The 72,089-nt window shown below is 39.5% G+C and overlaps 2 protein-coding genes across 2 annotated transcripts; both read right to left on the bottom strand.

Moving 5' to 3' along the window:
- Nucleotides 1-13,425: 13,425 nt before the first annotated feature.
- LOC139726140 (7-dehydrocholesterol reductase-like) lies at nt 13,426-47,597 on the bottom strand. Its single transcript, XM_071637217.1, has 7 exons — nt 47,369-47,597; nt 24,520-24,661; nt 22,782-23,004; nt 16,111-16,380; nt 15,544-15,657; nt 14,574-14,828; nt 13,426-14,014 (listed from the first exon to the last, which is right to left on the bottom strand). The coding sequence occupies exons 2-7, from the start codon at nt 24,651-24,653 to the stop codon at nt 13,550-13,552; spliced, it is 1,461 nt and encodes a 486-aa protein (XP_071493318.1). The 5' UTR covers nt 24,654-24,661; nt 47,369-47,597; the 3' UTR covers nt 13,426-13,549.
- A 7,343-nt stretch (nt 47,598-54,940) lies between these two features.
- On the bottom strand, nt 54,941-65,788 carry LOC139726139 (uncharacterized). The gene is made up of 4 exons (XM_071637216.1): nt 65,311-65,788; nt 60,891-61,014; nt 55,768-55,835; nt 54,941-55,219 (listed from the first exon to the last, which is right to left on the bottom strand). Exons 1-4 carry the CDS (start codon nt 65,654-65,656, stop codon nt 54,960-54,962), a joined length of 798 nt encoding a protein of 265 aa, XP_071493317.1. The 5' UTR covers nt 65,657-65,788; the 3' UTR covers nt 54,941-54,959.
- Between the last annotated feature and the right edge of the window lie 6,301 nt (nt 65,789-72,089).

Raw genomic sequence — 72,089 nt, 5'->3', positions numbered from 1 at the left:
ACGGTCATCGAGCTCGTGGCCCATTACGGTGATCCTATGTTTCACTCTATATGTCGGGGAACTATCGCGGTACCTACAGAAAAGGACAGTCGAGCCTGAGTAAAGGAATGAAATTGAACTTGATCGCGTTTTACTTGAATTCGACCGTCCGCGAGTTGTCCAACTCAGGCAATCCACTCCTTTCACTTTTGTGTTTGTCTTTCTAATTTGCTCTCCATTTGCTTTGCTGGAGTCCGTTTTATATGACATGTTTTGGGATGTTTTCTTTTTTGTTCTTTAGTTGTTATTGTTGTTATCGTTGTTGTTGTTGTTGTGGCAGAAGCGCGTCGTACTCATGCCTTAGTATTATGCTTTATTATACATCGCTCTGATCCGGCACTCTTTTTTTGCGATTATTGTCGATATGTCCGTCAGTTTGTGTTTCTTTCACTCTTTCCTTCTCTTCTTCTTCTTCTTCTTCTTCTTCTTCTTCTTCTTCTTTATCTCCCACCCTCTCTCCCTCTCGTTCTCTCTCTCCTCTCTTTCTTTTTGTTTCCGACCATCCCCTCCAATCTGTCCACAGGAGTAGCCGTCTAATGCGAGCCCTCTAAAATTGCACCAAACCTGATCTGGAGTTGGTATTTCCTTTCAGGATGGCGTAGGTTGAAGTTTATCCCAAAATATGCCTCCGTGCTTTAGCGAAGAAAAGAAATGGAAACAGAAGAATTCCCCAAATTTTTGCATTCTCTTCTGTTTCTTTTACCACCTGACGCATTCTAAGGCCGCTTTATCTCGAAACTGATGGCGGATTCCAAATATAGACATCTGTTGCATGATGATATGACTTTATTCAACAGGTCACATCAACTCAAAAGTTCAGATGGTTAAGGAAGAAATCCATCATCATACATGCTCGTGGTTGTGATACGCTTATTCGATAAATCGTGCAGTTCGTGTAGATACAGGATTCGGTCGTCACGACTCGGTCGTGCAACGGGGCTATGCGCATAACTCTTCAGCACACAATAACGCCGAATCAACCTGCGAGGGTTGGTTGAATTTTAACAGATCTCGGCATAAAACTGCGACTCCGTAAAAGGTTTTACAATTCCCAACTAGGGTAATGGCTCCACGCTGTCCTGTCCGGGACGTGATAAGAAGCACTTATTGCTAGTTTGGTGATGCCGCCTCCCCTAACTCATAAATCTATCATTTTGTGATATACTATTATACTATCAATAATTGCTCATGCATGAACAAATTTGATCGCGTAATTACACTGCTTGTGAAATTAGGTAGAGAGGGACGTGAGCTGTGATTTTTTTCTCTGCATGCTTCTTATCAAATCCCATCTTTCAATTCCGCAGTTATGACACGTCACCGCTATACCTCCACCCAAGCAGCCAATCAAGATTGAGTCAGGAGATTAAAGACGGGAGCTATTATAGAACTTACAGACCCAAGTGAATGATGCGCCCCTAATAATGCCATCAATTCTGCCGTGTGCCTTCGAGGAATTCTAGATTATCGGGCATGGTAACGTCACAAAGCAAATACCCCTCATTACTCTTTGACGTTCTCGTACAGAAAAAACAAAACAAAGCACAACACAACAAAATAAATACGTACATAATTTCACATACATACATCATATGAAAACCAAACAAAGATAACGAAAGTTCAATGACCTTAATTACAGACCATTCCAGACGTATTGGTCTCTCTATATACAGTGTATACATGAACAAACATATGACATGGCTGGCACCCAGTGAAGTCAATCCTATATTGAAACAACATCTCACACTGTATATATATATATATATATATATATATATATATATATATATATAATGTGCCCCATCATCGGGATATTAATAGAGTTGACTTTGCATTTAGATGGAACTTATCAGAATATAGATACGGTGTAAAATCCCTGCAAATAATAAACAGTGAATGCATGAAGCCGTAATGACAGCACAATATCTTGTATACTACCTGGGTGCTGTATTAAGGGCTCAATATGATTTTGTTGTTGTTGTTTTTGTTTCGGAGTTTGTTCGTTCTTAAATCAATAATCAGCGAGGCTTTCGGGATGCATCCTGCCATGCCTATATTTTGTCATAACATGATGATGAAAGATGATGAAAGATAAAAATATGCGCACAATGAAAATCTGTGTGACTTGATTTCCGGTCACTAGTCTTGATCATTGTTATTGTCTGCAGCATCAAGTACGTCGCAGCACATGACAGTAACATTTTGATTAGTTATTCGACATTGTTCTCTTTGTTTCGTTTCGTTTCTACAAACAGGAGTACTTCATGCACTCAAGGTATCATTTATATATCTCTCACGAACTTCCCGTATCGTGGCACTATCGCCCATCCACTCTGAAGTAAACGTTGTGGACATTCGTTCTTCTTGGACAAGCGCTGATCGATGAAGACTGCCTTGACCGAGAGCACTTTGCACTTTACACAGAACGCAACAGGCACGAACATAACATATCCAAGGAAGAACCCTAAGCTTACTTTGCATAAACGACACCTTGTAGTAAGTATATTCTCTCCCTCTCTCTCTCCCTCTCTCTCTCCCTCTCTCTCCCTCTCTCTCCCTCTCTCTCTCTCTCTCTCTCTCTCTCTCTTGAGGGGCGGGGGTGGCAATTGTGTGTACTCTAGGTTGTTTCGAATTGATTTGATTTGATTTGATTTGATTTGATTTGATCTGATTTGATTTAACTCGATGTAATCTGATGATTATAATGTGACTAGATCGACCGCATTATAGATAACAGTGAATTCGATGTGTGTTTGCTACATCGTTGTGCAAATGCAATACGATAAGGCAAAGAATGCCATCACGGCATCAGTATATTATAGCTGGCGTCTGAGCGTGAAATCACACGGCAGTGAACACGACATTTCATGATGAGCTATATTCTGATGGGCTAGGGTCTCAGTTAGAGTTACGGATCTGACAATTATCTTAAGCTTAACCTCGACGATTGATAGTTTCATGTTCAACGTCCGGCTTCTTTTAATAGATCTATGTAATCATTATAGCAATTCATATCGACAAATTAAAATCAGAGGCTATAGCAAATAGCAAGTGCCTGGATTTTGTCAACGGCACCGCCGATTAGTATTGCTCGATCGTGTTAGTGCCAGGACATTTTTCTTTTTTGAAGTTTCGATATGCAACGGTGATGCTGCTAAGGTGGAATAAAAAAAGAAACTTTCGACTTACGTATAACGTTGGCTCGTCCCATATCCCGTCTACCGAATTGGAAAAGATGTCCTATTGAGAATCCTAGGTGGACGAGAGCTGCTCTCCGAAGCAGACTGCAGGTGAGAGAGCAAGCGAAAACGACGAGTTTGTTTGGAAGGACATCGCAGTGTTCCAAGAGCAGCTGAAATGTCTATCTTCGTCGTGTATTTCCGCTACGCCAACTAACAAGATGACAGGGAATGTAGATGAAGGAAGGATCATACACTCGCTCACTCAGACGACGTTCTTGACTCACACGTCCGCGCGTTGAATGAAATCGAACCGCGCGCTTTATAAGCCGTAATTATGTGATACTCGTTTCGTTAGGTAACGCGCAGCTCTTCAGTTTGTGCAGAGTTCGGTGGTTTTAAAGACGTTGTCAATATCGACCACTAGATGTGTGTTTACATTGGCCTTGTGTTTCTTCAACACGGACACTAGATGACCAGAGCGCTGTAATGAATTGGCTCTCTAAGCCGATTAATGGAAGCATTATAGTTTATCACTCTTCGAGAGTTTGCTGGTCACTCCGTCTATTTACCCCGGTAATTTACTTTGTAAGTAAGAAGCGTCTTCGACACAAGGAGATGCGAGAATTCTCCCGAGAGTTAGCCTAGCCAGGCATTACCAGTCGCAGAACAGACATGTCTATGCCTTGTAAAACGGAAGGGAAAATCGACCGAAGGGGAATCAAGATCGCATAATGAATCTCTCTGTACTTTAAGTATTTTGTTCACCCATGGGAAATTGAACCAACGAATAAGTGTCACCGAGGTGATAAGACGTGGACACTGCCATCACGAGTAGACCCTAGGGATATAAGTCTTAGCAGTGAAGATCATGACAAAACATATAGAGATATATCAAAAGATATCATGCTCAAGTAAACAAGGAAAAAAGAGTAACCACACGTTTAAAAACAACCTTGCAACACTTCCGAGAAAGTATCATCGTTAAAAATGATAATTTTGCAGTTCATATCACCGGTCATCAGGGCTTTTCTTTTATATCTGAAACAAAAAGGAAAATTACTGTTTGTTCTTGGCTCTCTTAGAACATTATACTATAGGTTTTCCCATTCATTTTCAAACTTTTTTCATTCAATTTCACAAATTTTTACTTCAATTTCGTCGCGGGATGTCCGGAATAGTCCAATCTTACTTTCAAATTCGTCTTTCGTCGTTCATTTTCAAATAAAGTCTATTCAATTTAGTCATTTGGCATACATTTTCGTCATTTACAGTTCAAATTCGTCAGTCTCACTCGCAGCACTCAAAACAGCAGGATCGATTTCGTCTTTCGTCAATAATTTTCGTTAGATTTTCATTCATATTCGTCTCATATCTCTATCCGGTGTGATTTCCCAGTCATTCATGTATTTTTTCTGTAACCGTTTACATTTTACATTCAGGAGTTAACATACACACAAGTGTCCCCCCCCCCCCCCCCACACACACACACACGCACAGAACCACACATACAGACACATACACAAGCAATCCGAGTATACACTGATACAAACAGACACACCGTCTCGCATACAAAAACACTGACAAACGATTTCTAGGCAAACACGATTAAAGACAAAATTTTAAGTGTAGAATTGTAGCCAGTTTAATGTCAAAGAATGGATAACATAATTATGTTTGCTGCTTCTCTGGCGATTTTGGTTGGCAGCCATGTTTTTCGTGTGTATTGTCTAAGCAAACGGTTAGGGAATAATGTGTAACAATACAATTTATACGAGAGAAAGTAAAAATGTATATGTCGGCTTGAAGTTGGTTCACCCTCAAAATAAAGAATCGACAGCATCTGACTAATTTGAATGAAAAAATTCGTGAAATTGTGTGAACAAAGACGAATTTGATCTTCACATTCTGCGATCCGTCAGCGGGAGGGATGAATTTGAATGACAACTGACGATTTTGAATGCTATGTCTTCGAAAATGTTTGACGAAAAACGAATTGCAATGACAATTGACGAAATTGAAGTTAGGATTTGCCTTCCACGTGCTTCTCGGGACGAAATTGAATAATAAATCTTTGAAAATGAATGACAAAAGTGCGAAAATGGATGGGAAAACCTATAGTAATCGATCTTTCACTCTTATACTATGTCCACAGAGCTACAACACATTGTGTTGTAACTACATACCTTATCCATCCTAAGCGATCTATCAGCTATAGATGCAAGGTATACATTGGTACATAATAAAATATGAATTGAAAGAGAATATCCTTCAGACTTTGTAATTGTGTTTTCATAATGAAATTTGCAAACTAATTTTATACAGGAAATGTGAATGACGTCACCTGATTCCTGAAATCAAAGGTATCGTGTACCACGAAGAGCAGCGATTTAAAAAATGTTTGAGTTATCAAATTTGATGGATATGTCAATGTATGTGTAGGTCAGCTGTATACCATATAAAAACTTTAACAATAGAGCCTAAAATATAAGGAGATAACACTATTTTTCCTACTAAACCATAACTGTAGACGGTTTAGTCTAGAAACAATTTTATATCAACTATTGTTCACATATTGCATATCTACCAATACTTAGCGTGGATTATGATTTAAAAAAAAAAAATACGCTAGTTGTTTCTATCCCTAACTCACATTCTGAACTATTTTGAAGCTCTAAAGCTGGGCTTTGTTTCATCTGAAAATGATAAATAATGCCTATATATTAAAGCTGAGTGAAACAACAAAAGACAAACAAGTTACGCTTAAGAGTTTTGGTTACAGTTTGTTATTCCATGGACCTAACTTAGGTCCATGGTTATTCCAAAGGTTCTTATACCGAAGGTTCGTGGATCCGAAAACAAAATGAGGCTCGTAATTCCCAAGGTTCTTTAGTACGCACCTTCTTTCAATTTTCGGATTTAACAAACCGTCGGAATTAATAAACCGTACTTTGTTTTCGGATGAAGGAACCTATACAGAAGAACAAACCTTCGGAATAACGCCATAAATGTTTGGATTATTGAACGACACAGAATTTGATTTTTGGATAACATTTATTGATTTGTATAGGCTACTAGGGAATTTGTGTGTTTTGGACTTACGAACCTTAGGAATAACGATCCATATTTCGTTGTCGGATTAACGGAGCTTCGGAAAAACGAGCATTATTCGCTCAAGATGACACTGAGGCATGTATCTCACAACACCCATTTGAAGAACACATGATATGATATTCAAACTTATGAGAGAAGTAAGTGTACTCACGTACTACGCCTGTCATTATCATTGGTGGAAAATGCACACACACACACAACACAACTGAGACTTCAGTGGTACCTAGTATCTCACGCAGCGCTTCAAAATCCACGCATTATTCATGGCTTCTCCCACTCCTCACGAATATGTGAGGCTGTTCAATTAACTCGTCAAACAGAGGGGAATTAGGCGAACTGTTTGCGTGAAAACTGAGGGCCCTTGGCTTGGATTTGTGAGAAAAAAAATGAAGAAAATCGAAGAGGATGATGATTTTTTTTTTCTTCAAAATTGAGAGTTAGAAGGAGTATAAAGATGTGCTTAAACAAGAAAACAATATACTGTCGAGGAGGGAGTGAGGGAGAGAGAAAGATAATGAGACAAATAGTGAGTGAGTGTAGGGGTGAGTATGAAGTTATTATGCGAAGGCTGTTGACGAAGGACACACATACGGGAGGAGGGGGGAGGACAGGCATGGATAGAGGTAGGGAAGGTGAGGTTGATGGTGTCAAAGATTTATGATTTATATATGCTATCATTGTACAAACTCGCGCGAGTCTCCTCGCTTTTACTCACTTCCTGTTTCATATCATTTATCCCTCTCCCTCTCTTTCTCGCCAATTCCATCACTACACCAGCCTCATCTCCTTGTAAAGTGCTGATATTGTACCGACGATATTTTCCTCTTTTTCACTTCTCCTCATGATTCAAGTTTGTAGAATTATATTGTGAAAGCACATTATCAATCTAATGCTATCTAACGGACGTAATGGTTTGATTAGAGATTCTTTTTGAAGACACAAATTGTTTTAAGTTGTGGAGTGTCGGCCACATTACAATGAGGCATTAAAAGCATAATAGAGGAATGTTAGTGTAATAGTTATCGATGTTTGTATGTTTTTGCGTTTTCAGCAGTAAACGGAGAATCAATGGACATGATGGAGGGGGAAAAATTCTTGTAGCATTCGAGGTTGTGGATTGAATTTGAAGAAATCTACACTTCACGTTGCTAGAGAAGCTGGAATTTCATCATTCCACATAATCAGCACATCTTGAAATGGTGATGTTGATGTTTCATTTTCAAAGATTTTCTCTCTTTTTCGGGGGTAATTGTTTTTCCGCGCAACTACCTCCACTCGAATAATTTCATCATATGCTCCGGTTACAGGGCATAGATTTCACACTATGCCCTCTCCCGTTTCCAAAAGGGGAAAAAGATGAACATACAGGACCCTATATATCGATAAATGGTTTTTGTTACACGTAGTCACAAGGTGCGGGATGATCTCCCTTTGCAATTTTTCCTTCCCAGGGAATATTGTAATTCAAATAGTATACAGAAAGCCCCCAATTCATGTCCGAGACACACGTACACAATGATCATTAGAATAATCTCAAGAAGTTTCGGGGGGGGGGGGGTGGGGGGGAGTAAGGACGGGGAAAAAATGATATTCAATGACGACGGAGATGCTATCGTGAAGGGAGATTTTAAAAGCCATTGGACAGAAGAAATTATTTAGATAGTGGTGAAAGAAATGCCCCAGAGCAAAAAGTATTTGAGCGAAATCTCCAGCTAGCTTTCAGGTAATGATTGTCTATGCTTCGCAAAGGCCGTCTGACTACACACGCACACACACACACACACACACACACACACACACACATTTTAAGATCATACGTATGTATGCATACTATTTTATCATATACAGCGCGAGAAGGTGAAGCATTTAATGAAGAAGCTACACTGGTTTTTTTTAGTGTGTGTATAACAGAATCTTCATGCACGAATCAATAATTATCGTTTTTAATCATTTTGCACGACCTAGACTATAATGAACATAATAAATGCCACGTCGTGCCAAACCAGCCAATTACAAAGTGTTATATCTGTCCAAAGAAAAATGGTCTGAAAACGATTATGTATTGTGGAGTTCTGTAAAAATTATTGTATTTGCTGTGGGTTTCTTCTCCCCGCCCTTGACCTACGGCAATCTATTTGGTTATGTGTTAAGTCTGTGGGGATATCTCAGTCGAGTTAAATTGCTGTACATGTATTTAGACTTAACGTCAAAGCATTTAATTGAGGCCCCTTGAGACAATTCAAACACCTGCAACTGTGTTTTTTTCTTGTCTTTTTCTCTCTCTTTCCTCTCGCACATCACTACACGTAACATCTGACGTCGAAGACACAAGAAAAGAAGAGAAATTGAGAACGCTGGATTAATTGACCGATTATACCACAATATATTCAGTTAACTTTATTGACAAAGACACCTGTCAATCACAATTCATGTAACCCATCAGTGCTCAATTGACACACGCAACTACGCATGCGTGGAGCCGAAGTACGGCCCCGTCGCCATGGAAACTGGCTCTCAAACCACTTCTTGTCCTCCTAATCCAGAGTCTGCAACCAGCAGAGAATGGGATCTCATTGAGCGTCAACCAGCCCCAGTTGTTACGAGAACCAGTTACCATGGGAACAGAAGATACCGTAAGGTGGCATCGATTTTAGTATTCCATCACCTGAGTTTGCTGCATATTCATAATGTGGCATTGCAGATACAAGTCTATCAACTCACAGAGTTAATCATATACACTGTATATCATTGTGCGTGAATGAACATGTCGTGAAAATTGCGTATTAGAGCGACATATAATACTGATCACAGGAAAAATATACGCACCCGCAGGGTTTGAAGAAATGCACTGTGTACTATTACGATATCCACGATTAAATCCATAGCTTTCTTTCTGAATGTGTCCGTCTCACTGCATAGAATAAACTACATTGTAGATTGCATGCAAACACGATCTGGATAATATCCAAGTCCATCCAACACAACAATACAACGACAACGAAACGCCAATCCACACGCCAGAAGAGCGGCAAGTTTTAATCACATCACATACGTGCACGCTGCATGTGATGATGTCCTTCCGTGAGGGAAAAAATTTATTATTCACAGCACATTTTAGTCATTGACTTATTCGTACACACAAGTAGAAAAATCAATGACAAAAAGAGGTGGATCGGTGTACGCCAAGTATGGGCGTACATCCTCTGCGTATATTGTGCGATAAACCAAGAAATAAACGCGAAAATATGAAACCCTAAAAATTCAGCCCTCTTCACACAATCACAACATTAATTTTTTTTTCTATAAAATTCGTACCGTAACACCTAATCAGCCCAATTCTTCATTTCTTAGACAGTACGTAACAAGATATAACAAAATAATATATCTACGATAAAAAGAAAGAACAAAAGGAAATATTGAGAGTTAGTATAAGACAATTATGACCGCAGTTCACAAAAGCGATTTTAATCCAGTCCATGGATAATGCAAATTCTAATTGCATGATAAAAAATAGGCGTGACACATCGCGTACGTTACCACACATCACATGGTGCACACGCGCTGAAACGATCTTTGCACGGCAAGCGTATTTCGCTTGTGTGTCTATGGGCTGAATTTAAACCGCGGCTTTTGCTTGTTTGCTTGTTTGTTTGTTTCCTTTATTTCTCTTATTTTCTTGATCTATTTTTGCGAGTCCGGTCCTCTGAGTTGGCGATTATTTTGTTCAGCTCGGCGTGTTAACAACTTCTTGGAAGCTGTAATGACGTCATAAAAAATTATACCGTGTAAACCGAAGAACGAAAATGGCTTTTCCTGCCCTTGCAATAGTATAATCAAGGTATTGTCACCTTTTCTGCTTTGGTTTAATAACAACACGTGGTGCATGTCTTTAAAAAAATTCAGCATTGCAGCTTTTCTCCATCCAATCGATCAATATAATAATACAGCAAGCTCTCCATGTTCAAAAGCCTCATTTTTGTTTTTGTTTATTTCTTACTGCACTATTTTATTTTCTTCGAGCCTTGACTTACTAGTATAGGCCGTCATAATTCCAGGTGGTCATAATAATTATTGTCAATATGAACTCCTTTCCGTTCACTAGTTGTTGAAATCATCATTCAACCACAGACAAGATTTTGTTGCTTTATCACTGTCACTTCATTGTGAAAAAAAAACCCAAATAAAACAAAACAAAATGCAGGAGACATGGAGGTGTGTCTTAATGCAGACCTATTATGACGTATACTTTCTGATCGACAACAGCCAATCAGTGAATGACTCCGGCCGATGATTGACGGCAGTGCGTAGCGACAGCATCAAATTAGCCTGATTGCCAGACGCTTTCGTTCCGGCTGTAGAAATGACGAAAGGAGTTACGTACGTACCTACACATTGCACCGTGCCAAACCATCAAAGCGCGCACACACACTTTCTGATCTAACCTACATACCCATCTACATTCATCATGATACTAATTACGTAGCAGACAGCAATTTTTGGAGCTATTGCAACCTCGCGAACAGAAACAAACAAAAGGCATTTTGTGCGCAAACAAGCATAACCACTGAGATATTTTTGTATTTTTTAAAATACATTTATCTTTGAACATCACCAATAACCCACACGACTATATATAAGTCTTCTCTTTCTTCTTTCGTATCAAATGAAGCGTAAATGAATCGCTTTTGGCAGATAATGAGTTTAACAATTGATACATGTATCTATTTCTTACCATAATTATCGCCAAAAGTGAAAAATGAAACAGTAGGCCATTATAACTTACTACAGCAAAGTTTGGCTGATTTGAAAATGACAGTATCCAATGCATTTCAGCTCGCAATTTGAAAGAGCACAATCATGCGCAGTATAATCGCTTGGTCATGTCATCGGAATTGACGTGCACTACTGTATGTGTCTTGGTTTTTGGCAGGTCAAGTGTTACTGTCTGTATGACTTTCTAGCTCCACCCACAGGGCAAAACTGGTGACTGCAACGCCCTCTACGACCAACATGAAATAATGCCAACATGAAAAAAAAAAAAAAAAAAATTATACATCATACCACTGGAAACCAGAACATTATACATGTGTATTATAAAAAAAGAAGAAAACATGAAGGCCTCTTTGTGTGTGCGTCACTCATTGGCAAGATGTCAAAAAGCACCATCAGCAAATAAATTGAGAGTTAATTTTCATGAAATAGTCGATTTAACACTTCTCAGATTGTTCAGTTGAATTCTGTTTTGATCAGTAACTGGAGATGGCAAAATTTTGAAATAAACATGGCATGACCCTCAAGCATGTAGCAAAATATAATAAAACTAGGTAATATTTTTGCCCAAGGTATATAGGCCTACTTCTCTACTAGAGTGTAGGTCAGATGTTGTATGAAATTCATCACCCCCCCCCCCCCCCGCTTTTTTTTTATGTGTATATACAATATACATCGCGTACCTGCAGAAAACTGAACAGATTAATACAGTAAAAAATATACCCTGAAACAAATCGTATTTACAAGAGCTAACCACTCGCTGTTTCGATGCCATTTCCCACAAGCAGCACGCACAAATCTGGTCGACTAGCATCTGAACGAGTTAGTGGTGTTCAGCAAAAAACGAGCTACAACAGTACGATGCAACAGCTATAACAATATGGACGAGGATCTTGTTGCAATTCGAATGGTGAAATGAGTGTCAAACAGAGCTTGGGCAACTGCTGGTATTCAGGAGCACAGCATTTTGTTACAAAGAACCATAGACGTGCTTTTAATAATGGTATCATACTACAAAGCACAGAACCAACTGTCATAGAGTTGCCGCCAGAGGACGCTATACAGGGCAATTGAACAAGATAAATGTCTGAAGCATAATGTATCTGCAGTTGGCGGTGCACAGCCCGAGAACGCCGCAGTACGGATGCGTTGGGTGAAAGTGACCGATAGATTACGCTGAGCTTTTAATGCCCAAATTTTGTAACATCCTAAAGCAATCTTCATTCATACAAATACAGTTCTGCTTCTAAAACGTTTTTATCAAACATTGGTGAGTCAGAGAGGAACGAATCTAGTATGCTAATCACAAGATGTGTGCAGACAGCATTCGTGTATAATGATAGCGCAGTGCGGTGTGGGTGGAAAGGAATATTAATCGTAATCTTATACTGCCAGGTCTGCAAAATGTACATGATTATGATAAAGAACAGTGCGTGTATTCAAAATGGTGAAAAGTCGTATGTAAGTTCAAAATCAAGGGCAGGCAAACTGAATGAGATGTATTCCAAAGGATTCTTCAACTACAGAACTTTTATGACACGATAACTGCATAGGCTGTGCAAAAATCCACTCAGTATCAACATTGTGTATGTAATACATCTACAAACAAGGCTATACAATTTTCAAGAGTATCTCTGTATCTTTAAATTCTTGAAACTATGTTGAGTGTAATTTTCCATAGGATGAGTCGTGTTATGAGTTGTGCAGGGATCAAAAAAAAAAAAGAGGAGGAAGTTACATAAGTAGGCATTATCATGGTTCTCGTCATATTATGTTTTTTGTATGTTAATTTCACGTTTTACCCATATGATAATATAATTTTTGATTAGATTAGAATGTCAATAAAGCGATAGTGCCTCACGATACTGCCTCACAGTGTAGGTACCCCTATAGAGTGCCTCAGTTAGATTCATTCATGCACTTCGGAGAGCCAAGTAGTGTAAAGTGAGTTTTAAGGTTTTGGCTCCAACCACGTATCACAAAAACAAACAATTACTTCTACTGTTCCAAGTTCATTCTAAAGACGAAGCTACGTCTTTAGTTGACGATATCAATTTGGGTCTTCCCCACCCCCTCCTAGCAGCCACGGACTGTCCTGTACCAACGTGATCAAATACAGCAAGCTGGTAGTTACACAGTTTGTGCCTAGGATAAGAATGGTTAAAAGCGAAGTTATTATGGCTTTCTTTCCATCCCTCCTTTCTTGGTTCCTTTGCTTTTGAAATACAATTTCTGTAATTAGAATTTTTTTGATTACATATTAGAGCACTACCAATATTCCTTTGAAAGGTAAAATTTAATTTTTGATCTTTAATTGTGAGCAAAATGTTGTCCAAGAAAATCTGAAAGGAGAATGAGATAGTAGATTACTTTGGGGTCATTTTTGGACATGTATGCACCAACAACGAATTGGGTTTGTAAAAAGTTTGCCTGTTGCTAATTGAGCCTCAGTACACGTAGGGTATGAGACGGCAGGGCACTTTAGCCATGTACTGCTCCCAGGCCTTGCCGTACTTGGCGTGGCAGCGGTCCTCATCACGCCGGCACCGGTGGATCAGGAGGATGGTCATAAAGACCAGGTAGTAGTACGGGAAGAGATGAGTGACGCCACACGAGAGGCACCAGGCCGCAGCCTGCATCAGGTCCCCGGTGTAGTTCATGTGCCGCGTGATGCCCCACCAGCCGGAGAGCAGCAGCTTGCTGCGCCGCTCCTTCCCGTCGCCGCTCGTGTATGTGGCGTCGATGTACTTGGGCAGGGCGCCCCAGATCGGCGCCTGCCCGTTGGTGCGCCGGAAGTAATCCTTCTGGCGGTTGACCGACCGGAAGATGTAATATCCGGAGGTTCCTAGCAGCAGGACCATGGTGAAGACAGGCCAGGACAGCTCCACTGGGTTTACTACGAGGTAGAAAGCCTGCCAAAACGGAAAAGAGGAAGGGGAATAGAGTTAACAAAGCACATGGTTATATCGAGTGGCAGATAGCTTTACATAAAAAATGCCATACCCTCTTCAGAAACAAACCGAACAGAACCATCACAACCGCCACAGAGTAGTCACCAATAAACTCATCAACAAATGATTGCATTCATAGACATGAGCCCGTATTAGCCAAACATGTCTTGCTTTTTTTCCTCTTTTTCTTTAAATTGGACGTTTTCATAGCAAGGTCACGAGCAAAATGACTGGAAATCTGCTTCTAAAATGACTAGTGCTGGTTCTGACAGGATATGCCGTCAACGGACAGACACTCTGCAGAGGTGAGCACCTTTATGAGGGGCTAGGGTGCAAAGCAAAATGAGAATGCTACGTTTTGCTTTATCTTGTCTTTTAGAGTTATTTTGCATTGTCACCTATTTGATAGTGATACCCCGTGATGCTAGCTGGGGTAATGTCGGTTTTGGTCGGGGTGGTGGCGGTGGTAGTAGTAATAGTAATGGAGGTTGTTTTCACTTTAGCTCGTGAAGCACGTTACCTGCAGAGTGTACATGAATGGGAGGTAGACCATGTCACCCCAGGCCAGGTACCAGCCGAAGTGGTCGTGGTGCATATCAATGGTGTGGAGGTACCACGCCTCGTTCCAGAAGAAGTCGACCACGTAGATGGCCTCGAGGGCGTTCACCAGGACCATGGAGTTGGTAACTTGGCCGTGCAGCTGGTACTGCTTGCATGCCATCGAGAAGTTGATGATGGTCCACGCCACGATGCCGGGCCGGCCGTTGAAGAAGAGCTGGCGTGATGATGCAAATACAAAATGATACAGTCAACAATAATGTATCACAGATATCCATGAGCCTTGCCCTACAAAGAGGATTGGTGTTCGACATAAATAAATAAGTTCTGAGTTATCAATATGTCTGTAATTGCCTAATTACATGGTAATTTGGTAAAATGCTATGATTTGAAAGATCACCAAACAATCAAATTGTCCGGATGTTAAGTGGAATTAGAAGTCCCGCTTCATACAGACATACACGTAATCAATTAGAAGTGATTGGTTGCTATTTAGCCGTTGCTGTAACGACAATTAGCTGTCGAGTGCCCTTGTTGTGAAGTGTGCATAAAGCCTACCACATACTACATGATCCCTGCTGGTTGCACGACTATGGAGGCAAGCCGGGTCGCATGTCGTGCGACACGACAAGGCACACTATGCGATCAGACCATAGCTAGTCTTACGACTGTACCGGCGTCTGTATATCGTAGCGTGATTGGCTGAAAGTTCCACGACCGGTCGTAAAATTCGACATGTCAAATCTTCAAGACTGGCATTGCCAGGTCGTACGACCGGCGAATCGTGGCAAAGTTGTGTAGTGTGTGGCAGGGTTGAATAGGAAGTTAACGAACGACGTAACACTCGTATGTTTTGGCAAGCAGTGCATCATCGATAAGGGTTTACAGAATGTATGGAAGAATCACAACTCGGTGCGGACGTTATTGGTTACCTTGAAGTCAAACATCTTTCCGATGCGCGGGTTGAACTCGATGCCCATCATGTAGTCATAGAAAATATTGCCGGTGAAGACCCGGTCAGGTGCGTGAGTGGGGAAGAAGTAGGCCTAAAAGGTAGAGAGATCATTGAGAATTTAGAACATAAAAAGTTTTAAGAGTATCATAATCACTAGTAGAAGTAGCCATGGTAGTGGTGGTGGTAGTAATAGTAGAAGTAGTAGTAGCAGCAGCAGCAGTAATAGCAGAGGCATCTTTATTATTATCTTTCCCGTGCTTGTCTGCTTCGTAATCAAAATAATACCAACGTTACATATTCAATGGAGGGTTGTAGAGGCTTTTCGATTTCCTGGGTTTGTGCGACAAAACTATACAGGTGATCTATATCACGAATGTAACGGGAAGCCGGTAAGGAGCTGAAGGGGTTACAACGTTAAAAAACAGAAACGATAGACCTTTTCTCTTCTAGTCAAAGACATTGTTACTGATGATTCTATAAAAGCTTATTCGGTCGCTATTTCTCTTTCAGTCCAATGGCTGGCCCCAAACCCGCAATCGCTAACCTTGACGATAGCGTAGACGGCCACCGACACGCCGATGAGGTTGGCGGTCCATAAGAGCCCGCCGCGGTAGTCGAACACGATACCAGGCGAGAACCAGTTGAAGTAAAGCGCGTTGGCCACGAAGAGCGCGTTGCTGATGAACCAAGCCTGCAGGCCGTTGATGTTGTACGGATTTTGGATGCCAGAGGGCGTCACAGCACCAAGCTGCATTCCTCCCACGTAGCCCGGAATGAAAAGGTGGAAGAGATCAGGCAGGTAGAACAGGACGACCTGTAGAGGGCGTGAGAAAAAAATATAAATGATAATAATAATAGATATAAAAAAATAATTGATATTTGCATTTTACTAAACAGAACAACGCGAAGAAATCTTGTTGACACGTAAACATTGGGCAAGTCACAGACTCTTAAGCACACATTTATTGATATCTTGAGGCATCAGATGAAATATATCACAATCTTTCTTCAGTGATAATCGACATAGTCATTAAACTGTATTATAAACGCATACAACTGCAGTACGATCGTATCATCGAAGTGCCCAGACAAACTAAGATACCAAGGAAAATACCAGGATTATTACATTTATCATAATTATTATCTCATTCAATTTACAATACTTTTGGTTACAAATATCGAATTTAGTTATTACACGTGGAATCCAAACGAAGTGTAACACCTTCTTCTTCTTTAGAGGCCATATGAGATGCCACGTTACGTATAACCACTCTTATAGTGCAAACCGACCGTGGTTGCGTTGAGAAAAAAAGAAAAGAAAATCAAGGAAAAGAAAATATCTACATATCAGGAAAGGTAAGTAAAAGTACAAAAGATACTGACATCTTGGGAGACTCTGATTTGATTCGCTTTCTTCTTCAGAGCAACTTGATCACAGAGGTGAATTCTTTCTTAAATGACCCCCGGCCGCCCCCTCCCCCCACTAATAATGATAATGATAGTAATAATAATGATAATAATGATGATGATGATGATAATAATAATAATAATAATGATAATAATGATAATAATAATAATAATAACAACAACAACAACAACAACAACAACAACAACAACAACAATAATAATAATAATAATAATAATAATAATAATAATAATAATAATAATAATAATAATCCACTATGATTATTATTATTATCATAAAAAGTAATAAAATGATTTGTTTAAGTATATAACGAAATATACGTTCCCTCTGCGTTTCAAAGATATCAAACGTTCTCAAATACTTGAGATGATACAGAAACGTTACTTTAACAAAAATTTGCGCACCGCACTCACAAGATATTTCATTTAATATCTTCTAACCATATAACTGTCGCACACTATCTATTGTGGGTTGTGATATTCTATGTGCTGCAGTGGTGCACCTAGCATATAATACACATACAGACCACTCAAAGGGAGCTAGAAACAGTCGGTACTGTTATACCAAGGAGCTTCACTGAAGCTCCTTTGTTAAACTCGTCTAGGAATGCTTATACGGAATCACATAGCAGCGGTATACAGGATTTAGCATTATGGTCATACCAAGGAGTGGTCGCAAACCTCGGGGAGTGTTATCGCATGACTGGAGGTATTGTGTTGGTATTGTGTTCAGCTATAACAGTGGTCGTAGAGAAAAAGAAAATAACAGTCTTCTCGCCTAGAGACATTGCAACACCAACAGGACGAATCTGCACTGTGAAGAGGCAGTTTCCCCTGCAGTTTGGGCATAATCCGATCCCTACAAACCCCCTCAGTGTCACGTGATGAGTGCATTCCTCTATTCTCACGTCCCTAATACACACTGTACTATCATATCGATTGCCTTGTCACGTAATTCTAACGGATATAGATTATAATGACATACATGTAGTTTTCTATAAGCGGTGGAGAACAAAACTAACCCGACCTATCAAGTCATCATGTCGTATTGTATAAGGATACCGACACATTCGAAACCATGTACGACTTATTTGCCTCTTGTTGAGCTTTGTAGCTCAGATAGTAACCTGATCGGCTGCTTTCTGATATTGGCAAAACCAATATCATTATCACTCAATATCAGGAACACTTTCCCTTTAAAACGTCGAGACATATATAATATGAAGCGGGATTCGAGGTCTTTATACGGAAGTCGTTGGAGCCGAAAGGTTCATTGGACGTCAACGGAAACGCAATGTCGTGTTTTGTTGTTGTTGTTGTTGTTGTTTGATGTTGTTGTTGGTGGTTTTTTTTTTCTTGAGGGGTCTGATTTTCCGCGAGAAGCTCTGCACGCATGATGAACTCGTCTACTCTTTTTTCTTGTCCTGTAATTAGATGTCTGCCTTAGCAGTGCAGAGTTGCATGTCATGTCCTTAGTTGGGTTTCTACGGTGGTAGTCTTCATTTTCTTCTAGCTGAAGAGCTCGTGCATATACTTTAGGGAGAACAACAACGGAGATTGTCGGGTTTCCCTTTTATAATAGGATGTAAGGGATTTCAAATCTTAAGTCTTAGGTTGCTTTCAATATAATCATCTTGTTTAAAACATACCCGAATCAGCAATAACCGAACAACATGGAATAATAGGTTCCAGCTCTGTTTCGGATACCACTATCTGTTCAGCGATCACTAGAGGGCAGTAGTGGAGTTTACCAGAAGTTGTGCCTATAATCTCCAAACGTTTCATTCGTAGATCAAGACAAATGTAGTAGCAGGCAAACTGTACATTCTCCTTGAAATACTATTACGGCAGGTCATGAAAAATAAAACTTCGAGACGACAGAAAATACATACGTGAAGGGAAAATTTCGCAAAGCACAATTTTAATGCCGATTCAACGAAAGCAGAAAAGAAGAGGTTAAATAATGAAAGTTTGAAGAAAAACAGAAAATCCGTGTGAGAGTCACGGATTTGTGTGTGTGTGTGTGTGTGTGTGGTGTGTGAGTTGTGTTTTGTTATCTTTTTTTTTCCTTTCAATTCCGCGCTGTGCCGTTCTCACCAGCGCAGTACGTAATGTCTTCCAAGTAGAATGGTGAACAGGACCAATGAGGGACTTTGCTGAACCAACTAGAGGCAGTAACATTATCTTAACGATAAATACAAACATTGCATGTATTTGCAAATACGTTTTCCTATACGTCATCAACTGTCACCGGAGTCCACACTGCAGCAGATTAAAAGGTAAAGAAATCTACTGTAAATTTGTTTTTTGCCGGGGTATTCAGGGTTCACCTTTGTCTTATGTTAAGCCAACATCTGTAGTTCATCTATTCTATGCCGGCAGAGATCTATTTAGTTTCTTGATATAAACCCCTATAACAACACGTCTCTGGGAAATTCTAGTGATATCAAAACTCATTCTAAAAAATAAAAAACAATAAAAAAATCTAGTGATATCAATACTCATTATCCAACAAACAAACAAACAAACAAAAATATTGGTATAATGTGCATTCAACGGCAACAATCACAACGAAGCCAAACAGTGAAACCAGAACTCAATATCTATCATCAGTGGCGGATCCAGAGAAGAGCGCAACCGGCGCACGCCCCCCCCCCCCCACCCCTTTATTTGTCGTTAAAAACAAAAGAAATAAAAAGAAAAAAATGAAATGAAACCCGGAAGTGGCACCAGAAATATTACTCACGCCCCCCCCCCCCCCCCCCCCGCTTTACAGAATTCCTGGATCTGCCCCTGATCATAATTATATGACAGAAATCTGAACAGGTGTATTGCACTGTTTATGTACGATATATCGGCTGTCAATGCACGTATTTTATAGCGCCGGAGGAATCACGCCGAATATAGCTTGATGGCAAGTTCTATTCCCTAAATTAACCCCGTCTGTGCAAATGGGTCAAATGTGCACAAATTTTACACACAATTCTATGGAGAGGAAATGAACGTGGCATACAAAGGGTTAAGTAGGTCTACTCTGTCCACATGGACAGCTATAGAAAAAAAAAGACACAAGAAGAGATGTATGTGTAATGAAAATTGTGCAATTGTAGAAACTAGCTATAATGAATATCATATTTGTATGAATAATATGCTTGATTAAATTGATTTAAAGAATTGTAAATGATGCCATACAGAGAATAAATAAATCAAATGAAATCAAATCAAAACTGAACAATCAAATTTGAATTCGCAACGCAATATCAATAACAAAACACACACACACACACACACACCCACACACACACACACACACACACACACACACACACACCTACAATACACAAAGAAATAACGTGTGAACAACTCAGATTTTCCTGGATTCGATTTGAAAAGGTTGATGGAGAGGGGGAAGAAAAGTAAGGACTGTAACAGAAAGGTGGGACACCGTGGGAGCAACTTTTTCTAAGTCAATACACTTGCAATACGTATTTGAACAGACGTAATATAATTTTCACTGCACCGAGTGTCAGACAAAGTCCATGGGTACTCCCTGGCCCTCTCCGTAGCATTCTCTGACTCAACTTGCAAACTTCGGACTTTCATCAAAGTTTGTTGACCTTGCACGCATTATGCCTGTCCCACTTTATGTAGTGGAGTTTACCACTTGGAATACAATGGATTGTATAATGGAGCAAGTAACTTGCTTTGAAAGAGAGTGTGACCTTCCGCATTGTTCCCCATACACCCTACCAGTAGTTCTTAGGTTCTACTAATGCAAAGACAAAACAACTCACTGGTGAGAGTATTACGTGATTTTATTTTCAAGAAAGAAAATTTGAAGACTAGCCCATAACTCTTGACACGGTACAGCGCAAGAGGGATGGAACATAAGCCCTTCTTCCTCTAGCATCCATGCAGATTAACACATTCCTATTTCTTGTCCTTTCCCCTTGCCTTTGAGACACATGAGTTGGTAACATTAGCTCCCTCCTCCCCCCCACCCCCCACCCCCACCCCCACCCCCACCCCTCCGCTTGACATTAGAGAGTGTCGAGTGACGTCGGGTGAGGGCACCTACCTTAGGCTAGGAATGTGAGGCTCAACGATATCGCATTTCAAGTACGAGACTTCGCAACAGTTTATCATCATTTGCAACATTCAACATATATTTCAATGGGAAAAGAGTCAATAAAAATGCCACCGTTACAGTTAAATTCTACATTTAGGAAAAGCAACGACAAAGGGTGCTATTAAACCTTTTACAGCTAATGTCGGGCCAAAAGCATTATGTAAGTTGACACTGCAAACAGTAATACAAACTCTACGTACGAAGACGAGGCGAATTAGTTTGCTGATGAATTTTAATGTATTAGCACTTCCAAGACGAAAGTGTACTACTAAGGCGTTTCTGCTTAACGGCATCGTAATTGAGATAACAACACTACTATGATATCCAATGATGCACCCAAATAACCAGAAACTACGTCTTTCGACCGTTTCACTGCGATCGCAAGAACGTTTACGTGTATTGTGCCATTATACAACAGCATGTAGTGCTTTTGTTTTGTTCTACTTTTTAACGCATTCCTTCACTTACATAAGTGAGGGCAATTGTTATGATGTTGTCGCTAAAGCTGCGGATTTTCTAATAATAGCTTTAAAAAGCTAGCCGGCTATAATAGTGAATAAGGAGAGATTCTCCCACTGATAATGGGAGCGGAACCACGTGCAAATCCGAGGCGGAAAACAGGGATCACAGTTTGGAGCATGCCAGGAGATTCGCAAAGTACCATGTAATGGTCACTTCCGCCCATCAAGACACCGGCATCTTCCTATACGGTGGTTAGTTGATAAGATATCTTGTCATAGAATGCTGTAAGATACTCTATTCCATTGCTACTTTGTTCACGAACCGTTCAAAACCGATAAAAACACTACTAGTATATCCCGTCTGACCACGATCCGATGTTCTAGTTCTTCCACATAAAGGAGAACTACAGTAGGAAGACATGCCGAAACATCATGAGGAAGGCTCCCAAGAGAACCGAAGTCATGGGCCACAACAGACTATGTAAAGCCTTGTGAGGATATTACCCTATCAGATAATTCGGTACTACGGATATCCGGTGGAAGTCAGATGCTCCTAATAGCATCTGCCTGAAAGGTTATCCAGACGTCAACGTGAGGTGCAACGGCGATTCTTCACACTAATTTTATATGTAGGAAATGTCTATTAAGAATGTATGGAGGATTGTTTCGAGTCTTATTGGACAGAAACCGTGTGTGTCTGTCTGTCTGTCTGCCTGTGTCTCCGTCTTTGTCTGAGTGTGTCCGTGTCTGTCTGGGTGTGAGTGTTTAAATTATACTATATGATATTATGTACAGTGAGTTGACTGTTGTATTCAAATTCTTTATATATTTTTTCCCCCGGAAAATCTGACGAAAGGAATTTCACGAGCCATATCAATTCACAGATTCTTAGATATCATTTCGATTATAGGGTCCGGCCTGAATGCGGGTTGCAACGAGGACAAAAGTCGAACAAGCTTACTGCTTGTAAAACGACGATCGTTCTTCCGAAGATATGCATAAATTAATTTGAATGTTAGTAAACCAATCTAAAGCAATTTTCCAGATCGGGGGGGGGGGGGGGGCAGCACAGGAAATATATTATTTCACAGGCCTATTTTCTCAAGAAAATCATTGAAAAGCTTCAAAGGGGAGGAGGGAATGCATAAATATGAATATATTAGTGATTTCGCATTATGACGTCGACGTGGCGTGTCTCACCTGAAAGCCGACCCAGAGAAAACCAATGGTCGCCACGTCCCACGTGAGAGCGGGAACCTGCTCCCACAGCTGGGCCAGCGTCAGCGCGCCTTTGCGCATCTCGAGGAGGGGAGAGGTCAGTGCGCAGTCGTAGTGCGTGCAGGCGACGTGGAAGTAGACGACGAGGAGCGGGATGAGTGTGAGGAGGGCCAGCACGCCTATCGTAGTGAATACATCGACCTCCCTACGATGTGGAAAGACAAAAGAAATATATACATAGGGCCAATATACATACATACATACATACACAAATACATCGTACAAACATGCATACATTGTACATCATACAAACATACATACATATACATACATGTACACATACTGTAATATTCATAACTACGACAAAAATAATTGTACATACCTGATACCTGCAGTACAGTTTGAAACACACACACACACATAATTATACACATTATGCTGAGAGATAATATCCCTTTGTATTCTTTGTACTCTGTGTATTTGATTATTAGTGTATCTATCCTTAATTTCATCTTTCCATATGTTATTATACCATGGAGCTCCAAAATATATATAAAGACATGAAATAAAGGAATAGATGAAATTAAGTACGAATGATTAAACCCACAGCTTGAAAAAGCTCAGGGACCCTTCACTTTATGTCGGTAGATCAACTTAAAGCTAACGAGATTTGTGACAGGGAAACCGTATGGCTTGTACACAAACATATTATTGATGTCAAATTTGAGCACGCCAGATTGTTTGAATAATGTCGAGATATTGTGCTGGCCATTTTAATGGGTGAAGCCGATTTATTACAAAACATACAGGAAAGTCTTCCATTATCACGTCCACGTTCTGTTTTGCATTAAAACTCTTGACGGCTTCACTCATACAAATAATCGTGTTGTATATGTGTCAGCTCATCATGCACGAAATTAACACCAATTAAGTAGTAGATTGAGCTTGTACGTTATTGCGACAATGCCTTATTTGCCTTAAGGTTCACATTTTCCTCAGTAAACGTTTAAAGAGGCAATTAGGGATGTTGAAATCGTGCTCTCGGGCAGTAGCATTTGAGTGTTGAGGTGCACAAAAAACAAACAATACAATGAGATTATTTGATCGCGACTGTTTGAAATTTCTGGAGATGCAATGGAAGAAGGTATTTGGGAGCTTCTGTGAGTCATCGGCAGGGGGCGTCTTCAACTGGAAGGGCGCCACGGAAGATCCATCATACAACCATGGTCTCAAGGGGGACAGTTGCTGTCCATATTAGGGCAGGCATGAATGTGTCCACGAAAGCGAGCTACACTCTTTAGGAAAAGACGCTCTCTCACATCAACGGAATGGGATTGATGCCCGGTGATCTTTGTGACTGTCAATGTAGGGCTATGATGTACAGGCGCAAAATACGCTTGATGAAGAATTACTCCAACTTAACTGGTGACAGTGAAGAGTGATGAAACTCCCAAGCACACCACACCATGTTGGAGAAATCCTTGGAGTTGCAGCTGGCTTCATTAAAATAAAGAAGAAGAAGAAGAAGAAGAAGACGACGACGACGACGATGACGAAGTAGTAGTAGTAGTAGTGGTAATAGTACAAGTAGCAGCAGTAGTAGTTGTTGTTGTTGATGATGATGATGTTGCTGTTGTTGTTGTTGTTTTGTTTTTGTTTTTGTTGTTGTAGTAATTTTCTGTCTGCCCCATCAAGCCCATCAAGCAAAAGCAAATCTCACCACGCCCTGCCCCATTGTCCAGGCTTGGTCTTCGACGCCGAGCCGTTGGCCTCGGGCTGGACGATCTCCTCGGTAGACACCTGTTTGGCCTGTGACCTCGTCGTCGGCCTGGAATAAGGAGACGGCTCCGTCATCGTAATCCCTGAAAAGATACGAGACGCACAAACATTTAATGAGCGTGACTCTACTACAATAATCATAATTATTATTATAACATGATATTGTTATGCAAACAAGCTAGCATAAGAGAGAGGGGAAACGCGCACACTAACATCAGATAATGCAAGAATGCATTAGAAGTGGCAAAATGTAAACAAGCATGATTACGATCCTTGACTCCAGACCTCATCGCCAAAGGGGTTAGTGAAGAATTATGTAATACAAAAATATCAACGAGGGCCGGTGAATGTCAAATACTGAGTTCTCATCAGGTCTTGGAGTTTAAAAGAATCAACATGCCCTGGAGCAGCATATCTGCCTCGGACGTGATTGGTCAAAATTTGGACCAAAACTACCTACAGAAGGGAGGAAGAACAAGGGAAAATCGTTTGTATAGAGGCATTCAGATCTTCTCTCAACAAAGTCATTATACAATGTAGTTTGGGAGAGCCGTTCTACAGACTTATATTGACCCACCCTCCTCTATAGCCGGTCTTTCCACCATGGATTTAAATTGCCCTGATCATACAAAGTTAATGTTTGTAGTCGACGACTTATCCCAGACCGCTCAGCTGAAATCTCTGCGAACTAATCCTAAAATGCACCATCAGGCAGACACACCACCTCCTACGCCAAAACCTTGGTCTATTAGTATGTTGTAACACTCACATCTTGATCAGTTTCATAAATGGCAAAGGTCTGAACGCCAAGGTCTCACAGTGACACAAAGTTGACTGTATCAAAAGTTCAGTTCATGTTTATGTCATTCTGTTCTTTATTGAAGAAGGGAGGAAACTTCAAATAGTTTGTCTTCACAGGCTATGCCTCAAACGATGGCACGCTTGATTCCCCCCTTTCGATCGCAAGGTCTCTAAGAATAGTGTCGACATTAACAAACATCGTAGAATAAGAGGGAAAAGGGATAACAATGTCGTGAAAATTAATATAAATGTTCCCTCCCCCGCATCGAACCAGACAAGGCGTTGGCAGCATGCTTTGCAGTGAACCACTCGCAAGACAAGTCCTTTGTCAACTACGTACAATCAGGGATCCCACGAAATAGAATGCAGTCGTCAGACGTGTTTATTCAGCTCGTACCATTTAGAGAGATACTGTCAATGACGTATATTACGCGTCCGAACCAATTATTGTGCGAAGAGTTGATATTGCTCTCATACAAACACGAGTTACTACTATATATCATCATTCTGGTCATATTTGAAGGCCCTACAATGCTGATCGCCTATTTTCCACTTAAGTTGTTTTTTTGGTGTGTGTTTTTCTCAACACAGCATTTAGTGTCAAGTTGACGAGAACATCATCTCCAATTCTCTCTACGGCGATCTCCACGCACCATACTCGAAACAATCTTTGATAAAAATTCTTCATATGGTCATCCCATACCGCATTGTTTTAGTTAATTACCACTCAGTTGATAAAGGCATTATTTACCATTTGCAGATGAAATAATGAAATAAAAACCCAGCTTTAGTGCTTCGAAATAAAATTCTAAAATGTGAGGTAAGGATAGAAACATCTTATGTAAAAATTTTAATCAGGATAATCGATGTTCAGTATTGCTAAATGTACAAAATGTGAACAACGCTTATAATTAGATTCGTCAAACCATCTACAGTTATGGTTTATTGATAAAATAGTAATATTGCCTCATATTCTTTAGATCGATCGGCTTTATTGCGATTTTTTTTACATTTATATAGGATGATTTGTGATACAACTGACCTATATGCATTTCGAACTTGTCTTTAATATCACTGCTCCCACTGGTGAACGGGACCTTTAAGACTCAGAGAGCGAGTGAGAGATAGGGAGAGGGAAAGAGAGGGAGAGAGAGGGGGAGAGAAAGCAAAACAGAAGCGAAACTGCTCATGAGTGTGCAATATACGTTTACAAGGAGGGTCATTAACGCATTAATCGATTGGCATTTGTCTTAAAATCATCACGGTGGTCTATTATATGCATAATCAAAACTGCTGATATAGAGCTCGGACACTCCGGATTCACACGTACACATTATGATGCAGAAAGAGAGAGTTATAGATGCATTACATGCTTGGGGGGGGGGTGGGATTATTATATAGTTATTACAAACGCAGATTTTGGAATCCATTGCAGCGTCAATTCACTACAACGCAGTCAACGCAGAACTGCTCATGAGTGTGTAATACGTTTACAAGGAGGGTCATCAACGCATTAATCGATTGGCATTTGTCTTATAATCATCACGGTGGTCTATTATATGCATAATCAAAACTGCAGATATAGAGCTCGGACACTCCGGATTCACACGTACACATTATAATGCAGAAAGAGAGAGAAATATATGCATTACATGCTTCGGGGGGGGGGATTATTATAGTTATTACAAACGCAGATTTTGGAATCCATTGCAGCGTCAATTCACTACAACGCAGTCAACGCAGAACTGCTCATGAGTGTGTAATACGTTTACAAGGAGGATCATTAACGCATTAATCGATTGGTATCTGTCTTAAAATCATCACAGCACATGCACCTTTAAAGCACTCGTGATCTTCAATCATTATGCGTTGACTTTCGTTGGTATCTGGAATTTGGCATGAAGGTCGGGTGCCCAACTTGCAACGACGAAATTGGAAGTGCCAAGTCGCAGGATCGATCTTTAACTCATTCTACGACTTGTCTCCCGAGACAATGGTAACTCTATATCCTGCACCAATTACTCAAATTGCACATTTTGCAATTCCGTTTTCTGTCAAAGACTGGGACTGTCGTCTGTGCTGGATCCAAAACTATAATTACTCCAACTTATTTCACCCCCCCCCCCCTCCATGGAAACCCATAGATTATTCAATTTGATTTAAATCGATATAGGCTTCATCAAATCAGGGACGTTTCACCTCCCTGATCAAATTTAGACAGACTCTGAACGTTTCGAAATTATCACGTTTCACACGTTTTCGTGTGTATTCTGTTTTGTTTTGTTTTTCACAAAGCTGTTGTTTTTTTTTTTTTAACTTTGAGACTAAGGCTTTTTCTTCGAAATTTGATGAAAATGATAAAGGAGGCAGCGTTAAATGCATGCAGGTTGCCTTATCAATTTTGCCTTAAATCCTCGTCACCAGGTTGCTAAGCCCTTCCAAATGTTGATCGGTATACTATAAGTAGGTGATATGATAGATGCTAAATGGCCAAACAGAAATCGTTCACGTGAATGGCACATGGACAAAGAACATGTCATTCAGGTCGCGTTGGACCGGCAGAGACAGTTTGGGCCGAGATAAAAATGTGCGCCCTTTTCAGCTCCTTTGGGGGATCATTCCTTGCAGTTGCACGACCTCGTAATCCCCTTTAACCATGGAAGCGAGGCACAACAAACTCGGGTTCACCTTTACAAAAGTCATATTCTTTTCGATCTGATGTTCTGTGACTTTTGTTCCACGTCAACGCGACGAGTTTACATCATTCATCACTGTAAACTAAGGGTATAGAATGTCAGTCACTGAACGTACAGTAGGCTTTAGATCATTCCTTTAGTCAGATCAGGGAGGTGGGATCCATCCGCACCCCGTTGGTCAGATTATAATTTTGACTCTTCAAGCACACAAAAGATTGTTTTCATTTTTTTTGTACTTGTTCATAGCTACCCTCCAATTTTCATATCAGTTGAAACATTATGTAGGCCTATTTCCAAATTATGCGTTTTCCATGGATCCAATATCATTATGAAGAAAGTTTGGCAGCAAACAACCCAAAGGGAGTGTTCACTGACGCTTCTCAGCTATCGGTACTTTGTTTGTTTGTCTTTTGTCGTGTAAAAACTAATGAATAAAATCTCGCAATCAGGTAGACAGGCTAGTATTAGAAAAATCGGTTGTTTCTTTGACAGGTAACTGAATTTCTATGTCAATAATAGACGGTTTGCTGTTGATTTTGCGGTTTATTATCCCATTATGAAATCAACACATCTCGGTCATAACTTAAGTGACATCAAGATGATGATTTATCATTAAATGCACACACACCATCAGCTCGTAATTGCAACTCGATCATAATGAATCATTAGTTTGAAGTACTCGCACTTGAGGCACCACTGCTGTCAACAGCTTTGTTGGCAGAACGCTGCAGGCAGTGGTACAGCGACGTCAACGTTGCCATGCATTGTTGCCGCGTCGCAAATCGAGCTCGATGATTGCTGTCGCTGGAGACGATATGCAGGCTTTATTTTTGAAACTTGTATTGACGCCCAACGATGAAATGAAATCATAAAATATCTGGTAATGAGAAGTGTAAATTTTTGGCGTAATGTTACATTTATATAAGTCGTTTTCGTACACCGTTTTTCATGCCAAAATGTAGTGCATGAAAGGCGATACATTATAGCAAAAATTTTGAAGGGGTCAATCGGAATAAAGACCTTAATTTTGTGCTGTGTGATTTCTGCTGGTCACAGTGAAACAAGTTCATCATTACCTCACTTCACCGTGCACTGCAGGTATCACAAATTCACGTCTATAGTCTTACAGCAGCCGATGAAGTCTTTAAAAAGTATAAACATAAAAATATAAGTAGGCCCTATGAGGCAGTAATGTCATTTTATACGAGTAGGCCTTCTCCGTATGTTTGTTACACGAAGGAGTCAGTTCATATAGGTCGAAAAGAAAAAAAAATGATAATGAATAAGTGAATGCACATGGCGGCGTAGTTGGTTTACACTGGTAGGTCACTAATAGAGATCAGGTAACGATTAATAGTCATGAAATTAATGCAACTTGATATTTCATGCATAGCATCAGGAGGCAACTGCACGAACCCACAGATTGTAGTCTCGTTTTACAAAACCCTACTTTATTATACACTCACCAGCATGACATGACAGGAGGAACCACAGCGGAATGGTTGAGAAGCCTTTTACATTAAAAGGATAACTACAGTATTATGTAGTTTTACTTTAGTCGAGAGGGCGCTTCCGATTTTACTTTGTGTGTAAGCAAGTGGGTGAGAAATAATGAGCAACCACCCACTAGTCATACTGCCCACGAGTTATACAACCCATGAGTCATACAGTCCACGATACTAAGTTAAATAAGCTCAACATCAAGTGAAATATAAGGCCCACGAGCTGTGCGGTTTACCAGCTCGACACTAAAAAAACGCTCACGAGACCGACATTTTATACACATCTTTAATTTTTACACATTTTACACGTAAATTATTATAGTGTCGGGCTTGTGGGTCTTATTTGCCTTTAGTGTCGAACTCATGGGGCTTATTTGGCTATAATGTCGAGCTGGTGGGCTTTTTGACCAAAGTGTCGAGCTCATGAGCAGTGTGATTCGTGACCCGTATGACTCGTGGACTGTATAACTCTTGATTTTTTTTTTCTAATATCGGTCTCGTGGGCTGTATGACTCGTGGGTATCGAGCTCGTGGGAAGATCCCGTTGCAATACCAGGGTTCCGTTTTATCAACAGATATAATCGATTAGGAATTTCCTTACTACACAGGCTGCCATAGACTTATCATAGAAATCAACTATATAATCAATTATTGCTCTTCATAAAACAGGGCCCAGGTCATGAAGAAGTACAACATGCACGTCAAAGTATGCATGACTCTATACATTACTGCATAATTCAGCATTTCTCTGACAAAAGGCCAAACAAGTCTAGTCACAGTCCACCTTACGAGGTCTTATGGATAAAAATTTACCAAAGGGGCAACAAGGGGCCATCGTCTGGGACCGGGAGGTGATAAGACGTTTGTCGTGTCAGACGAAGAAATCCGTGTGTAACTAAAGGATTAAAATCAGCTGATTGGAAACGGGTGATTATACGTCTGTTTGAAGTCGCTGTCAGATCCGACAACTATCTTGTTTACAGGTAAATTTTCATTGTAAGCTGCTTTTGAATCAAGGCTTCAAAAGCCCGAACTTTATTGTCGAATGGTTACTGTAGTTGGCAATTCCCTTTACTCCTTCATCTCCTGGTACCACCTTCTCCTCTCCCTCCTCCTTCTCCTCCTCCTCCTCTTTTTGTCCTTCTTCTCTCTTTGTTGTCTGCTCCTTCATCCTGATCTTCTACTTTTCGTCTACCTCTACTTTCATTATACAACTTTCTTAAATCTCTGGATAATGTTGCAATTTTGACTACGATTGCGGGTGTGGCATAATATTGTATCTCAATAATAACGAGTGAAATTTAGGCTGTCACCATGACATAAAATCCCTTCCAGTCCGCAGACCAATTAATTTCCCCCTGCCCCGACCTATACTCGAGTCTTAATGTAAAGGTCCACTTAATTTCATTAAAGCGTGTATACAATACTTAAAATTTCATAATTTCCTTGATACATAAGATTTCTCGAGTATACCATGAAGGATCCCATTCTACTCACAGAACATACGACATGGACATGAGGTATTGACATCTTCTCTTAGATGGTGTCATAAAACAGGCGCAATCAGAATAGTCATAGAGAATAAAGCGAGGAGTTTAAGGCACTCCCTATAGTGGATGCGCACCCTCAACTTTGGCACAATGACCAGTGGAAAAGGAGGTAAGTGAAACTTCGAGTCGGTGTGAAAAACTGGCAAAGACGTCGGACGAAGAAAGCGTCACCATCGGGGGGGGGGGGGATCATGCTCCTCCCCCGATACGAAAGATGGGAATCAAGGGTATAACGTTGTTTTCACATTAAGGACTCTCCGCTATTATATTTCCTATTTGATGTATGAAATATGATAGAGCGTTTGATTGTTATGTTTGCTTTTATACGCTTTTTCCGGTCGACCCAGTCGACGAACTCGGCAGGATTTTGGGTCTGCGTATCAGACTATCGTCTGAGCCACCCTCGCACAGTATTCGTGTACTCTCCTCGGAGAATCGGTCACGGGTGAATGGCCCCGCAAACATCGTACGATAGTCCCTTTCCACTTTTTCCCCTCTTTTCATCAAGCGCACACGTGTATCCATACAAAGTCGGCAGTTATGTGAATGATACTCTACGGGCTCTGTACCCATACAAAATAATGCATTGATGCAGCAGCAAGATTAGCGAAAGGACTGGGTATAATGATCATTTTGCCTTTTCATCGTAGAAAACCTGAGATTTAAAAAAAAACGCACACACAACGGTCGCATCTGCTCGAGAATATCGTTGATTGATTCGTCATACGGCAGACGACATGGAGAGTATTGAATATTACCTATTGTAGCAAGATGGACTGCGGAGATGTCTCCTCTGTTACAACGTGTGAGAGAAGTAACGAAATATCGCAATCAAAGCTGAAACAAAGGAAGTATGTACGCGCGCACATGTGAGCCCATTACAAAAGTGCACAATGAACATACAATAATCATATTCGCATTCCAAATTTTATAGAATGTTACAGAGTCATTCATTTTAGACACACAACCATAATAATCTATTTATTAATTATTGGTGAATGTCATTTATTCCGACAAAATTTCCTTATGAGACTTTCGAGACACTTTTTTTTTTGTATCAGTTGTACTCAAATTGTTTTATTCATATGCAAAGGGCACCCCAACACAAGTTATGTACCTTTTAGTGTAACTTCTCACAATCTCGGGACGTGTCCTCATCAGATCTAGGCTGTATATTATTATTGCATTTCATATAAATGTATCCGTGCGACTGATATGATCTGAATGAATAATCATGTAGCCTACTTGAAACATAAGAGGCCATGTAGGCCTACACACAGCACGTTTCCGTTTCTTCGTAGCAAACACACACCGTGACCTGGGAAGGTTGCACGTTTGTGTGTTCACCGCTCGAACTATGATAGTGTGATGACAATAATAAAAACACCGAGCGATATCGCAGGATGCCATAAAAAGCTATATGAGTGAATCCATAAAAGTCGATTTGCAGCAAAATGGCGATGTACGGTAAAAGGTTCGAGACAGCAGTCAAAAGCGCGTTCATTATTTGACTGCTACTTTTCCGTCATCTCAAGCTGCCCAGCGGCCGTGCTCCTCTCTGCTCTGCAATGGACAATGACGTGTCACGTATGCAATATGTAGGCCTACACGCTGTATGATGATATGTACGGAAACGCACAATAATTTCACCGGCAAAATCACTTTCACTCCACCGCAGGTGAGCTTACGCAAAATTAAAGCACGAAGGGCGGGGTGGGTTCATTATACCGGGCAAATAAGCCGGGGCTGGCTGGACAGCAATCGTATTGCATAAGCTCTGCCCTACAAGGGAGGTGACCTCCCTGGTGAAAATTTGAAGGACGGGAATAGAAAGCGAAAACAAAGACAGAAAGCAGCACATGGCTCACCTCTGGTTTCCATGATTCTGGTCAGTTTCTCAACACGCCGACCACTGTAAGCAGACGGGAGCGGCACCCAGTTCGCCCTGAACTTGAACTCCAGACAGAATTATGTGCAGATAGAAAGCGGGGGAGCCGCGAGCGACTAGTCAGCAAGCGAGGCACGAAGCGACTAACAACAGGCAAGGGTAGTCGGCATGTCTCGGGAACGGGACCGCCTTCCTCGCAGCTGTAACGTGGGTATCAGCTGATGCACCGGCGAGTCACACAGAGTTTACACATTCATCAGTCCGAGGGAAGGCATGTGATAGTCTTGATAATTCAGACCGAAGTGATAGACATAATTAATTCTGTCCTGCTCTCGGTCGATGGCGGGCGCGCGTTAATTCCATGAAGCTCTTTGAATAACCGGGGATCCCTGGAATAACGGTGCTGTTTTTGTTTTGTTTTCTCTGCGTGCAGTGTGTGAGAGATTCTGACGTACACTTGTCATTGCTATACAAACACAATAGGCGGATTAACCTTCAGCAAAAAACTAATCGCATAAAGCCAGACATTGTTAGCAAACTTTTTCTGTGATATCGGGTGATTGGTCGCATGTCGTTGTCATGCAGACGATGCGAGGTCACAGCGACTTTTGTTAACCCATTGATGTCCATTTTGTGTAGTTTCTACAATAAGAAAACGAACAGGATCAACTTACTAGACATTCGGAAGCTAACTTTGAATGAAATAGTCACAGAATTTATCAATCAATTGACGCAGATTATCAGAAATATTTGTACTCACTGTCTTTAAATCTTCTTTCGGCTCCGCAGTATAATAGTTAGTGCAACACACGAAAAATAGTGCCCCTTGAATATGAAAACAAAAACAAAACAAAAACCGCCACATATAAATGAAGATTTGGGCAAACCACAGGGTGACTAAAAAGTACGCTGATTTGGACCATTTGAAATGTCAGTGAGTAGTCCAACAAATTTACTCGCTTTGAAAAAAAAAAAGTCTTCTCCCCCACGCAACTTACCTCGTTTTAAGACATTCACCATGTTCACAAAATCCCTTTATATCGTATTGCATGGGAGTGAGTTTTATTCCAATAATTGTAAATCAGCTTGTCTTGTGACTCTATTCAGACTCTTTGCCATATTATGTCTATTCACGGTGCGCTGTATGGGTGCTTATGAGGCCTCCCATGAAATTAGCATCCATTCCTCAAGTGATTTTTTTTTTCTTAAATCACCATTTTGATCACTTCATTCAATTTCTTTGGGTATCTCCGTGCAAAATTCAGCGGTCGCGCGGACAAAGCAAAAGGGCATTCAACAGAGGCAGAATAACGCTTCAAAAGAGCTTGTACGCCGCATGACGGTCCAACCGTGATTGATCATATTTAGTTGTAAACATGTCACCTCAACGCCATGATAGTGATTCTGGCATAGATGTCTGGCATTTAAAACAATAATAGCAATGAAAAAAAATCAGTTATGTCGTGGCAAACAATGAAAGACAAGCAAAGTATAACGCTTCTCAACGTTGCTACAACGTTTATATGCACGGGCCATCTCATTATCGCGTCAAAATGTATTTATACACTTTTCCTTATGTATATAAAAAAACAAACTTACTGATAAAATTATAGCCTCTACTATCATAGCTACTGAAAATCCTTCAATGTGTGCATCGACGTTAGTTTGCCTTAATCGTTATCATGTCAAGCAAGCCTCGCGCGTATGAACTTTTCGAACAACCTTTGTCAGGAAAGTACATTGTATTCATCTTCCACCATTTTGGATTTGCTTTCAATATTACATCGAAAGGGTCTACCATGAAAATTTTCTGGCTGACTCGATTTACCAGGATAATGAGTTGTTTGGGCGTATTTTTGATCAAAAGTGCAAAATGATTACCACCGTAATGCGATTTATATACCTAAAGAGCCCCCCCCCCCCCCCCGTTCAGATGTGGATTTGTATAGAACGTTATGTGATGTGTTCGATCGTGCCCTATATAGCAGTCGTTTTCCAACAAGCTGCATGCGTTTCGCTCTATATAAGATACATGTAGTGTGGAACATCGGTGGATGCTGTTTGCCCGATTCGTCGATTGCCGATAATCAATATCATTAAAAAAAAGAAAGTCCGTTGCCATGAGCACGATCGGTAATGTTTTGAGACTGTAGTACTTTTAGTGAATCTTTTTGATTTTTGTGGTTGGCAAACTGATATAGTGCTATTATAGCAATATTTTACATGTTTATTTTTAATGCGGCATTATGTGTCAATTTTAGTGCAAAATCGACAGTTCTGCAGGTATATATAGATTATATGGGAGCCATGTTTTACCTTTAGATGGTGGGCTAGTCTGCTGTCAAGATTGTGCATGGATATGACGGAGTTTGGGAAAGCAGCCTTTGTCGGTCACGCTTACAAAACGATTACAATAAAAGCTGCTAAATAATGCCCCTCATGCATGTCATGCTCATTCATCGTTTTCTCCTTTTTTTTTTTTTTTTTTTTTGGTTCAGATTTTCACCCAGACAGCGCAGACACATTCATGAGGATTGAGTCATGCGCGCACTCGCTGATCATCCTTTTGTGACTACTGTATTGCTTTCATATCAAATCAAGTGGAAATACCACAGACTTCTAGACTGTATAGGCTGGAATAGGTGTATAGATGGACCCTTTCATAATGATGATTATGGTCTCATTCATCAGTAGGAGTTTTTTTTTTTTTTTTTTTCTTCTTCTTCTTCTTCTTCTTCTTCTTCTTCTTCTTCTTCTTCTTCTTTTGTGACGTTATTGGGCAGGGACATGAGTGATGTTTGAATTTCATATCCGATGGGACACTCTTGATCTGCGAGATAAACGTTGATTTTACTTTCACCTGAACTTATTTTTCATTCAAAATCTGATATGATTTGTTGTTGTTATCGTTATCATTTTATCATTGTTGTTGATAGTCATAAACATTGTAAGCGATAGTACGTGTATCATAATTAGCACTGTCATGTACTTCTTATCGCATAGATGCTGCAATGCATTATGGTGTGAATAGCGTTACGTTCACTTCCCTGGTTAGTGCATGTGTATGACATCTGGACCCCATTTCATAAAAGATGTTAGGACCGCCACACTTTGCTGGAATGGCAATTTACCATACATTGTAGCAACAGCCAATCACGAAGCTGGATTCTTGTCGTTACCATGACAATTGTTATTGCAGCAAGAGTTGCTATCATATCAGCTTTTTATGAAATGGGGCCCTGGCTTCCGACCTTTGAACGTAAAAAATGAATAAATAAATGAATAAATTTCTCAAAAATGACACAACAGGAGTATAGCTGGAGTTCCATGTTATTACAGCAGATGGCAAATTATGCCCCTTATAGAAACAATGAATTTTAGTGACTGAAACTAGTGGTTAGTGACATGAAAGCGAGAGCTCGGTAAAACATCGGCAATCTTATCAAAATAATGTCAAATACATTTACATACAAATTAATCCAATATTTCTAACAATCTTGATAAACAAACATGTACGACCATAGCTGCGCACCCACTGAAGGTAAATCCACTAAATGGCAACATCTCGCGTGCAGAGCAGAATCCTCAGCTGTCTCGGCTTGGTAATTTATACCTTTCCGAGACAGAATTCCTGATTAAGATAATATGTCGGATATATGAAAAGTCACAAACTCCGTGTAAAATACTAGTAGGCCTATAGTTACTATAAATGAATTAGCGCGCTTTTCCTGATGGTGCGGCTGTACTCAAGATGCGTGTTAAACATTGTACTCAAACACACCTTGATATAAATGCAACATACATAACAAAGGAATCCAGTCAGTGTTTTTACTGATTCCTATCAAAATTGTATTCTTTATATTGTAATCTTTCCACGGGGGGTTGGTGGGGTGGGGTGGGAACCGTGTTCTTTATATCTGACCACTCCCCCCCCCCCCCCCCCCCCCGGGACGAGGGAGGGGGTGGTCAGATGTACAAAATTAAGATGGCCGGCCGTCACTCAAAACATTTCACCCGTATGAGAATACGGGTCAGAGCTGGTACAAATCAAATCAAATTATCTACAGTATACGCCAGAGACAATGGAATGACGAGACAGTGATAATTCTGTGCCGACTTCAAATCTTTATTTCCGTGTTCCTTCTGGCCGTCCAATGTTATACCTATTAAAGTGCCACACATGGCCGGCCGTCACTCAAAACATTTCACCCGTGTGAGCATATTTCAAGGAATAATTAAATGAAATGATAAATTGAACGTGGTTATATTTTCCGTTATAGAAAATACAGGGAAGAATTTCGCAGAAAAGTGCATGGCAAAATGAACGGAAATTCCTTGACACATTTTAAAGTTATAGTTACAGTTTTGGTTGACATGGTTGAGATGGGTCTTCAGGTTCCCAGCGTTTTTGTTTTTGTTTTTTTGATATTTTTTTTGACAATGAGAAACCTCTTATAAAATATGAAAGAGCATATAATATTAAGAGGAATCCAAAGTCTATTAATTTTGATGAAATAATGGTTTTGAAATGGCTGAGATATCCAAAATGAGGCGATCCTAATAAATGGTGGGACCTGCTTTGTTTTACTTTGTTTTTCGATTTCTCAGTCATTACAAAAGCAATGCTCATCAAATAAACTTTGGGTTCCTCTTAGAATCGTTATATGCTCTTTAAAGAAGAAATCCAGTTCAAATATAAGTTAGTCTGATAAAACAGCGTAAAATCTTACGACTTCAACAGTAGAACTGAATTTGACTGAAATCAGATGAAAAATAAGGAAGTTATGAAATCTTAAAGTTTTGATAATTTCTCCAAAACAGATGTTATTCCTGGTTGAATAACTTCAGAATAGTGATCAGTTAGATATGAGGATTTGACCCTCGGGCATAATTGCATTTGAATGAAAAACTGGAAATTTCAAAATTTTATGTACAAATATTATGGTAAGTTATATGGTGATGGTGAGGGAAAGACATGCGCACTTTGCTATTTGCATATTCATATTGACTGTGAAAGAACTGTTTTCCCCAAAAACAGCGAAACTTCAAGATGTCATAACTTCCTTATTTTTTGTCTGATTTCGATCAAATTTATACCGTTGAAACTCGTATTATTTTACTCTTTCTTATCATACCCAGACTAACTTTTATTTGGACTGGATTTCCCCTTTAACATTGTATAAAGTGGTTTCTAAGTATCTTGCAAAAAGTTAAAAGCTGAATCCTCACCTCAACTAATACTATACCATCCTCATTTCGAGGATTAGACTCGTTCTCGCGTTTGACAGAGAAGTGGGGGTGGGGGAGTTCAGCAGGCATCACGTGACCTGGGTCTGCCCGCTGCCCGCATACCATGAATACTGTGTCATAATTTTAACAGATGGGTGAACTCGGTCACCACCTGGTAGCGCGCGTGGGGGGGGGGGGGGGGAACCAGACCAAACTTGTCACAAAAAGAAACAAATCTATTTGATGATTTTTTTTTTGTTGTTTAATATACTGTTGTGTTTGTTTTGTAGTGCACACCCCCTCTCCCCCCCCCCCCAGAAAAAATAGAAAAGACAGAAAAAAGAGCGAGAAAAACCAAAAGCGTGTGTGACACGAACAAGAAAAGTGCGCTCTTACACATTATTAAAGGCATTATTTACCATTTGCAGATGAAACAAGAACCAAACTTTGGTCCTTCAAAATAATTTTAGAATGTGAGTTAGGGATAGAAACAACCAGTGTTAAAAAGTTAATCAGTATAGACTCTAATCAATGCTAAGTATAAATTGCTTGATTACAAAATGTGAACAATAGTTATAATAAAAGTGTCTACATTTATGGTTTAGTGAAAAAATTGGGATGATTATCACCTTATATTTTAGGCTTTGTTGCCAAATTTTCATAATGGTAGGGTGTTTTTTGATACAACAATTTACTGACCTACATATGCATCAAATTAATGTGATAACTAGAAACATTTTGAAATCACTGTTCTCAATGGTAAACAGTACCTTTAAAATTTGATCAACAAAGGCCACAAATAGTTTAACCACCCCGTTCCCGCACTTTCAGCATGTCGATTTGCATAGGCCTAACGCTGTCTGCGACGAGGGGCAGTGAGGGGCAACGCCAGACAGCAGCGCCGAAGATCGATCACGGAAAAAAAAAAATCGATGCACTTGAGCCAGCCTACGTACACTGACGTTGAGTGTGCAACGAAGAGATGGCAAACACAATAGGTGTGAAATACCAACATCTTTCAATCCGCGAGCACGCATGCCGGAGAACATCCGTTACAAATTTCTCGCATATTAATCATCAACAAAAACTAACAAGCGCAGGGTGCCCACTCCCTCCCTCTCTCTCTCTTCTCATTCTCTTTCTTCTTCTCTCTCTCCCCTCCCTCTCTTCCTCTCTCTCTCTTTATCGATCTCTAATTTACACTCTCTTTTGTCTATGCGTCGCAAGTGATTTACATTTCCATTGATGCACATCGTTATACTATTTATTGGGCATCTGGCATGTCAATAGTTTCAAATTGCAAGTTTTAACTTTTTGTGTGTGCCAACTATACTCATAGCCAATTCAAATTTTGACATGCTCAAACTGTGCATTTTGTATCGCGTTACACAATCATGAATCAATATCAAATATTTCTGCAAACGCGAAATGGTAGGGGAAATTTAGCATAGAATGATATTTGTGGCATCAGGATTACGGGCAAAATAACTACAATTATATCAGATATACGACAAAAGATACAATTTTCGCCCAAAATAAGATCACAAATTACCGTCCAGAATTTCCTGATAAGGCAGAATGGTTATTTGGAGGGCAGTTCAGGTAATCAGTGTACAAAAATACATATTATAACAGGCATGCACGTGTGACCCTGAAAAGGCCCCTTACAGAGATCCATTATGTGCGCTAATGGGGATAATTCGGCAGATAGAACATTTCAAATGGTTACACAGCGAGGCAAATCAGACACCAAGCATGCAGATGGAGGGGACTAAGCTCAATAAAGTGCGAAAATATTTTTGTAAAGGCCCTATTGTTGTGAACCAATGCGACTCGCGGCAATCGGAGGTGAGACATTTCAAGATTACGACACACATTTAAAGAAGCAAAGCAGGATTTAAAAAAAAAAACTGAACCATTTCAGAGGTTTACGTACTGACGTCACAATTTGGCTGCACCAAGCAAAGTGGTTTTGTTTAAAAAGAAATGGAATTCTGCTGACACCATTTCACCCTCATCTTTTCTCAGGCTTTTACGTAGTTTTATTTAATAGTAGTAGTAGGGAGAGTAGTAAAGTAGTAATAGCAGAAGTAGTAGTAGTAATGATAGTAATATAGAAGTAGTGATAGTAGTGATAGTAGTACTTGGGTATTAGTAGTTATAGTAGTAGTAGTTTTTGTTGTCAAGTTGTTGTTGTAGCAGCAGTAGCAGTGTAGTAGTATAATATCATACAGCTGGAAGTATTATCCACAGGCGGCATTCTTTTGCTTCTTTCATATAACATTTATAAAAATGTCGTATTTAACATGTAACCTCGCTCAGTGCATGTTACTAGTATACCGCTGTTTTGCTGAAGGGTTTTGCCATAGAGCATGCTATTATACTTTATTTATTGTATATATACAGACACATACACACACATATACACACGCATACATACACACATAACAAGCACAAGTATACGTATACATGTACCCATACATACATACACATACACTCACGAATTGCAAAGGAACAAGACAGAATAATTGAAAGAATTGCTGCGATGCTACATCCCTCAGTTCACAAAAACCACTCCAATCCCACGAAGCTTTCTTTGTAGAATTGACATTCTCCATTTGTTCCACTTCAAATCTAAAACAGAAATGGCGTCAAGCACTTTATGGTTTCAAGCTTCGCACTTAATTGGTTTACTCAGATCTATAGTAGTGTTGCCAATGCAATTCCTGTAGTGTATATAGCAGTCACTTAAGTCTGGTGAAAGTGACAGACGTATGATAGAAGCGAGGGTTTGACAAGTCGTGTAGAGACATTGTGTGCAAATTCAGTATAATTCTCTGTGAAGGACCTTGTAAGTATTGTCAGTACCCTGCTTGCGTTGAATGTTTTACACTTTCTGTTTCAGTTATTATGTAAGTGCCATCGAAGCACATTATACCATTTATTTCACTTTTTCATTTATGGACATGTATGTCCATCATGTTTATTCATCTATACTTGCAAGTGTACACACACACACACACATATACTGTACATAGACCCTACATACACACATACACACACACACGTACATACATACATACATACATACATGGAAGGAGATTACAGGTAATCAGGCTGTACTTTCTAACACATGCATCATTGCGTTCCAGTTTTACAGGTAATGACATTTTTGAGTGGGTTCCTGCATTTTTTATCTTTTTTTGAGGGGGAAATGTCTAAATACGATTGTAATTTGTATGTCTCTTTTTGTACTGATCATAATTATAGACATGAACATGTTGTTATTCCTGTCTGGCGATGGCTGTGTATACATTCAACAAAACGCATGTTAAATTTCACATATTTCTTTGTACATTCTTTTTTTTTAAGTGAAAATAAAGCCTGAATTGAATTTAATTTATGTCGTTTATTTCTCACATTTTGTACTCTTTGTACATGGACGCCATGGAAGAGCAGCTTTGTCGTGCTGACAAAGTTGTATAATAAGGGCAATCCATCCCTTCTTCTTCTTCTTCTTCTTCTTCTTTTTACGGGGTTATGAATACTATACCATACAGTACACTACTTTATCGTGTCGTACAGTGCATGCTACCAGGAAATAAAAAGCAACATGGAGGTGTTGTCCCAACAGTATGCACATGCCCTGGAAAAGAGAAATCTGCTGGAGCGCCTTTGTTGTGGAGTACGAGGTCAGAATGTGTGTTACGTGGTATGGCTGGCTGCTGTGCAGAAATCTCAAAAGCCAACGCATTTCGTCAGTGTCGGAGGACTGCACTGGCGGCGGCGGCGGCGCACAGCATGATAATCAGATCCGCTACATCTGGCGTCTTCCTCTTGTTGTGTGTGTATGTCAGTGTGTGTGTGTGTAAGGCGTTGGGGAGGAGGCTTTGGAGCTTGTCGCAGTGACTTATTACCCTTCTTACCCTTACAACTGTACACTGTAATACGTTGATCTGGAAGATTATATCGAGGACTATTTCCACACGGCTTATGCACGATCAAGCCACTGACAACCCTCAGGCACAATTACAACATGTAGGCCTAATAAAAGATATGCTTGGGCCGCCAGTGATATCATAGATGAAGCAGATGATGATAATGATGACCAAGTACAAAATAGACACAAAAAAAAACCAACATTAGTAACGACAGTTATACAGCTGTAATCGTGATGACCATGAGAAAGTATGCGAACTAAATCTAACATAGCATCTGTGGGGGTTTTTTTTAAGAACCGTTGAATTACAGAATGAGCGTATTAAAGGTACTGTTTACCAATATAGAAGCAGCGACTTTGTATATTCAACAATACTTAACATTGATTATACTGATTAATATCTTTACATTGTTTACATTATTTGGTTGTTTCTATCCCTACCTGACATTGTGGAACTATTTTGAAGCACTAAAGATGGGGGTGTTGTTTCATCTGCAAATGACAAATGATACCCTTGATAATAGTGTAGGGCCTATGTATTTTATGTACGTTACCGTATCTTTAATGTATAGACCTATAGATGCAATTTTGTATATAAATGTAGAAGCAAACGCAGACGAGGAAATTGAAAACAGCGCTAGACTTACATACAACCTACAGATTACAAGCGAAACGCGAGTGGCACTTATCATACACACACAAACAAGGAAACTGATACAAAACACTTTTTGAGAAAACTGAAACTTTACATACTCAGTGTAATGAATTCGATATTCTGATATCGAAAGTTGAACAGACTCGGGGAACCGTACGTTTGATTCCCATGCTATGGACAATAGTTATTGTCAAGATGATAATCCGACCTAGTACTTCGTAAGTGATGTTGTGAATGTCTTTTGTTCATCGCACTGTGCTCATAAAACCCGTTCTTTCCTTGAACAATAGTGTGAGCTCATTAGCAGTCATGGTGAATCATACGATTTTCAATTTTTTTTTAAATCTTAGGTAAAAGAGGTAATGATTATTATGTACGAATGGGTCGTGTTGGTGGGCGAACATTTGTCGGAGGCGGCTGCAAAAAAGAAAAAGAAAAAAGAAGACGTTTCTGTATAACTAGGAACGAAGGTTTCGTTTATTAAAATGGGATCCGTGCAGACTACAGCGAGCTGGCACAAGCATTTCCCTGCAGTGAGCCCCTTGATATTGTCTCATCTCCTCAATAATCGCATCAGCCAACGGAAATACTCGCTGAACAATGTCGTGCACGTTACGTCAGTCTGTACTAAAAGCATGGAGCTGTATACTATGAAGGGTAAGTGGCGACCCGAGACTGATGCAAATGCATTCATTTCTGATCTGCAATATATTCTAAGACGGGAGGTGAGTTGGGCAAGATGTGTGTGTGAGAAAGGGGTTGGAGCATGCAGCCTAAAATTGGAAGTTGGACAACGTAATGTAATCGTGGTAATTACAATTCTATACCTCAACGCACTGTTTACCGGTAATATATACAGCGAACTATACTCCACTGTGCGATCAGGAGACGTATGATACCTCCTTGGTGTCATCGTCTCCCTCTGTTCAATGTTTCATGCAATATTGGCGCTGTATGCGAGTGTACAAGTTTCCTACCAGCATTATGATTTTATACGCCGAAGGACGTAACAGTCTAAACCCATGCACCATTATCAGAACACGCTGAAAGTTAAAACAAACTTTAAACAAACAAATAAACAACAACAGAAAAGCGAAATACATTGTAGTGTCAACCAGCACAAACACACAAAAGATGCACTTATTGACGACGAATGCACTTAACTGCCATGCAGTGCTATACTGAATGCTGAGATTACAAAAGAGATCTCCGACCATTTGCCCTGTTGGCAAGCGACGTTGAGAGATGGATGCTAAGTAGTAGCCCTACATCTCTTTTGCTTGTAGACCCCATTAGAAAACTATTTATCTTGCTAGTCATTTGTTTGTGTCTGTGTGTGTGTGTGTAAGTGTGTGTCTGTGTGTCTGTGGATGTTTATTTGCTGTATTCTTGAACCGTCTCAGTGCCAATGAGGAAAATATGCACAAAGAAATCATGTATATCAAACAATTCATCAAGAGCACATCATCGCTTATCGAATTATGAAAATGAATAATGTTTCACACACACATACACATTATTTAAAGCTTTACAGGACCATTGACTTATTTAAAGCCACTGTTTGCTATTGTGTTGGATGCTGTGATTTAAAAAAGAAAACAAGTTCGAATCATCACATTTTATTCATAATGATTATGTATAGTTCAGTTTTATTACAAAACATCCTATTATACCATATTTAAGATTTTGCAATAAAGCCGCAAAATAAAAGGAGATATCAGTAATTTTCCCAATAAATCATAACTGTAGACAGTTTATTTTGGAAACGACTTCAATAAAACTCTAGTATTGTTCATGTATTGTACATTTAATAACAGTTAACATTAATTACACTGATCAGCATTTTTACGCTAGCTGTCTCTATCCCTAACTCACATTCTAGAACTATTTTGAAGCACTAAAGCTAGGTTGGTTTGTTTGTATTGTTTTGTTGTGTTTTTCATCTGCAAATGAGTTACGAATTCCTCATTAGTACAATTCGCAATCACGGAAATACGAGATGAGGAAGTAAAATCTTGGCAGTGTTTGAGTTTCCTGCCCGACCATTTTGACGCAGCACACTCTGTTGGAAATAGATTATAATTTATAGACTGAGACTTAACAATATATTTCCAAAAAAAAAAAGAAAAGAAAAGAATTGACTAATGCCTTTGAAATTGGGAGGGTTTTTTTCCCATTACCAGCTGAGATAGCATGAGGAAACGGAAAATTAAAAATACTATAGTAGGCACACATGGAAGATTAAGAGATACCCATGCAGTATAGTTTGTCTCGCTATTCGAATTTTTCCTTTCAGAATGCTTGTAACGCAGCACGTGTTTTCCAATCTGTATTTGTAATTATGTCGTTCATCATGATACCAGTCTCATGACCATTAATAGGAAATTGTGCCTGTCGTCTTCAACTTTACTAAACAGTGTTTCCTATTACAATGCATAATACCTGATAAGTCCAAATGTTGTGATAACAATGATTCCATATTCCACATTCCACCAATGGTGATTAGGCCTTATAATGTGCCTGTCTTTGGTCCGAGTTGAAAAATATTATCCGCAATGAAAGTCGCATTGATATCACTAGCATGGTATCATTCCAAGTTATTTGAAACTGTACAGAGGTTTTGCATCATGCATTATACAATGTGCACAGCACTCGCTGTCTTCACTTGTGTTGTTTGCTCACATAACAAACCAAGGAAGCTTGAACTTTTCCTGTTATTCGCAACGAATTCTTTTATCAGCTTACAGTCTGATAAGCACTTGCTTGCCTTTGTGCAGCGTACATCAAGACCTCGAGAAAAAAATGAGATTTTTTTTTTATCTTTTTTTTTTTTTGCTGGCCAGTTCAAGGTGACCAATACGTGTACATGTAGACCACTATACGTAATCTGTATAGTAACAAGCGTCCTCAATAGATCACTCATCAGGGAAGTATTAGGAATGATTGTCAATGCAAAGAGGGGTTGCTTTGTTTGCTGTTCTTTTTTTTTCTTCCTTATATAACAACACTGTTTCTTCAAGATAGTGTTGGTATATGCCCCTCCAAATGAAAGGGCAAAAAGTGTTTCTATTTCTTCCTCCGCTGTTCCCCTCAATTTTGTTTTCTCGTTGTTTATTGTCCGTCTCGTCCTCTCGTCGCTCATTTCACATTTTTACTTCAATGGGAGGATTTATAATCATTTTTTCAAGGGGCAATGGTTTGTTGTTGTTTTGTTTGTTGTTGGGTTGTTTTTTTTTTTTAGAAAGTAAATTAGATCATGTGGAAATGTCAGGTAGATCTATAATATTTGATTTACAAACAAAACAAAACAAAAATCACTATTCTGATGGACCTTTTCACTATCTATGAAATTTTTTTCACATATAATAATAACAGACATTTATATCGCGCTTAATAACACAGTTTCTAAGCGCCTTACATGTATCATAATTATACCAAAACGTAATATTGTATTCAACATAACTACAAAACTCTACAATAATTTACATTACATAATATACTTTAGCAATAATCAAATAGCCTAATTGATGATACTACTTACCCGGAACGGGAGAAGCATGTTATCCGACTGAACTGATTGTATTTTTGTTGTTACCGTACTCAAAAGGAAAACGGTCCACACAAGCAAGATGTGTTGGTTGTGAAGTACTAGTAAACTGCTTTGTGTTTGATGTACTCGTACGTCGTAGATGGACACGCAATAACCCAAAAAAGTCATAACCATCTACCGTATCATTTATTCATTCTCATTGAATTTTAAGCAACAAATTAATAATCAGTTAGAAATGAAAGAGTCAAGTAAATCACAATTTACTAGCATCAAAACATCGATTCTTGATCTAGACTAGAAATACCTATTTTGTATCCTACTGGCTCTCCTCTCTCTAGGATTTATTATTTGTTTGTTTGGGATTATGCTACAATCAAAATGTGCATCTCCTGACACTGAGTAATCTTCTGTAAAAATATTGATCTATGACAGAACAAGTTAGTCCCATACGCCAGTATCCGCGTACCGTTAGCAATAAATTCTACTAACGTTAGAATCTATCACTATGAATCTTATTTTAACTTAGATCTAACAGTTAGATCTAGGCCTATCTGGGCAAATCCAAGTCATACTCACACAGTCTATTTTTAACAGGTAATCAATTCCTTATTTTGCTCAACCTTTGATAGCTCACTTGACCTAAAATGTACCGTGATTTACACATTCCTTCCTTTAAATACGGTTGATTTTTCTCGAAATTAGACGGTGACAACAACTGTGCACAGTGCCAGTGGTGATTTCACGATTATCAAGGTCATACATAGACAGAAAGATCCGTCTGTCCGGAGGACTCTTTTTATATTTTGCCATTAACGCTGTCCTGATCCGTGAAGCCAGACGCAGTCTCCGCGGAACATTCCCCGACGGACAGATACAGACCGATCTTTCGGTCAAGGTCATACAGCACTAATCGAAACGTTTTTAATGTCTTTACCATTGTCGCATTGAGCTACTTAGGATGCAATTGATATCTACTCACCGTCAGCGTTCGAATGATCTAAATGCAGATGGGGGCTTCAAGGTAAATATCCAAACTCCAGAAGGCAGGAAAAAAAATCCAGATTCGTTAAGTCTCCTGTCTGTATATTTCTTCAGAAAAAGCTGAGGTGATGGGGGAGGGGATGGGTTAGGGCATCATCGCCGCCGCATCACAAAGACAAACAACACGCCCGATTGTTTGTCTACTAACAACGGAGATGTGAGACTCATCACACAGTCTTCCGCGAGGAGGGGAGTAAGCAGCGCTAGCTAGCTGAGGGCGAGCCTTGGTGTCGCTTTACTGTGTCGTCCGATTTCACTTGCACTGACCGTGCACACATCCCTTCAACAGCCTCGCCTAATGCCTGCCTCACGCTTTCGTGCGGTGCACGGACACAGCTGAGATCAGAGAGCGCAGGCAGAGAGCTACGCGCACACAGTGCTTTTCTTCTTTTCTTTTCTTTTTTTTTTGGTACAAAAATTTTAACAATTTTTTTTTTCACATACACTTGTACACATTAGTGTGCGCTTGTGTGTGTGTGTGTGTGTGTGTGTGTGTGTGTGTGTGTGTGTGTGTGTGTGTGTTGGTGTGTAGGTCTGTATGGACATTGTGGCGGATTGATCAATACGACGGTACTCAGTACCCGCAAGTGCCTACACACAAAGCACTCTCATTATGCACTTACGTCGCGCGTGGCAGGCACGCGACCCTATAACCGTCACCCTAATCCCTACTAGGGTCAAATTACGGGCGTCCCGTACTTTGACACCTTTTACACTGACACTCTTATCACAAACTGGTGTGACCATGAACCTAAACTTCATGGGCAGACCAAGGAGGTAGTTGAGCAAGTACCTCCTTGATAAGACCAGGAACAATTAATAAGCATCCTCATGCATTGTACTCCATCTTGCTGCGTGTCTCTGCCTTTCTTATGATTAGGTCCTACTGCCAGTCTAGAAACTCCTTGCTCTCTTCCACCAGTCCACCTCCCTGCTTCAACTACTAGTCTTGTACATACCCATCGTTGATGCCTGTTAATGAGTATAACTAGTACAGTAGTCTCCGCATAATGAAGTACAACTTTATTGGGTACTCCGCTTGATTGACGCAGAGGCTGGACAATTCAATTCAATTCAATTCAATTCAATTTATTTGTTCAAACAACAGCAACAACAAAATTAAACTTACGGTGGCCATTAAATCTGTTGGGAAAGCAAAATTTTCGGCAACTCGTGGCTGCCTGCGGGGTAGGAGCAACCCTTATACAGGGACAGGCCTATGGAGATTTTAATTTGAAGAGATACACATCGTATATTATTTTGTGCGTCGTTTTCCTTGATAGTCTCTCATTAAAAAAAGGGGGGGTCTTCGAAGAATGCTGCGTGTCAGACAGTCTAGCTGGGCTGCAGTGACATGCTGTGCTGTGCAGTGGCGGATCTACGGGGGGGGGGTTTAGGGGGTTTAAACCCCCCCCCCCCTTGGGCTGCCAAAAATAAATGAATAAACAAAGAAAATAAAATAAATATGTATATATATGAATAAAAGGGAAAAATATAGCTACAAACGGCAGCTTTTGGACTGTAAAATGTCAAAATTTTCAAGCTCGCTCGCTTCGCTCGCTCGCATCCAGCAGTTGAACCAGGTGCGCCTCCCCCTTAATTTCTAAAGCGAAAAACATAGCTACGACGGCAGTTGTTGGACTCTAGAATGTCAAAATTTGTCAAGCTCGCTCGCATTGAATCGTTATGCCATTCTCCTAATGTTGCTGACAGTAATTGCCAGTAGTTGCGCCCGATGCCCCCACCCCTTAATTTCCAAAGCGAAAGATAAATATAGCTACAAACGGGAGTTTTTGGACTGTAACATGTCAAAATTTTCAAGCTCGCTCGCTCGCATTGAATCGTTATGGGGATATTGCCACTCTCCTAACGTTACTGCCAGTAATTGCCAGCAGTTGCGCCCGATGCCCCCCCCCCCCTTAATTTCCAAAGCGAAAGATATACAGCTACAAACGGGAGTTTTTGGACTGTAAAATGTCAAAATTCTCAAGCTCGCTCGCTTTGCTCGCTCGCATTGAATCGTTATGCCATTCTCCTAATGTTGCTGCCAGTAATTGCCAGCAGTTGCGCCCGATGCGCCGCCCCATTAATTTCCAAAGTGAAAGATATACTGTAGCTACAAACCCCTTTTTGGGACTGTAGAATGTCAAAATTTTCAAGCTTGCTCGCTTCGCTCGCTCGCATTGAATCGTTATGCCATTCTCCTAATGTTGCTGCCAATAATTGCCAGCAGTTGCGCCCGATGCGCTCCCATTTATTTCCAAAACGAAATATATAGCTACAAAACTCCAGTTTTGGAACTGCAGAATATCAAAATTTTCAAGCTCGCTCGCTTCGCTCGCTCGCATTTTATTGTTATGCCACTTCACCTTATGTTGCTGACAGTATATAATTTGTCGATCGTTTCACACCGTCATTCCATAATCCATGTAAGGAAAACTTACAATGTTCCTCAATGACTGCGTTGTTGAATGTATCACATTCGTAATGTATTGTAGTCCATTAGTGCTCACGCACACACGCACAAGCATATTATACAGACCGTCAAAATCGGTTCCCCCCCAATGTTTCGACCCACCGTACGCCACTTTACATATATATATATATATATATATATATATATATTATATATGTAGTGTGTGCGTGTGTGTGTGTGTGTGTATGTGTATATTGTGTAACAGTATATGCCATGGTCTAATCTTGAGCCCCCTCCAAGGTTTGCCCCCCCCCCCCCCCCCCCCCCCAATCCAAAACTCCTTCCGGCGCGCCTGTTTTAAACTGTTATTTGATCTTATTCTAATAAGATGTAATATCATGGACTGCTTTTTATGTTCTCCATTACGTTAGTAGATGCCAGGAAAACAATCACTTACGGGGTTCAAATAGCTAAAAAAAAAAAAAAAAAAAAAAAAAAAAAATCGGCGCGACGTCACGCGGCTCCACGCGGCTCACAGACATCGCCTTGTGGACGATGCTCTGCATCGCGCATTGGACATCAACAACCCAGGGACGCTCGGAGCCAGGGTCGGCAAAAAAGATAAAAAATAGAGCATGTAAGTATGCTTAAAATCGCAAGCTGGCAACCTAAAAATGAAAAATCTCCCTACTTGTGGAGGGGGGATACCCCCCTCCCTTCACACCCTTCCCCCCCCCCCCCTCCGCTCGCTTGCTCGCTCGGGCTTGGTCGCTACGCTCCCTCGCAATACCCAGCTCAGCCCCCTCAAACCCCCCCCCCCTTGGAAAAAAGCTAGATCCGCCCTGCTGTGTGTCTGTTAGTGTGTGGTATCTGTGATTTGTGATGAATCATGCTCTCCAGGCTAGGAATTCTGGTATACGCCACTTGAGGGTAAAGTAATGTTCTGTCCCGACACTATTCCACTGCTATCGCACGCGGTTTTACGGGATCGTTTTTCGGGATCGTTTTTCCTCGTCAGTGCCGTTCTTCATACAGGAAACGAGACACTGTTCTTTGTGCCATTAGGACGCCATCTACGATGACTGTAGATTGATTACTGGTATCATGCGAGGTGACCCCCGCGGCGTTACGGTAGGAACAGCTACTCCTAAATACTACTTGCGAAATTATTGAATTTTTGATACTTGGTGCGCTCCATCGCAGGAAAAGAAAGCTGCAAATGATGTTTATGTTGTCTTAGATGCGCCATTATTTCTGTGATTTAGTGTAGTACTATTGTTACTTTCAGTTTCATAGTTTCATAACGTAGAGCCTATCAATAAGGTCATTATGCAATATTCGTTGTTTGATTGTGAATGTTGAAAAATTTGCAAGAACCCATTCAGTTTGCTTATTATATCAATTTGATGCTTAGACTTGCAAAATATCGTTTCAAAAGAACATAGTATTCTATTTCTCTCTCAAATTGGCACATTATTGTAGAATTTTCTTTTGATATGTTAACCATACAATAAATATTTCTTCAAAAATGCATTGGATATCATTGGTGCCCGTCCTTATATATACCGGTATATAATGTTATTTCAATAAAAGATAATTTCTGCAGCAGACAGCACATAAACAGGTCGTGGAAAGAATGAAATTTACATATCGGAAAAGGTGATTGCTTGAGTAGGAAAAGGTAATTGCTCGAGCTCATTGGACATGACATCAACGATTAAAAACTTTATTAAAATGACATAGTTCTGTTCAGGTTTTGAGACTGGACTTAGATGGATAGTATAACAATTATTGGCTGAGATGAGGATTCAACTTTTAACGTTTTTGCAAAACACTTGGTAGCCACTTTATGAAATGATGAAAAGCATACAATTCTAAGAGGAATTCAAAGTTTACTTGATGAAAATCGGTTTTGAAATGGCCGAGACATCCGAAAACAAAGTAAAACAAAGCAATCCTAATAAAAGGTGGGTCCCACCTTTTATTAGGATCCCTTTGTTTTGGATATCTCAGCCATTCCAAAACCAATTTTCATCAAATAAAACTTTGAATTCCTCTTATAGAATTGAATGCCCTTTAACACTTCACGAGAGGTTTCTCATTATCTCAAAGAATTATCATCAAAAGAAGATTGAAACCTGAAACCCCATCCCAACCAAAACTGTGCCATCCCTTAAAGTGGCAGATGTCCTGTCAAATCCTGAAAACGCATGAACTTCCAAGACTATGTGGCAGATTAAATTTTGTGCCATTGACAACAAAGCACTCTTTTCTCGGCAAGGTTGGGTGGTGCAAGGGGTGACTGAAATTATCATTTCGTGAAGTTTTAAAGGGTCCCTGAAATCCAAATTCATTCATGCCAATCTATACTCGATTTGATTATACCTTCTGCATGCTCTGGTATGGCATTTGTAATTACTCGCAAGGGATATGAGGTACCAAGCAGCACGTTAGCGGCTCCCTGTTATAGCACAAACAGCCTAGAAAAGATAATGTAAGCCTATACAATGTAGTATGCTGCCGGTATAACGAACATGATTGTGATGAAATTCCAGTTACAACGAGGTAAAAATTCAGGCCGCAACAATATCTGCTCTATGTATTTTCATCGTTTATTGTACACTGTATTTTGTTCGGTTATAACGAAATTGCGATTTACGAAAGAAAACTGCCGGTAGCGAGGACTTCGTTATAACCGACGGGAGTCCACTGTATAGGTTTTGGAAACCGAACATAATCTACACTGGCTAAGATAACGATGATGATTACGGTAGGCCTTGTACAAAAGCAGTGGTATTATGGAGGCACATTACGCACTATAGTATTATGTATGTAATATAGCAGTGACAGTCTGACTCAGATGGTTGCTATTATTTTTCTTATCAGTACCGTTACTATTGCATCATTTAGTACAATGTATTATCGTTATGATTACTATCATCATCGTTGTCGACATTACTATCATTATTCATTTGTCCCTCTCGCCCCCCCCCCCCCCCCCCAAAAAAAAATGAGTGGGGTGCATTTAAATACAACAACCTATATGTCGTCGGCGATATTTGTTGCAAAATAAGATTTTTTTCTTCTTTGTTTGTTTAAGTGTACATAATAATTAATTTTACTTAATCAAATTTCATATGTCTTTGGTTCAATTGTAGCACACAGTCATGATAACACAGTTATGATTATAACAAATTGATAAATGTTCACATCTACTGTAAAATCAAACTCAAAATACTGGAGAAATGCTGGAGATCTGAGAAAAAGCGTGCAAAATCATCACTATACAATAAAGAAAAGAACAAAAAACACACAACAAACAAACAAACAAATGAGCCCGAACGTTCATAAGAGAACAGGGAGAAATAATTTACGTCGTATCAGTCATTATGTACACGTGTACATGTACAGTCTGTATAATTATTCTTGATGAGTTGAGCACTGTCGAGTAAACATGGGTATAGACAACCAACTATAGCCCTACAGGCTGAAAATGTACGAACTCCCATACACTCTCTCCATGGGTAAGCGAGGGGCGTATCTAACCACTGAAATAGGAAGGGCCAGTGAGACTATAGGCATTCCGTCCATAGGCCTACTCAACAAGAATTAAATGATTCCAACCTTGTTTAAGAGAGAGATAGAGGGGACAGAGATGGAAGCTGGAGAAAGGGGGAAGTGCGTAACCTGTATACCCTCGCGCCAATTTCTATACAACTCCCAATTTTCTTCATGCTCATATCGGCACGATGTACTTTCATATTTGCCACTTAATGTCACCCAATTAACAATACATGTATGTATTTTCAGTGTATCGTGCGTTTACCAACATTCTTCAGGTTTTGTTGCTTAATTAAATCCCCTTATCACTAGTTGCGTCTCGCTGAGACAAAAAGAGCAAGATAACAAAAATGGAGCTCCAACTTTAATATACACCAAACTTTACACGACTTACAGCAATGCTGCGATAATATCCGTGTTTGTTCATTTTACAAGTACATGTATCGTGACATACGTAAATTTGTGGCAGTGTTAAATAGAGATCACATGTCTTAAAGAACAGCAACAGAGCAACATCAAATGGCATACATTATACATGTACAAGCAAATACCTACAGGAAATACGTGCCAGTACGATGTACAACAATCTGCATTCAGTCTAATTCAAATTTTTATTTCAGAGCTTTTTTTTTTCAAATAACTGCAAATGTATGTACAATAATTGCAAGAAATCAATGTAATAGAAAATATTTGAACATACAGTTGAAAGTCGGAAAGAAAAGTATCAGCACGTGTGTAATTTCTGTTTAATTGTTTGAAAAAAAAATGCTATCGACAATGAAACGTCCTGTTAAGAGACAAGCTCGTTGAGCCTTGTCATACTCAATTACAATGTAGCTGGAAGTACAAAGTAAATTCCATGCTTGCCGCTCTCCTAATGTTTACCAATAGTTTTATCACTTCACCTCATATATGTCAATCACATAACTTCATCCTCACAATCTTGGTAATCAACTCACGTGACATGTGATAATTCTGCGTCAGAATTAATGACCAATGTCCGGAAAAGTCATTACGAATCATTTTCTCTTAGCATACTGGTATTTCTCCTGGACTTTCAAAAATGAGACCTCTTTTAAAATCCGTCTCACCACGAACACCAGTGAAACAATAACCATACATCAAGAAGGAAGGCTGTATAGTTACTGAAAGATTATTGAGAATTATCGGAAATTTCATATACATGTACTTAACAGTTATGGCAATGAAATGAATCACAGTTAAAAATGTAAGTTTACAATGATAGACAAATAGATTTTATTCTATCATCAGCATTTCTGAGAGCAAAGACTTTCTTGTTACAGCAACCTACTACGCATGTATTTGTGTCCATTCATGAAAAAAAAAAAACCCACTGATACTGATACATCGTCGATCGACTAAAAGTATTCTAGTGTGGGCAAGGTGAACGTCACGTCGACGCGCAAGTCATTAAACATTAAATAGATTTTATGCAATCTCGGTTCACATAACAGTAATCTAATCAGCAGTCCGTGAGAGTCAGTGGATACATGTTCATTGTGCATTCTCCCCATAGAGGGCGCTCTTTTCGTCACAGTATGTTGCACCGTTTTTTCGGCCCCTCTTCTAAGTTCTTGATGACACGGTCTCCTACCACAGTGCACTGGCGCAGCAGCCGCAGCACGGCCAGGTGCTTCTCAGGGTCGAACATGTGGTCGGAGGCGGTGTAGTTCTCGAGCTCGAACACGTAGTCGATCCTGTTCTCTTGCAGTCCGGCCTTAAAGTCTCTGATGACGTGGTGACTAACGTCCGGGTGATCACGATGCGTTATGACAACAATGGGTGGTTCGCCTATATCGACCGGCAGGATGGGAAGAAATGACATCAGGTCAAAGATGGATGGAAAAAACACAAGTGAAACAAAGAGGCACACTGCACAACACATTATTATGTTACATTTCGGTAAATGCTTCGAAATGAAAATCACCACGAAGCAAAACAGAGAAACGAATGAACGGCGAAAGGGAAATACAGTTTGTACACTCGTCTTGTACTGCTTATGCGCACACACATTATCTATAATACACACATACAATAATACAATACAATGTCCAATACAATAAAAAAGTTACAGTAAATTCTTTCTTTACATTTATTTCACGCTTTACATCACGTCATCATGTGTGTGTGTGTGTGTGTGTGTGAGTGAGTGAGTGCGTGTATTTCAGAAGACTCATATCAAACATACATGTACTTCACTAGAGAAAATTGGACACATATAATGTTACATTTGTAAAAGAGATTATCTCAACCACATGTCTCGTAACGTAGCGTACACATCAGTTTTGTCACAAACACGACAGCATGGTTTTATTAAAATAGAGTCAAAAGCGCCAAACCTGTCAGCTTCCTGAGCTTATCGATGAGAATTTTCATGTCTTGGACGGTGATGTTGAAGTTCACGGCACTGGAAAGAAAAGAAAAAAAAAGGATCAAGAGTGTCTGTGAGATACGTAGGGGGGGGGGGATGGAAGCTATATGGAAACAGTAAGCAGAGCATGTTGAGTTGCGTTTCAGCCCCGGTTTTAGCGTAGTCAATGAAGCAATTCAGACGTTGCATAATCGATAATTCCAGAGCAAAACTTGACAGATTTTCCATACTTTCGAAATGCTGATTACAAGAGCCATAATGGGGCTAAATAAAATTAATATTCTTAAAATACAGTATAACATTATGCTGATATTATCACTGACTGTATTAGTATTCTTATTATATTGCAATACAATGCCCAATAAGAAAAGTTAAAACACTGCTCAAGGCATTGCAGAACGTGTACAAGTAAACGAAGGGATTATGCGTGGCTAAAGGCTAACGATTATACAGCGCACTTACTCATTACCACTGTGATTTTAGTCAAAGAAGTCACATTACAATATATATCATTCTCTTTATCCTTGACAAGTTTTAATCCATTGGTGCAAATCGATTGGTGCAAATCGATCGTCGGGCATAATCAGCGTGACTGTGACTGTGAACGGACGTGTTGCTCTGTCGCTGCGATATTTTGCTGCTTTTTACAACTTTTTAACCTTCTTAACTTTCAATAAAAGTGGATTTTTTTAGAGATTTGAGTGCAGTTTCTACCCGCCCTTGCCTGAATCCAGTTTTGAGCATTTTTTACCGTATACTGAGTGTCTTTTTTAAGTCAGTTTGTCGTCGTGTCCATCCAGCCTACTGTACGAGTTCAAGATGGCCAAACACGGAGCCCGCGAAACTGTGAAACCCCGCACAGTACTCTCAGCAATTATGTGCGTGTCTGTACTGATAGCAACCAGCCACCTCTACACTCGCCACAACGCTTGCGGAACCCCAAGCCCACTGTTAAGCCTTAGTATTCAAGAATTATCAGGTGGGATCGTTTTGAATTTGTCTTCATTTGCTTATTCTCGTGATGTACAGTTCTTCGAGTACGACTGTGAATCCTGTGACTGTGCTTCTGATTATGAATTTGAGGTGTTTTCCTGTGCTGAACCGAATATGTGTAGCATAAGTGCCCACGAAACAACCAAGCACAAGATTCTTGCCAGTTCGAACCCCATCATAAATCCATTATTATTAGAACACCTGGATTACGTCAGTAAACAAGCCTCATTTTTGTTGGCAATTGACACTGAATACAGCAAAGAAATGAAATTCTCACGGCAATTTTTATGCAGACCTACATCCATCCCTTCTTCAAATTATCTGGTAGTTTGTGTACATGCCAACTTGCTGAATTATAATGACAAGTCAGTGGTATGTTTGTATCATTTATCGTTGGTGATACAAGCTGGTGCTATGTTATCATTAGCCGGAGACATCCACCCTAATCCTGGCCCCCGCTGTAAATATCCATGTGGTGTATGCAACAAAGCCGTAAAATATGGCCAGGACGGTATTTGCTGTGATCACTGCAACACTTGGATACACCGTGAATGTGTTCCTATGAACAAAGAAATGTATCAAATCATTGCTGACCACTCACATCTATCATGGACCTGTATCCAGTGTGGTCTCCCTAACTTCAGTTCCAGTTTATTTTTACAATCCAACTCCACCAGTTTTACCGATAATAATCACTTCTCAGTATTGCCCGACCTCGATGCAGGGAATGATCAAACAGTATTATTTTCAGATCTGGATAGTAGTCGCTCTCCTAACAAATTTTCAGAACCAGTAGCAACATCCTCCCCCCGCCCTACATCGACACGGGGCAAAACCAGAACCAGAGGAGTGCCTAGCTGTAGAAACAAAGGGGATAAGATTAAGAGTAAGGACAACATACGACTTATGATGACAAATTGCAGTAGCCTCATTGGAAAGAAAGAGGCATTCGCAGAAAGTGTGAAGGATTCAAACCCCCATGTTATCCTAGTCACAGAATCCTGGCTGAAACCTGATATCATCAGTAATGAATGCATCCCAGACAATTACACGGCCTACAGGAAAGACAGGGAAGAGAGACCAGGCGGTGGTGTTTTTATAGCTGTCAGGAATGACCTCATTGCAACCCCAATGGAGTCTCTCGATGTTGATGCTGAATTATTGTGGATCTCTATCCAAATGACTAATGCAAGACCAGTTTATTTATGTGTGTTCTATCGTCCACCAAACCAGGGTTCTACCCCTATAAAGAAACTAAGAGACTCCCTCGCCAAGATTAATTGGAAGAAAAACCCAGTAGTGTGGATTGGGGGAGACTTTAATGTCCCAGACATTGATTGGAACGTCCCATGTCGCAAACCGGGTCCTGAGTGCAATTACCCTGCAGAACTAACGAATGAACTACTCAGTTTGTTAGATGATTTCTCTCTCGTTCAGTTAGCACATGAACCAAATCACAATTATCAAACTAAATCATTGAGTGTTCAAAACATTTTAAACCTTCTGTGTGTTTCAAATCCAAGCTGCTTCCAGCCTTTGAAGACAGAGCCTGGAATATCAGACCATTTTAAGATAATTGCTGATGCAAGCACAAGACCATGTACACAGAGGTCCGAACGCAGAAGGATCTTTCACTGGCACAAAGCAAATGTGGAAGGCCTTAAAGAGGACCTCACCCAGTTTCGAACCAAACTTGAGGGTAACTACAACCAGTCATCTGTAAACGAGAATTGGGAGGGATTCAAATCTACACTTTTGGACTCTGTGCATAGAAACGTACCCTCATCAATCAAATCATCCAGATTTAATCTTCCATGGTTGTCAAGACCCCTGCAACGATTAATTAGGAAAAAGAATAGAGCTTTCTACACTGCTAAATCTACCAACTGTGAACGACAGTGGAAGCGATACAAGTCGCTAAGGAAGGAAGTCCAACGTAATCTAAGAAAAGCAGAGCAGGAATATCTCTCGACAACCATTTTTGAATCTTTACAGACTAATGTCAAGAAGTTCTGGTCATTTGTGAAACACCGTAGACGGGAATCATGTGGCATCCCAGCCCTAGTTAGCAACGGATCCCTGGTTAGTAGTGCAGTTGATAAAGCAGAGGTACTTAGCAGGCAGTACCGATCTGTCTTCACCAAAGAAGACACATCCTCCATTCCTTCTCTAGGACAGAGTCCTTACCCAGCCTTGCCAGATTTAGAAATAAGCACTAATGGAATAACAAAACTTTTGAAGGATCTCAAGGTTAACAAAGCTCCTGGTCCTGATGGAATCAGCCCCTATGTGCTGCAGATGTGCGCAGAGGAGATTTCTCCAATCCTCCAAATCATTTTCACACAGAGTATTGAAACCGGGAAACTCCCTAAAGATTGGAAAAAAGCCAACATTTCAGCAATTTTCAAAAAAGGCTGTAAAACAGATGCTGCAAACTATAGACCAATCTCCCTCACCTCGGCTGTCTGCAAAATACTTGAGCATATCATCTACCGACATGTCATGAATCATCTCGAAGAGTTTAATATTCTAAGTGACAACCAGCACGGCTTCAGAGCACGAAGATCATGCGAAACCCAACTATTGTCCACAATACACCACATATTAGATGGAACCGACAGCACAAAACAAGTGGATGCAATAATATTAGATTTTGCTAAAGCCTTCGATAAGGTGCCTCATCAACGACTGCTCCATAAATTAAAGTTTTATGGAGTAAGAGGCCCCCTCCTCTCCTGGATAACAGCTTTCCTTACTGACAGAGAGCAGTCTGTTGTCATCCAAGGCAAGTCTTCTAAACCCATCCATGTAGACTCTGGAGTCCCTCAGGGCACAGTATTGGGACCTCTCTTGTTTTTATGTTACATTAACGATCTGCCAAATGGTCTGACGTCCAGAGTTTGCCTCTTCGCAGATGACTGCCTCCTACTACGCCCCATTAAAGATACGAAGGATTGTATTGCACTTCAAAATGACCTTCACTCCCTAAAAACCTGGGAAAGAAAATGGCAGATGAATTTCAAGCCAGAGAAGTGTAATGTCATGCGATTCTCAAGGAAACGATCACCCGTCCTCCATCGCTATACACTCTCGGGCCACACCCTTAGAGAAACAAATCAGCATAAATACCTAGGAGTCACCCTCTCATCAGATATGAAGTGGAACAGTCACATAGATAATATCTCGGCAAAGGCCAACAGTGTTAATGGGTTCATCCAAAGAAATCTCAACAATGCCCCAACCCATGTAAAAACCCAAGCCTACAAGAGCTTAGTTCGACCTCATGTGGAATACTGCAGTTCTGTATGGTCCCCCCACACAAAGAAAAACATCGATAAGATCGAGGCCGTTCAACGTCGAGCAGCTCGCATAATCACAGGAGACTTCAGTAATCACAGTTCTGTTTCTATTATGTTAAGGAACCTCAAACTACCCCTTCTCCAGCACAGAAGACAACTCAACAGCCTCGTCATGTTCCACAAAATCATTCACGACCATGTCGACCTAGACATCAATACCTTCTTGAGTTTCCAGAACTCTGTCATAAGCAAACGGATAAAAACTAGGAGCTGTAAACCTAAACAACTGGTGATTCCACGATCGAATTCTCAACCCCACCTATCCTCATATTTCCCCCAAATGGCAAGAGAGTGGAACAAATTGCCTGAAGAACTTACATCAATAACAAGCACAAATGCTTTCAAAACAGCTCTACAAAAGCATTTGCATTTGGACTAAACAACGCTCCAGTCACAGTCACGTTCTGAGTGATGCTCAACCTGAGCTTTTCAGAGTAACAGATCCAGATCCAGATCCAGAACGGTACCGCATCGAAGACATCTTTCTTCTTCACAATTTTGTGACAAATAAATCGACACAAAATGAATAAACTCAATGGCAAAAGTTTGCACACCATTGTTTGGGTGTTTTAATTCCATTCCAACGTGACGATATATACATGTACAATGTACTTATATCTAGGAACACAATGTGTTTTAACAGCTGACTTGTTGGCTTGAGAAGGCAACATACTAACACCTGCGGGTTCCATGGGACCATCCCACCCTAACGTTTTACACACCCATCTTGTATTCGTACCTCAGGACCAGCACAGCGCAGTGAAGATGGCAGGTTCCTTCCCCTGTCCAAGCTCGTTCAATGCCGGCAACAAGATCCAGAATGAACTGTCGATTCCATTCCCACTGGCCAGCGAACACATCACCTGCGAGACACGGAAGGATAGGGCAATGGAACGAACAGAGACGGGAAATAATAATATTCATGAATACCCTTCGTCATTCACTCACTGGACATGTCCCCTGGTGCTAATCAGTAATATAGAAAATATAGAATGATGCTGATGTACTTGATAACTCGATCAAAATTATAATGAAACAATAACAACAAATAATAATAGTATTGATTATTTATGATAGATAAGATACCTACAATGATGATGATGATGTGTAATAATAATCATGAGAATGGTAATCATAAATGAATGAATACATCATTCAGAGTACGGTGAATGACTCGCAGTGCCAAGAAATATAAAGTGTCTATTTTTTGGACGTTTCTTTCTCAAAATTTGAGAATACTATATCTTAATGAAAGTGATGCATGGAAAAAGCCATGACTACACAATAAATCAATGTATAACTTATCTGCAAAATTGTACGCTTCCTAATTTTGAAATGATCAGAGAAAAGACATAGCATGAAGAAAACGGGGCATGCGCTCAGACGTGCCCGTTCGGGCAAGTGACTGGGCTGGGATCATCACTGTGGTTTCGAAGAAGTGTCTTTATCAGAAAACAATAACAAAAACAACAACAACGAGAACAACAACAACAAGAGATCGGCACACTCTGCCCTCCGCTCTTTTGACTCGTGCACATATAATAGTAATAATATACGCCAGTAATCTGCGAGTAATGTGTCAAATTCTGAATAAGGGGACACTCTGGCAGAGAGTCGTCCCTGGCAGAATAATACTGAGATAGGCCTACATAGTTATTACCAACGAGTTGGCAATCAAAATAATTCTCTAGTAAACGCATCGTAGTGCATATGAATTCTGCAACTTTTTTTTTTTTTTGCTCAAAAACTGGTACCATAATTATGTTTATATATGGGGGCAATTCCACGATAAAGTGGACATGACCATCATATTTTCAAAATAGTCAAATCTCATTCATTTTGGTATCAAATGAAAGCTTAAGGACTGAATTTTTCATATTTGACCATCTTGTTAAAAAATTACATCATTAACTTTGCTAAATATGTGCATAAAATCAGCATAATTAAATTTGACATAAATATCTGAAAAATATAATGAAGTTAAATGAATGTAGCATGAGAAAATGAAAAAGGAGGTAAAAACTTTGCCTTTGTTTTCAGAGTTTAAGGGTTGAACATCATTACCAAATCATCAAAAGGCAAGATTTTCTATGTGTTAAGCTTCAGCGAACATCGTAAATACGATCATCAATAATGTCACGGTGTTACAGTAAAAACTGATGTTTTTAATATTGTTTGAAAATTACAAACGCAAAAGGGTTTATTTTGACAGCCCAAATCATGACCACATGTAGCTACCATATACAAGTACTAAAATGATGGTAACTCATTTTGTTAATTAATTAAAGCTGATTAAAATGTGTCACGGTGTTACAGTAACTGTAACACCGTGTCTATAACACTTTGACTTGCATTGCAATAACACAGGACACATACCGGATTACAAATGATAATTAACTGTTGAAGTGACCATCTGATTTCTCTGTCACATTTACTCAAAAGATAGAGGTATTTCAAGGATTGTTCATGATGGGTCAAGCTATATCCACAAAGATTATCACTTGTACTCGTTGCCAGCATCATGCAATTTTAACCCTTTCTGTGCCAAAAATCAAGAACTGTGTTTACAATGCAGTGGGGTTTGATATGCCAATCAACACTCACAGCACATGGTGGATTAAAATGGAAGCAGTCCACTCACAGTGTGCCACCTACCAGATTCATAACTATCCAGAGCAAACATTTCTGAAGGTTTTGAACTTTTAATTACGGTAAAGGCAACAGTTTCAGTTGAGTTAATACCCTTTGTTTAATATTTTTATCATAATTGACCATTTTATCACATGGTTTGACTATTCTTTTGTAGACTCAAATGTGTTCCTAACATGATAAACAGTCTGAAGTCTTGCTGCAGCTTCCCTGGTATGCTAAAGAATTACTTAGGGCATACTGAAGCTAGATCGATGTGTCCACCAAAAGTTAATCTCACTGGAATACTCCTTTCCTGTGCATGGTGCTGTGCACAATCTTACAAGTTTCACAATAAAAGAGCCACACTCATTAGGATTTATGTGTATTAATGGGAATTTGCATTGTAATCATTTTTATGTACAGTAGTTGTACATGTTCATTTTCCAGTACATCTTTGAAAAAGAATCATAGTCATGGTACATTTTGTACCACACAAATTGCTTGAATGATTCTTTTTATTGCTACTGAAATCGCTAAGTGGGTTCACCTGGCTTTGTGACCAAAGGTATTAAAATCAAAGTTTCAAATTTGTATGTCATCTTTTTATATACAAATTGGACTTTTAAAGAGTAGTTGTAACCCTAAAAGTTCACTCAATTAATATTTAACAAGCTTTCAATGATGATAGAGTGAATTATGTCTCAAAACATAAAGTATATTTTACTGAAAGAGCAGTGTTCCTCACTGTAACGTGTACAAACGTATATGACATGTCACGGCGTTACAGTGCAAAGTTTTTCTTTACTTTGTTGTTTTTGTTAATCTGTTATGATTTCAATAATTTTCTGTTTTATCTGGAAGTGTTATACTGTGATGTCAAACATTCATCATGAATCATCATTTCATTCTACTTAATGGAGAAACACTATGAGCTGAAAGTAAGACAATATGATTCTCCATAGGTTTTCTACACACATTTCAGAGGTCACGGTGTTACAGTCACGGTGTTACGGTGCACTTATTTAAAATCGATGTCATAGCTTTCCTGTCAATTGATTTTTTAATCAAATTTTACTTCATTATTGTCATTGAGTCTCTAGTACATCCAATGAACAGATCCACTTATCAAAATGTTCATTAACTTCACAGAGTTTTGTCAGTAAACAAAGTGCACAAAAACCCATGTCCATTTTGCGTCACGGTGTTACAGTGGTAATTAATCATGCATAATTCATTTACCACAGCAGTTTTTCTTCCTTTTTTTTTTTGTTTTCAAAATTGCTTATGACGATATGCATAGATACACGATAAAAAAATTTTTCTCAAGTGTTACATTTTGATTATTATTTACATTTGATAAGTGAAATTTTACTCAAAAGTGTCACGGTGTTATCGTGGAATTGCCCATATACAGGGTGGCCCACAAAGAACGGAACGCCTAAGATCTTTAATTTCAGCAATATCGTTGCAAATGTGTCATTATTTTGCGTACTGTTGGAAAGGCCATTTTTTCCAAGAGAATGACACCAAGCTCTTTAATTTCAGTTAATGCGTTACGATTTTAGGACCATTTTTGTCAACCCTTGCAATTTTCAAAATGTGATCATTTTGCACTCTCAGAGACACCGAAATCAGCGAGAATTATATATATCAGCGAGAATTGCAACGATATTGCTGAAATTAAAGATCTTAGGCGTTCAGTTCTTTTTGGGCCACCCTGTATATATATGCGCGTGTGTGTGTATAATTATATATATATATATGCACACACGTATACACATATTGACAATATATATATATATATATATATATATATACACACACATTATATTATTATTATCATTATTATATACTGTCAAATATATCAAAGAAAACATACGGTTTTTGTATTGTAAATTACAGGGAAATTTACACTGCCACCAAAATTCGCACATGTATTCCCATGTCTGAGTGACATGGGTGCAAATCTGCCACTGCGACAACGTAGGATCTCGGTTTTATGGCGTCTTGCTTGTAAATCACTGCACCTAGTTTACTCAACATACTCAAGTTACCACTAATTGTAATGGCATGGAGGCGAATTCTATGAGATATACTTCATGTACAATGCTTCTTACTGCTACTGTATCTTGTTGTAAAACTAATGGTTTTCGTTTGCATGTATAATCTGGAGGAGAGTTCTCTTCCTAGTTGAAAGTATATTTATTTATTATTCATTATTTATTTATTTATTTATTCATTCATTCATTCATTCATTTATCTGATGTTCGTTTCCTAATCATTTTATTTATTCATTCATTTATCTATTTGATGTTCGTTTACTAATCATGTTAGATCCAGCAAATTGTCACATACAGGGGCAGATCCAGAAATTCCGTAAAGAGGGGGCGCCTTTACAAAATTAAAGGGGGCGCACGCACCCCCCCCCCCCCAATTTTCTTTTTATTTCTTTTGTTTTAACAAAAATTACCGGTGCGCTCCCCCTGGATCCGTCACTACATCAGAATTCATTTACAACTCCGACTCACCAAGTTCTCTGGCGAGATCGACCATAAATCCACCACCGAACTCGCGCATCCCACGGTTGTCGATGAATTTGATGCCACTGGCCACATCGTAGGGAGTCGGTTCCCTGGTCGCCGAGGGCTGCGTGGCGTTGGCTTCTGGCGCGCGGCACTCCCAGCCGTGTCCCATGACATAAAACATCGAGTTAATGAGGGCTGACTTTCCCACTCCAGTCGGGCCAAGGACCGCTACGAGTAGATGACGGGGTGGCATCATAGGCCGCTGCCTCGACGAACGAAACGTTGAGCCAGGCCTATAGGCGGCGTTCTGCTCCCGCAGCTCGTTGATCTCATCGTCGTGCTGTTCCATACCGGAATGTTACCCTCGAAGTGCGAGTCTCTTTAGTAATGTAGCAGTCACCTCCTTCTCAAGTCAGACACTGTTCACCCATCCATGCTAGAACATGCGAACTACAGGGTAGTACTATGGTGAATGCAAGACGCGAAGGCTGTAAATGCACGTCGTACGGCACTGGTTATGTTGATACAGTCATTCTTAGCTGTATGGCTTATGGAACGCCATGTGTTGCAAAAGTCGAAAAACCATGCTCTGAAGTATGAAAGAAACTATACAGTGTGAGTCCAAAAAAAAAAATCTACCCAGAAAATGGTCATTCATTTGAAAAACCAGCCATGAACGAAATGTTATCATACATGGCATAGAGGGCGTTTTCTCCCCATCATTCAGTATCTTTTTATTTTTGTGTGTTAAGTGATACATTATAGTATGTTTTCTCTTGCTTGATGAACAGGAGGCGTTGTTTGCGAGAGTGCAGAAATCGACTTGCGCAGACGTAGGACCTACAGATCGGAGAGGGAACGAATTGAATGTATCTAATGAGACGCATTGGATTATACTTTTTTTCAGAAGCAAAGTCGCATACACACATACACACACACACACTCTCAAGGAACACAAACACTGACACACACATACACATATAAGGAACATACACAGTGAAATAGACACATGCATGCACATACACACAGACACACAGACACACACACTCACATAGCACATTAAGATGCAGACTGACTCAGTCCTTTGGTAGAAACGATTTATTTATTTATTCATTTATTTATTTATTTATTTATTTATTTATTTATAGGTTTTCCCGGCCAATTTCTCACTTTTTTTTCAGTCCAATTAATAATTGCTGCATTCAATTTAGTACAATTTAGCCTACTATGGCAAGTTCGGTATTTCAATTTCATAATCCTTTCTTTCAAATTCATTTTGGAGCATTCAAATTACCTTTAACATCATTCGAATCAACACTTTTTCAGTTCAAATTTGTAAGACAAGCACCATTTCGAAAATCGTCCATTCAATTTAGAATGATATAGTCACGTGATCACGTATATACGCTGCGCTCGTTCATTCAAATTCATTCTTGGGCATCCAATTTCGCATTTACTGCAGTCAATTTAGCAGACACGTTTATGCTTTTATTCCTTTTTTTTCATTTTCATTCATCATAGGTATTGTTTGCAAGCATCATAACATTCCATTATTTTCGTATTCATTCTTTATTTTGATATCATCTTTGCAACAGTACTTTCAAAATACAAGTATGTGTATGTGTTTATAATGTTCGACCGCATCATTTCATTCACAGATACATTAATCTTAAGTTTGTTTTGATATTAATTGGGAGAAGGAGGTTTCAATTTACATCGTGATTATTTCTTTCATCTACAGTTTTCATTATTTTCATTTGATGGGTGCTATATTGCGTTAATTATCACTAGGAATAAAGGTCTTGGATCAGCTCTAGCCATCAATTTGTCAAGATTATTACCCTCAAACGCTTCTGTGATTCCCCTGTCTTCCCTGTCTTCTTGAGAGATACGCCTGAATCTAAATCGTGCTGCCATTACTGGAGATAAGAAAGTGAAGTGAATCTATGGTACTGGTGCATGTATAGTTCTGATAACATGTATGAAAGAAGAGGAGCGTTACAGAACAACAAACTTGAGTTATTTATGGTCAAAGATACCTTTAATACATACTTAACAGTTTGTGGATGAAACAAAAATTCACGTTTAAATACGTATAAATCTCGGTTCTCACCTTTTCAAAATAGAAAAAAAAAACATTACGCCAATTTGAATGAACATGTTTGGAATTTGACTGCCCATACGCGAAATTGAATGACTGAAATACCATTTTCCGCCAGTGCTGGCGAATTTGAATGACTGAAGAGCACGTGCTAATTTGAATGCCCGTTTTACGAATTCGAAAGACACATGTGCGAATTTCACTGATCGAAACGCTAAATTAAACGAACAAGTTGCAATTTTGAATGACAGAATATGCAGTTACTAGGATTTTCGCTAAATTGAATGAACCTTTCATCAAATGGACTGACAATGAGTGCGAAATTGGCCGGGAAAACGTATATTTCTTGCGAATCTTTATACAGCGTGACCTGATCAGCATAAAATACATGTAATATCATATAAACAGCATGAGATGGACTAACAAGTTTCAAAACGACATAAGGTAGACACGCGTCAAGCATTCAGGATGAAATAAGATTATACAATAATGCAGATTTGTATGTTGTCTGAACCCAACACCAATTCAAGTCAATTCAATTCAATTCAATTCAGTTCAGTTCAGTTCAGTTCAGTTCAGTTTTTATTTCTGAATTTCAAAATCAATACAAATCAACAAATCAACAAAATACTTACATAGTCATTTACAGAGCTAATATTCGTAACGTTTGGATCATACATACATTTTCTTTTTTCGAGAACGAATATCATATATAAAAGGAAGCAACAGGAAATGATAAAAGTGAAATGCAGGGGACTATCATCATAAGCTAAGTTCAGTTCAATTTAATTCAATTCAATTCAATTCAATTCAATTCAATTCAATTCAATTCAATTCAATTCAATTCAATTCAATGAATTTGTTCAATTCCACCAAGAATAAAAATTTACAAACATCGTAATATTGGGCGAAGACAAACAAATCAATGATTAGACAAGCATGACAGATATAGCTGATAGGAGACTTAACATAATTATACATCAGGTGGAAAAGATAGGAGACCTGCTGAGAAGCAATGCTTGTAAATTGCAGAAACTCCTATTTACAAATACAAAACAAAAAGCCACCAGGTACACAAGGCTGAAAATTTCAGCCTGAAAACTTTGTAGGCCTACATGTACATACAGTATGCGGAAATGAAATGATAATGGGGGGGGTGCAGCACACTAACGGATGTTAAAAAAAAATTGTATTAAAACAGAATAAGGGATTGAATAATGGGGAAATATTGAACTTGGACTTGGACACACGGTTACAGGGACAAGAATAAAGAGGGTGAAATATTAAAAGACAATGACTTACAACATATCCAGTGCTTAACTAAAATGTAGCTCAGCATTATTCAATGACTATTTTTCAAAACCAATACCGCAGATTATATTAATACATGTCATGACCGGCGGGACCGTGGGGGCCGTGGGGGCTCCGTAAGTACGTAAGTGGCACTAAATAGAAGTAGATAGAGATCTTCAAGTGTGAGCGCGGTATAAGACTATGGTTTTCCACTAACGTGACTAAAGACCTTTTTTGTGTGTGATATGCTTTTTTGTTTTTGTTTTTATTTTTTTTTTTTGCTTGTCAGGTGAAAAAAAACCCGGAAATGGAAGGGGGAGATCTGAGCTGAGGACCTTTTTTTTTTTTTTTTTTTTTTTTTGAGAGAGAGAGAGAGAGAGAGAGAGAGGAGCTGAGGACCCTTTTTGTTTTGTTTTGTTGTTTTGTTTTTTTTGTCTTTTTGTTTGTTAGCTCATGAAACCCGGAAGTGGGCCCCCACACATTTGAAAACGTTCCGCCGGCCCTGCATGTTCCCGCAGCTAATTATAGAGAAAAGGCAAGTGGGTAAGAGAGAAAAAGAAGAATGTACGGCCTACTTTGAAGCCCCCAGAATATAGGTTATTCATCGAATCGCCTTTCAAACAGTTGTATCAGTAATCAAACAATATTTAAGTTAGACAGTATCGAACGCTTTCTACGTATTTTATAGGCCTAAAAAGTAAAGTACTAGTAATACTTTTTGTCACCTGAAATGCTATTTCAACAATTTATCTTTCTTTAACTGCTTTCATTTACGGCTGGAAAAGCCAAACACACGATGTCACGAGAGAGCATTATTGCGTTTAAGCAAAAGTATGTATAAAAAAATATAATTTTCTCATAGAGACAATAACATTCATACGCTACTCTACACCAGGCGCGGGCAAACACAAAACGTTTTCAGAACGTTTCCTCAACGTTTTTTAGAAGATATTATATCATATATAGGCCTATACAAATTATCTATATATACATAATTATATATATATATATGTATATATATATTTATATATATAGGCCCTATTATAATTAGGTTCCATCGTCTTCGTCTAAAATGGAGGTTTTTAAAACGTACATTATAGACCCAACGTCAAAGTTTGGACATAACAATCACTTTCTGCCGGGTTTCCGAATTCTTCAGCTAGTAAGCGAGCAAATACTAAAAAAAAAACAAAACAAAAAACAAACAAACAAAACAAAACACCCCTCAAACAACAACAACAACAACAGCAACAAAACCACACCCACGTTGCTACTTACCACTCCCAGGTTTCATCGGCTGGGAGAATAAAACAACAACAAACAAACAAACAAACAAAATTAAAAAAAACTCAACGAAAGACATGTTTGTTTGTGTATTTCATTTGTTTTTAGTTTGTGTGGTTTTTTGGGGGGGGTTTGTTTGGCTGTTGTTGTTGTTGTTTTTTTTTTACAGGGGGAAAAAGCGGGGAGCCAAAAGGGATTAGACCCTATAAGTATTCCTGTACATAAATTCAAAAAGAAAAATTGGGGGCACCTCCATGCTCTTCCTCCCCTCCCCCACCCCCAATTCCCCCCCCCCCCCCCTCCCACCAACCCCCGTCAAGAAATTTAGAGGGAGATTTATCTATCTGTACCTGTGCCTGTATGCAACAATCGTCATAGATCGTCACAATCAATGTCGCTGGTACGTTATGTACTATAAGAGATGAAGAAAACATGAATTTGCCCCCACCATTACGTTGATCGTAAGTTTCGAAACAGTCAAACAGCTGACCACACAACGCTTGAGAGTTATGAGACACACGACACACGCGCGCACACACACACACACACACACACACAAACAAACAAAACACACACACACACACAAACAAACAAAACACACATACGCACACACACACCCACATGCACACACACACCCGCACATAGTACCTTCGACACGATCACTCCAATAACACTATTGACCTCATCTATGACTCTGTCATGTGTCAATATATCTATCTAAAGTAGTCCACGCATAGTTTCCTCAATCTATAAACGTACAGCAGGTCAAGGTAAGTTCACATTGATATGTTAAAGGGTATGTTCAGTTCTGGTCGAGGTGAGAATTTTGCTTTTAACGTTTTGCGAGATATTCAGAAAGCACTCTATGAGATGTCAAAGATCATGCAATTCTGAGGGGTATCAAAAGTTTATTTGATGAAAATCCGTTTTGAAATGGCTGAGATATCCAAAAACAAGGTGAAACAAAGAGATCCTAATAAAGGTGGGGCATGTCGCCTTTTATTATTATCACTTTTTTGGATATCTCAGCCATTTGAACACCAATTTTCATCAAAATAAACGTTGAATCCTTTTAAAATTACATGCTCTTTCATATTTCATGAGATGTTTCTCACTATCTCACCTAAGAATGTTCAAAACATGAATCCCCACCTCAACCAGTACTGTACAGTCCCTTTAAGATTAAGAGCAAAGTATACACCCAGACGTCTAAACACATATTATACAAACGCATGTACACGCGCGTTATGTAATTCATATGTGCATACCTTATACTTATATCTGTTGTGTACATAACATATATGAGATATAACTTGAAGAATGATGGAATGCTTTAATTTAAAAAAAAAAGAACCTCATTTCATACGGAATACCGAATAAACTACAGATATGATTTATGTGGAAAGTGGAAGTGTCAGAATAAAGTCAGGAAAGAAAGAAGACCATAATAACCATTCCATCATGTCTATAAGTACCAAAACGTATGTACAAACGTAATCTTGGTTATCCGTGATATTATCTTAAAGCAAACAAACAAATTAACATAGAAACTATACGAATGTTTGATTAATTTTACTCGCACCATGAGATATTTTGTACAACTGCACTTTCACATATGAACAGCACGCACAGCGTGGATCACGTCTGAATAATCTTCACGTGCGAAGGACGCAGGGCTACCAGAAGAAGAAGATGAAGAAGAATTTTAAAAAAATGGTAATCATGCAAATTAGAGAAGGGAATATTTTCATGTCAGGCGTTTTCCGCTAATCTCTGAAGTATATTTGCCATAAAGAAATCGCTTTTGCATGAAATAGAACGAACAACATGTACTCTTCATGACATTGAATTATAAACATCACTCACGTAATCACAGAAATGAAGTGGACATAATGTCTCGATGTAACCGACTAACTGCACATGTGGTCATAAATACAATTAATTGTGATATGTCCATAGAGTGCGTTTTGTCGTTTGTATGTTACCATCACAAATTACCACATTCCTCTGGGTAACCTTTTTACCTATCATGCCTATACCGCAACATTAAAAAAAATCATCCTTAATGATCAATTTGTATTATTATTATTCAATGGATGCCAGC

The sequence above is a fragment of the Diadema antillarum genome, unplaced genomic scaffold, assembly GCF_040938485.1.
Source record: "Diadema antillarum isolate AM-2024a unplaced genomic scaffold, OU_Dant_1.0 seq00000079_RagTag, whole genome shotgun sequence".
In the NCBI taxonomy this organism is placed as follows: domain Eukaryota; kingdom Metazoa; phylum Echinodermata; class Echinoidea; order Diadematoida; family Diadematidae; genus Diadema; species Diadema antillarum.
Note: the sequence above shows the minus strand (reverse complement) of the source record. Positions and strands in the feature narration are given on the sequence as shown.

Coding starts and splice junctions, on each gene's coding strand:
- LOC139726140 (XM_071637217.1), bottom strand. CDS start 24,653: ATGACGGAGCCGTCTCCTTATTCCAGGCCGACGACGAGGTCACAGGCC. Junction 23,005..24,519: donor GGACAATGGGGCAGGGCGTG/GTGAGATTTGCT, acceptor TCCACATCGTAG/GGAGGTCGATGTATTCACTA. Junction 14,829..15,543: donor GAAAGATGTTTGACTTCAAG/GTAACCAATAAC, acceptor TCATCACGCCAG/CTCTTCTTCAACGGCCGGCC.
- LOC139726139 (XM_071637216.1), bottom strand. CDS start 65,656: ATGGAACAGCACGACGATGAGATCAACGAGCTGCGGGAGCAGAACGCC. Junction 61,015..65,310: donor CGATCTCGCCAGAGAACTTG/GTGAGTCGGAGT, acceptor CGTGTCTCGCAG/GTGATGTGTTCGCTGGCCAG. Junction 55,220..55,767: donor TAAGCTCAGGAAGCTGACAG/GTTTGGCGCTTT, acceptor CGGTCGATATAG/GCGAACCACCCATTGTTGTC.